Genomic DNA, 72,089 nt, shown 5'->3' with positions numbered 1-72,089 from the left:
CTGCTCTAGCTCACTCACCAACCACTGACTCTGGAGGGCCACTCGGGAAACAGTGTCTCATGTTCTCACTGTTGCCTCTGCCTGCATGAGACTCTCCTGGTCCAGGTCAGGTCTCAGTCTCCCAGTGAGGAGCAAGGTTGCTTTCACTGCATCCTCACCTGTTGGGTCAGCTACACAGCTGTTCTTACCACATCAGGTGATCTCCAGTCTGTGGCACTGAGCTATTTCTTCTGTAGCAATGAATCCTATTTTCTTTTTCTCCTCTGTCATTTCCCTCATGGTTCCTATGTGCCTTCCACTCACTTTGATTCCTCTCTGAACTGCTGTTTTCCAGACTCTTGGCACTTTGTCTTGGAGAAGCTGAGTTGCTTGCACTCTCCTCTGCACCATTTTTCTGTCCCTGTGAAACTTTTAAATTTCTTATGTTCCTGGACTTGGAATTGGAATCCTTGAGCTTATTTTCCTTTGTTAATTTGTTCTCACAGTCAGAAGACTTTAGATTTCCTACGGATGTTTTGAGTTCATTGTTTTCCTTCACTGGTTTGTCCAAAGATGCTAAAACTAACCACCCAGCATCATTGTATTTCACACTCTGCTAAAGATATTTAAAACTTTTATGTATGGAGTTGCTAAATTCCTTACATCTCCTAAGTGGTGGATTAGGATAATCAAATGGACCTACATATCATATTAATTTAAATAGTTCATGCCAAGGGTTATCAGTATCCCCCCCCCACGAGAATTAGAAGGAGAGACCATGTTGTTCTTAGGTCTCATCAAATGAGAGAGCTAACTCCAGGAGCCCCTAAAGGCATTAAAGAATTTCATCTTCACAATTCTGTTTCTCTAGAGCTACTCCTGGTACCAAAATCTGTACCAGTCGGTGTTCACTAGAGAAATAGATATAACACAAGATATACAAATCTATATGAATTTACAAGTTTGGCTTACAGTGGCCACCCACAGAGTCATATGAGGAAGAATACAGTGGGTCAGTCTGTACACTGGAGAGAGAAGGTTTTAGTCAAAAGTCTTGAGCTCACTGCAGTTTCCTCTGCAAGGCCACATCAGGAAGCCAATGGGTCTGTGATGGAAGGCTGAAGAATCTTCACTGGAAGCTGAAGAGTCTGGGCTGGAAGCTGGGAAATGATGTCCAAGGTAAAGGTGAGGACTGGAGTTCCTCTAAAGAAACAGAAGCAGACCCATCATTCTTCCTTTGTCCTTTGTACCTTCCAGGTATCAAGCCACCTTAGGGTAGACCTTCCATCCCCTAGGGTATAGAATTGCTGAGCCAATTTAGCTTCACTTACTTAAGTTGACACAATCAGTCAACCATCACAACTTCTCTGTCAGCATTAAAAGAAAGACCACCAAGAGGTGAATCATTAGGATGTCCAGGGGGTTGGGGATTTAGCTTAGTGGCACAGCACCTGCCTGGCAAGCATGAGACTGTGAGTTTGATTCCTGGTACTGGGGAAAAAAAAAAAAGGATGTTCCAATATGGAAAGAGAAGGACCAAGGCAAGGAAGAGATGATAAATATTTTTAAGTCACTGTTCCTGTCCCTTCATTAATTTATTTCCCAAGCCTTGAGACTGGGTAGCTCTACTGGAAACTTCAGAAACACATGAGGGCAAACTGAAAGAATTACTGACTCATATGGTATCAGAAAACTCACAAAGTATATTGGTTGAAGGCAGTAGTGGTTTTCAGACTATCAGATATCAGAACTACTTGTACCTGTGGAACAAATTCTTGGTCTTTCCCCCAGGGACCCCATTGCCAAGGACCTGGGTGGAGGGGCCTGGGAAGCTGCATTTAAGAATCTCAGATGAAACTGATACCCATGGTCACAGAGCACTATCCTGAAATGGTAAAAGCTACAAACAAAGTTTTTATCAGATTCTTCCTTAAATTTTTATGATGAACACTGCCAGACATACGCAAAAGTAGGAAGATGTGTGCAAAAACCTACAGTATAGATTGGCCAGCTTCAAACTTTTCTGTTTCATCAATCTTGTATCTATCCCTTCATAATTTATTTTGATCTGAAATATTTTAAAGCCTACCCCTGATATATAATCTATAAATACTTCAGTGTTTCTCTCTAACTCCTAAGTACTCTTTTTCAGTTACTTACTGAAAGAAGTAACTTACTGAGGGAAGCTAGAGTGCTTGGAATAAATTTTTAAGGCTAGGGTCGATGAAAAACTGAGTTGACTTGATCCCCACTTCTGACTGGAAGTTATTTTTACTTCTGTTCATTTTTTGCTTCTAAGCCTTTGCCAGGTCCACGCCTTCCCTACCCACAGTTCAGCGGCCCTTGCCACCCCTTCTTCTCACATTCAAGCACTGCTCACCCTTGAAGACATGCTCCTCCTCCACAGAACCTCCCTCCAGCAGCAACTGCTTGTCCCTCTGACATGTATTCCACCCTTACTTCTCGTATGACACTGGTATGACACTTTCTACCTTTGGTTGTCTGTACATGTCTCTTGTCTCCAGGGCACTGCAAATTCCTTGAGGCTAGTATGGAGAAAGAGCCTCAGAGATCAATGTTCCACAGACCCTCCTTACCATCTACAGACTATGTGGACAGAGCAAGGCCTTTGTGTCTTTGAAGCTCCTATTCCTCAAGTTGAATCTCACTGTCCTTTACAGTGTTTCCAAAAATAGTCCTCTAGGATTCCATATTGGAACAGAAAGTGACTGTGTCCACAAAAAGCACAGAACTAAAATAGCTGGGTATGAATTTGCTGGGTCTGAATATGCTCTTCAGTGGTAGAATAACCACAATTCTTTACGTTCATGCAAATCATTTAAAATCTAAGAATGGTAGACGCCTATCAGCAAGTAAAGCTATGTTACGTTTTGTTTACTGAGATTCACAGAAAGTGCTTATAGCAAATATAACAGAAGGTAGGAGAAAGGGCTTCACCCCTCAAAATGGATGAATGAAATACCAAAAAAGAAAGCCAGGCCAAGGACATCACATAGTACATTTCAAGGACTATTGTGGAGGTTGTCATGGCTTAATGGGTGCTGAGTTTTCTTTTTGAGTGATAGTTAATTTAATGGTGGGTCTTGAGAGCCAATGCATCTTAAAATTGATAAAATATGGTTTCCTTTCTTTAAAAAAAAAAAATGAAGTCAGCAAAATGTGAGAATTGTCTTTGTTCTGAGGGCACACTGGTATCCAGTGAGCTCATAAAGGGCAGAACTGCAGACCGTGCAGCCAGGAGTGGTGTGGATTAGGGGACCAGGCCAACTGTCCGATGGCTTGGCTTTCCTCCACTTCTCTTCCTTGCAAGGCACAGCTGCTCTTCCTGCTACAAAACACCCTTTTGCCCATGCAGTAACTCACCTTATCCTTTCCAATTGCTTTGTTAATTAGGTCCACCCCATTCAATTATAGCAGCTTCCCAAGGTGTGATGGCTGCATGTGGGACCTCACCTGCTCACCTCCTTCTTCAGCCCAGACTCAGGCTTTCTCAAGAGGGTAAATTTTACTGAGTTACACTGACTTCTCTTGTTCAGCCTTTTCATAGCCCAAGCTTCACACTTGTGGTTGGTGGATTGAGATCCTTCTAAAAGAGCAACCTCTCCGAACCTCTCCAATCTGAGGCCTGTGGTTTGGGGTAAGATGCTTATATCTAGCACTTAAATAACTATCTATTCCAAGACAAGAACATTAGTTATCCAACATGTCTATTTAGTTAAATAGACACTGATTTTTGGGTAAATATCAGCTCCACCATAAACAGGAAAAAGAAAACACACACACACGCACGCACGCACGCACACAACTGCATAAAACACTTTGTTCTAAGGACAACACTGTAGGATGTTACAATTTTTTGATCTAAACATTGGCTGTCTTCACCTAATAGGCTTAAAACTTCAAGTTTAATAAAAAGAACAGATTAATAGATTACCAGTAAAACTGACATTTCTTACCTGGGTTTTGGAAGAAATATATCACAAATTAATTACATATTCCATATGGATTTGCTGGTCTCAGACTCTCTACCACTTCTAAAAATAGTCTAAGGTCAAAGGGTCATTTCTCTTAGTCTGTTCCATATGAGGCTAAGTCAGCTCAGAATGGCATACAGTCCTCTCTTCTCTGGAGCCCACTACAGACCTCAGGATAGAGCCCGGGGGCAGAATCTTCATAACAAGCAGGGAACCCTAAATGCCAGATAATCATCCACAACTTCCTATTTCTCCCAAACTCAGGGCTGAGTACACAATCCTTGCTTTACTGATGAACACTATGCCATTCCAAGGCAGGGGACAGGAAGGCCAATTTGGGAAGACCATGGGAGCAGCCGAGGGCTCTTTGCCCCATTGCTTCTCCTAGAAAGTTTTCAGAGAAGAGCTCAGGGAAATTGTCTAGCCCTGCAGAGAAGTCTCAGGGGCACTAAATAAACTAAGTATTCTGATTCAGTTGGAGAGTTAGGCTTCTAACCCTGTTAGGAGACACAGGATGTGACCGAGTGTGGTACCAGGCTTTTAATGCCCACATGCGGAGTGGAATGCTTGAGAATTAACCTGTCCATAAAGCCAGGCATTATGAATGGGTTGTGAGTGTGACAAACATTTACTTTTGGTGACAGAGGTCTGGCTTAGCTCAATGTCATGGGTGAATATGACAGGGGCTAGAGGCAAGGAGGTTACCAGGAATCATCAGTGCTGTTGGGGTGGTTTTGTGTCAATGAAAATAACTTTAGTTACATAGACTCTAATGTAATTCTCAGAGTTGGATGACTAGGACAACGGGGTTCCAATTAGAACATTTTTCATGCTACTTTTTGGGTAAATTATGAATTCCACTTTGAAATCAAGTAATCCAGTTGGAACACACCACTTTCTGATGCTTGACGAAGCAGGCTGTCAGCAGGTCTGCTCACAGGCCCAGCTAAGCCACCCAGGTCCTTGTGGAGCAGACAAATCACCCCCTGTCGTCTTGTTGCCCTGCCTTGCCCCTTGAGAACCTCCTTTTTTCTTTTCCTTCTTTCTTTCTTTTATGTACATTTAGTTCCCACAGGCTTCTTTTATCAATATTTCAATTGGTTGCCTCTGACCTCAACTTGAATCCAAATATTTGCCCGATTCAGGGTGAATTGTTCATTCAACCTCATGCTTGATTATGTCTGTGGTCTTTTGAGCAAACTGAATGGGCTACTTGACTATGTAATGCCGATATAACCTGGTCATTAGTAGTGTTTGTTAGAGGTGACCAGATGCAGCAAGCAGAGAAAGCGACAGAAGAAGGGGTTTATGCTTAGTGTCCCTTCCAGTGCAGCCAGGATGAAGAGAATGTAAGTGTGCAGTTTCCAAGACATAAGTACAGAGTGTCTCCATGTTTTACAAAATGGGTTTTTAGTTTGATCTGAATCAACTGGGTCAGAAATCAGTGGAGATGGGTACCTTAGGGCTTATAATTTTATTTATTCACTAGGAAGTTACACCCTGTAAATGCATATGGTATTCATTGTTTAGACCAGGAATGTGAAATACAATTAAGTGATTTATATCAGTTGTTCTTGATCAACATCACTCCCTACACTGATTGTATGACATTTCTTTTCATGATTAAACTTTATGAACATCAAATGTCACATGACTACAATGATTTATTTTCTCTTTGCCTTGCTAATTGTACAACTTTGAGCTATCATATATTGAACTATAATTCATACTACAGGAGAAGCAAAACTTTCTCCTCTACATTTTTATATTCAATGACTGGTGCTCTACAAATTAAAATGACTAAAAACATTAACAAGGGAAAAAATCAGTTTATATATGCAATGTGAATACATGTGGGAGGACTCAGATTTAGAGGTTGTATACTACCTTAACAAAGAGTGATAAAGAGTTGAGAAGTGAGACAAGAGAGGATTAGGGACTAGCGGGGTAGAGAGGGTAAGTTATAGGATAGTGACTAAGAAATGTGTGTAAATAAGGGCCATTTAGTAGGGTCTAATGTGTATATAAGTGGCACACAGGTGAAGCCTTGTCACAGAGTAGTTTTGTTCCCATTCTAAGAGAAGGAGACACCTTTTAATGTATGTTACCTTTACAAAGGTAAACATGCCCTGGTCTTAGACAAAAAGGAGGCAGGTTGAGTGCTAATTGCCTCAAACTCAAAACACTCTGTATGCCAAGGTGACCTATTTGAGGGTAGCATGCACTGATCCCTTTCAATATGCATTTGTTGGCCATCTACAAAAATGTCCAGTAGTGAGTTATGCTACAGAAATCCTTCACATAGAGTAAGAGTGAAAGTTCTTGGCACTGGCCCGATGGAGAAAACCAGCACAAATCCAGGAGGATTTTGCCAAAAATGAGAGGATTTGGATTGGAGTTAATTTGTTCAGTGCCCCAGAGCAGGAAGGTTACCTATGTGTTTATATCTGTCCTTGAGGAGTTTGTGTCTTTTTGGCAAAGACAGAGGTTTAAACAGTGTAGAAAAGTTAGGAATGAGAATATTTGGAACAAGATACCAACTGTGATAATTATGGACCAAAAACAAAATTTTTAAAAACCCAAAACAATAGGAATAGAAGCTCTTGCCATCTGGGATCTTGCAGTCCATTGGAAGAGATCATTTATGAATGTAAGTAGGTAGTGTCCAAAGCAACCTGTATTTAAAGGAATCACAAGGTTATATGATCATTTAGAGTTGGGAAGATTATGTCCAAGCGCACTGGGTATGTCTTGCTTGAGATTTTTAAAGCCTTATTTGGAGCGCATGCTCTGTGCTCCTGTAAGCTGACATCATGTGTACTTTACATCTGTGTAATGAGTTTACAAAATTCTGTAAGCAACTTGTATGCAGTCCTAAGACTACATTTGGATTTACTGCTTTACTTCCTGTTTCTATTATACCGACTGCAATGCTCCATCATATGAAAGAGGAGAAAGGGCAGAGGAAAATGAATATTTATTAAACACCCACTACATCCCAGTCATTGAACAAGGTGCTTTCAAATTTGTTTCTCATTTATTTATGGAGAAGATTTTCTACTCACATCCTGGTTCTGTCATTCAAAAATCCTGGTACCTTAAAAACTCTAAAGCACCCTTTCCAGTCTCCCCATTCACCTCACTGTGGGCAGAAAAGGAACCTGTGCACCACTATCCTGGTGGTGCTTGGACCATCTTGGGCTTCTGGATGAGCAGCCTTAGAGTTTTTTAAATTGTCAGTATTACTTGCTCATTAGGATTATTTCTAAGAACAGAGGAAGAAAATCCTGCTCTGACTTCTTTGAGCTCATTTTTATTTTTGGGTTCTTCTGCCTTTCCAGGTCCTCTTATGCTAAGCTCTCACAGCCCAATCCACACATATCATCTGAAGAGACCTCCTTCATGGTCACTGTCCCCGTATCACTGGAAAGCATCCTCAGTCTTTCTCCCCTCCTACACCACATTGTCCTGCAAAAGGCATATACTTCAGATAAAACCACAATAGAATCTAGCTCTGCTACTCACAGGCTGTGCAGCCTTGGCGAATCTTAACCTCTCTGAATCTCAGGTTCAGTCTATACAAAAAGGAGCATAACAATGCCCACCTCACAAAGCTGCCAAGAAGATTACAAAGGTAACATACGTCAAAGTATGCAACCCGGTGCTCCTTGCAGATGATGTGCTTAATATTGGTGGTACTCATGTCCTCCTTTCTGGTGACCACATATATAAAAGGCATTCAAAGCTGCAGGGAAAACACAGGTGCTGCTTTCAGCTCTGGCTTGGCTAAGACAAGGACTGGAAGGAAGCTCAAGTTTCTGGACAGAGGAGCACTGCTCTTGCGTTGGAGCCACTGTCTCACTGCGCTGAATCCCATTTTGCTGTCACCTGGAATTTTAAGTCTGCTTCTAACGTTATGGAGTTTTCTGGAGAAATAAATTGAGAAAATGTATGTGAAGCCTGTGGTTTAGTGCTTATTTTTGGTAAGTGTTCAGTAAATTTGAGCAAATATTTTCATCCATCCAGTATTCAATGTATGTCAGTGCCATAGATACCTGATTTCTCCTCATTTTTGCAATGTACATGGCATCTTCATTCCACCAATAGAAGATTAAAATGACTCCCTGATCGTAGTGAGAGGTCAGTTGATATCTGCGGTTCCTTCAGCGGTCACCACAGAATAAAGCTGCCTGGAGATATGACATTTGGCTGGGGTTCACTGGCTGGACTGAAGGAAGAAGCAGAGTTGCAAGAGCACCTCAGAAATATCCTTTCCTACACTGCATAACACTGACACACAAATATCCACCTTCATAGCTAAATCTTGGAAGCAGTCTATATACACACCGACAGACGTAAGGATAAAGAAAACGCTGTATGTATCCACGAACGAGTACTTCTCAGCCATGAAGACAGATAAATTTGAATCACTTGTAGGAAAATGGATGTACCTCGAGACCATAATGCTAAGTGAAACAAATCAGACACAGAAGGTTAAGTAAGAAACCCAAAGAATAAATAATTTAAAGAGCAAAATAAAAGATGATAGGAAACAAGAAGGTAGGTTTTGTGGAGACAGGAAGGAGATCTAAGGGTGGGGAAATGGGAGGGAGGGGAGGTGAAGGAGAAATTGAAAAAGGATTAAATATGATATGTACATAGGTACCAATTCCTGACAATGAATCCATTGAATACATATCAAGAACATGTACTAATAAAAAAGTTCCACCAATCTAAGGAAAAAAGAAATATCATTTTTCTAATAAAAAACTAGCAGTGACAAAACTATTATTGCCAGAAGATCTTTGGAAGAAAAACAACTGTACAAATAAAAAATTAATATTATCATAATAAAAGCATATTAAGCCAGCCGTGGTGGCACACACCTGTAATTCCAGCACTTGGGAGGCTGAGGCAGGAGGATCGTTGTGAGTCTGAGACCAGCTGCGCTACAAAGTGAGCTCAAGTCCAGCCTGAACTGCATAGCGAGACCCTGTCTCAAAAAGACAAAAAAAAAAATAAGTAAGTAAAAATAAAAGCATATTACCTGACTCATGCGATAAGTGACTGCATTACCAATAATCACAGTGACATAAGAGGGAGGCCCATTACTTATAATGAGGTTAACTAATCAATTCTTAAAATATTTGTATAGCACTTATATTCATTTTTTAGTTTTGCAAAAATAAAATACAATAATCTGGATAATTTAAAGACAAATTTGAGCCAAGCAGGGCCTGCATGCCAGTAATCCCACAACACTGTTAAGTTGAGGCAGAAAGACTGAAGTTCAAACCCAGCCTGGGCAACATAACAACTTAATGAGACCCTATCTCTAAAATTTAAAAAAATAAAAAATCAAGTTAAAGAGGGCTGGGGATGTAGTACAAAAGTCCTGGGTTCATTCCCCAGAGTACCAGAGAGAGACAGAGAGATGAGGGGTGGGTATAGATATCGGTTATCTCACAGTCCTCATATGGAGAAGACCAAGCTCCCTAGGGAAAGTACTAGGGAAGGATATGCTCCGGGTCTCTCCTAGTGGTTGTTGTTTGGTGGAAATCTGTTGTGTGTTATGCCTGTGTATGCATTCCTCCACTTTGCCCTGTGTGGCTACACACAATTTTCCTCTGTGTGTGTCTACCTGTGTGCAAATTCCCCTCTTCATATTCCACATCCCACCATCATATTAATGTGGGATCTACCCATCACATTGGGATCTCAACTAATTATACCTGTAGCATCCCTTCTTCTAAATAAGGTCAGAGGAGGAGGTAGGAATTAGGACTTCAATATATGAGTATGAACCAAGGCACATCACCTATTTTCTTTTTGAATTGGAATGAGAATTTATTTTTTTATTTTAAAGAAAATAGTAAAAAAAAAAAAAAAGAAGAACAACAACAACAATAGCAAAATATAAACAAAACAAAGCAAGGACAATACCTATTTTCTACTGCCCCTCAAGTAATCGGGAATTTTACATGGAATAGATTTCCAACATGGTATTTCTGATATTAGGACTAAATTGCCAGGGTGTAATAATTTATTGATGTCACTGATGTAGTAACAGAACATTCTAAATTAGGAAGAGGTATATAACTACAGTCTGTACCAGTCCTTCTCCTTTGGCGTCAAAGGCCCAAGGCCTTATGTAGAAGCTGCACCCCTCAAGGCATCATGTCATGGAGACAGAAAGTCTTAAGCCAAGCTACCTGGTGGGATTCTATTTTTTTCCAGACATACACACACACACACACACACACACACACACACACGAGATACACAAAGAAGTAGCAAGTCACTTTGCCGACTGCAGTAGAGAAATTGAACTGCCATAACAAAAGAAACTTTCTCTGGGAAGATTAAAGCTGTGTTTCCCAGCTCTTCCAACACAATGCATTTTCCTGTTTCCAAGTCAATCAAACACACATCTTAATCAAGAACACACAAGGATTATTTCAACAATGAGCCCAGTGAATTTTAATCAAAGACCAGAAAAATGTTGGTTCTCACATTTGGCATGATGGATTACTTGCTAAAACAACTAATGTTATATGAAGGAGAAATTTTGCCTCGCTGATGAAGGAAAAAATGCAAATAATATATTTGGCTTTGACAATGATCAAAAGTTAAAATATGTGCAAATTATCTAATGGCGTTCTAGTGACTTGTTGTAGAAAATTACACTGTTTTCCCCATTGCTAGTATTCTCTGCATGGTCAGATCTACTTTTATTCAATGTCTGTAGCCCAAATATTATAACCTTCACTCAGAAATATACAGTATTTTAATAGCATGCTGTGTGTCTGATGGTTTTGAAATAATTATCACTTAAAATAATACCTTGTAAGCCACAGATAATAAATACGTAAATTAATGCAAAACTTTAGAAATCAATATATCTTGAGGCTTTCCCAAGGTAAGAATGCATTTAGCTTGGTTCAGGTAAATAGTTATTATTCATACCTACTTTCCTTAATCTCTCGAAGTTCAAAACACAGTTTATATGTTTGCTATTCACATGTGTTATCTAATCTCATCCTCACATGTGGGTTTTATAATCTCCATTGAACAAACAAGGAAACCAAGGCTGAGAAAAGTGACAGATCATGATCATGGCAGAAGCGGTACTTTGAAACCAGATCTCTGTGAACCCAAGTTTCATGTTCTAGCCATAGAGCCCGTCTGAGTTACTTTTCTCATTGCTAGGACAAAATACCTGACACCCAAAGTTAAAGGAAGAAAGGTTAACTAGCTCAGTTTATAGAGGTTTCAGTCCATAGACAGCTGGCTCCAAGGCAGAGTGACGTGGCAGAGGGGCATCACAGAGAAGAAAAATCAATTCCAGCATCACACACTCTAGATCCAGCCACCTCTGAAAAAGCCCCACTTTTGACCCCATGAGGCTTTGGGGGGACATCTAGACACAAGCCATAACAAGCCTCCATATGACCTTGGGGGTTGTTTCTGGTTTTGAGCAAACAGCCGTGTTTTGTTTTGTTTTGTTTTGTTTTGTTTTACTAACTTCCCCATCACATAAGCCCTGTGTTTCCTAAACTAGTCTAAGGCTTTATTGGGGTTTTTTTTGCAGTACCGGGGATCAAACTCGACTTTGCGCTTGCCAGGCAGGTGCTTATGCCACTGAGCTATATCCCCAGCTCCTATTCTAAGGTTTATAAATGAATGAATGAATAAATTTCTGTTAGTCATTTATATCAGTAAGGCCTCTCTTCTCTCTTCCTCTGTCTCTTTCTCTCTCCCACCCCCCACTTTTCCTTATGATTAATAAATGAACACCACTTTTGGATCCAGAAAGACATGCACCATATATTCATGATTTACTGACACATCACGACCCATGTGCTGTATCATTTTGTATATAAATACAATATAGACCTTGCCACTAGCATAGTGTTGCCCAGTAATGTTGACTGTATTCTTTATACACAAATTGGGGTTGAACCAATGTACACACATTTGACCTTCTTCCTGGATGTTATCAGAAAGCAGCTCTACCTTCAAAGCACCATAAATGTTTATACTCTGGTGACCTCTGGAACTGCACTGGCCACTGACTGTGATTTTGAGTAACTGCCTCAGACCACCGAGTCTCCGCTTTTTCACCAGGCACTTGACATCTAAGTCTTACTTCACGGGGTTGTTGTGGCAATGAGAAATGCTGAGAGAGGAGTTTTCTAGGTTTCAACCTCCAAGGTACAGTACTGTAACTTTAAAAAACAATAATGCCTCAGAGCTAACCCATGCGGCTGCCCCAAGAAGTGTTAGGTCAGCCACCCACTTGCGCGCTCTGTGTACTTCAGGTTTTATTTTTCCCTAGAAACAGCAACATGCTTTGTGCCCTTCAAAACCCATGTTAGAAAGCGTGGATAATAAATTATTAAGGGAACAAAGACTTAGCTCATCGAAAAGCTATTGCTCTGTGGGTAAATAGAACCCCACTGTGTATTAAACAAAAATTAAACCCCATTTTATTTTTTATAGTTAAGTTGCCATCAATTCAAATACAGAAAACAAGGCGCTGGACATACTTAATAGTCCACAGACTGGCCAGCCCCGGCTTTGAAAGCATTTAAGCTTTCCTGAAGTGCTGCTTGTCCCCAATTATAACTCACTACTTACCATCTTCATAATTTAAATCTGTCCGCCCCTTAGGGGGGAAAATTTTTTGCTAATCAAAGCCATGAATGCACCTTTTTCCTTTTGACAGCATTCAATTAAAGCTAAATGGTCGGTTTTGAATGAGTTACTGTGGAGAATAAAGGCATTAATGAGGTAATTTCATTATGGAGACTCGTCCAGGCCTATGTGAAAACGAGGGAAGTAAGTGGAGGGGAAAGCTGCTGAGGAAATTAGGGTTCCTTCCACCCTAATTAATGTTTGGGGGCATTTAGTACAGGCACCAAATTAACTGCTCCAAAGAACTCTCATTGAAAAAAAATACATTGTTGCCCTCCCTTGTAATTAGAAGACAGTACAAGGAGAATACTGGTGAGTATAAAGCCAGCCTTTAACTTAGTCGCCGGCCCCAGAAATCACACCATTAAGGAGCTGGGCTTGAAGGAAGCGCAGGCACACAATATAGGATTGTTTAGGTCCTTGGACTCTCTGAGCTGTAAACAGGTAGCCGCTGAATGAGGAATTATGAGACTCCTGGGAGGCCTGTCTTCCCAGCAAAACAGTCTTAAATGCATCCAAAAGGAAGAAAGAAAGGTGAATAGGCCCAGTGTGGGTCGCAAAGAGAATGCTCAATGCTTGTCTTAAGTGATTACATGATGTTGTGCCGGCCCCTCTCATTGATTTATCTTTACACTGCTTTTGTCTCCTCTAATTGGAGCTGATGAGGTGCTAATTGGAGGCCTTTTTAAAAAGCCCACTACTTTAATCATTGGAAAAGCGAGGGAGGCTGAGGGAGTGAAGTTAATGAGACGAAAAAAGAGAGAAAACCTATATAGTGTAGCTTGACAAAAACAAAGCTGTGATTTGTGTGCGTCTCCAAGGGGGTGCAAGGGAGGGTTGATGGGAGAGAAAGTAGAACCCAAGATATTATCTTTTAAAATCTTTCTACAGCATCTTCACAGATCAGCTGGAAGAGGATGAATCTGGTTAATCCAGAGGTTTCTGCCCTTTCGTTCCCACACTGGGCCTTAATTCAGGCCAGAACCTTTACGTCCCAGAGCTCTGGCTCCCTTTCAGAAATGTCAGAAGGAATTGTAGGGAGGGGGCAAGCCTCCTGCTGACCCTTGCCTGTCTTCTAAGAGCCAAAGTTTTTCTTGAGTCCTTTGGACATAATGTGCCCTCTCTTCTGGGTGCAGAGAGCACTCTTTGTCTCACATTTTTCCTTCTTATCACAGGCATGGGGTGAAACTGGGTGGTGACAATGTCCACAAAGGATATGAGCTGGGGAAAAGAAGGCAGAATTGACTTACCCACAGTGACTCAGAGTCGGGTGTGCTCTGATTTGGGATTTCTTTGGGGGTGGTAGGACATACTACTTTTCACTTCTTCTTGCTTTTTCCTGCTTTCCACACCTCTAGAAAGAGCCTATATAACTTTTATTATCAGAAAAATAAAATTTTGATGTCTTCATTCAAGGTAGCTTTTCAGTTTTTTTAAGGAGCACGGAAATCAGAATGGCATGTGAAACAGACAGAAGCGGTGTGCTGTGGAAGACTAGGCTTCCAGAAGCGTTCTCTGCGTGCTAAGCCTGGCTTGCTGCTCCTCCTGGGTAACAAGACCTCTGGAAAATTAGGACCATGGAAGTTTGGAGATAAGCATCAAGTGTGTGGGTTATAGAGGACCTGACTAAGCTCCCTTCCCTGACCTCAGCTAGGATTTATAAAATATTTATCAAGTATCCTGGAAGAGTTATAAAATATGCCAAGGGATTTAGCACTTCATATATTTTCTCATAGTGTGGTCAAACACGTCTTGAAGGTTAATTTCCTGACACAGTGTAACCTACCTTAGGGCAGTGACCCTACAGTTTGTCTTCCATTTCAACCTCAGAATTCAAGTGCTTAAATCACCTTTTCCAGCTGCCTTACTCTAAAATCCAGCCATGTGACAGCACATCAGTCAAAGGGATACAAAACTGACATGAACAGGTCAGCCAGTAAATATGAGCATGTGATGTGTGCAAAAGCTAGTGGGATCAAGTTTTATCCTTGGGAAATAAGTCGATACCTGTCCTGTGCTTGGAACAGTGCCTACTGAGCGGTGAGGAGCCAGTAATTTAAAGCTGACACAGAGTGACTGACTGAGAGGGAGAAAGAGAAAAATGGGAAGCAGAGTCCTAAATGGCAAAAATGATTGTGCAAGGCTAGAGAGGCACAACTGTAAACCTAAGGGAGCGCTTTGCTGAGCGGGGGAGATTTAGATTTAGTATGCAAGGTCAATTGCATATACTGGGCTGAGAAGGCGCCTGACAGTATCTGAGCTCATTCTAGGTAGGTGAGTCAACACTCCCTGCAAAGAGAACGCAGGGTATCAGTGCTAACAAGAGCCTAATGGTGCTCTGGCCCCAGATGGCTGTCTTGCAGATTAAGTATTGGATTCAGTCAAAATCCCACAGTCCAAAAGCCAGTGGCTGAATCTGCATCAGATTCTGGATATTTGCTCAATAGATTGGTGCTATTTTCTCTTAACAGTGTGCAGATTCACTGGACAAGGAAAGTTCCAGCCTTCTGCTTTGAAGTTTCTGAGTATGTTAGGAAAGAACAGGAGGGCCCCATCGGGTGCATGCACATACGTAATACGTTTACACACATGTACTGACACCTAGCCCTACATGTCAGCTTTAAATTGGGGGGAAATCCTTCCTTGATTATACATGGATGATTTGTACACCAAAAGGAAGTGACTGTATCCAGGCAGCTCTCCATTAACCTGATTTACTCGGTCACTCCTTCATTCATGCATGTAGCATCCATTAAATTAGAGAACACCCAAATATTGGGTGCCCAGGATAGGGACTGAGCAAAATGTATCACAGGATGCCCTGGTGAGACTTCTTGTTCAGTGTACAAGGTAGATATTACACAAAGATCTATGCACAGAGCTCATTAATTCCTGATGCTGTGATCAGTGTTATGGGGAATGCACGGTGCCTCTGTTTGCAATGCCAGAGCGGATGGTGATATTTACCGAAGACTACAGGTAATACTGAGGCAGGTACTTGGGAAATGCTGAGCTTGAGTCAGACAGCAGAACCTCCCCCAGCTGCTATTGTAGCAACTTCTAATGAGTTAATGAGCAGCCTGAGGAAGGAGGGTAAGTGAGGTGGAGGCAGAGCGGCCCTGGTAATCTGCAGAGCATTAGCAGATGCTCCAGCAGGAGGTTGGGGAAGCTATTTGCCAGTTGGCTGCAGCTTCTGAAAGAACGAGCAGAAGGGTCAATCCATGTGGCCTTCATCAGTTCAGTGACTATATTTTAAATAATGACAATAAAGCCCAGAACATGCAATTTAACATTTTTTGTTTTATAAATTGACTTGATAAAATAAGTTGCACAAACACAAAAATTAGATTGAACTTAGTCACACAATTATTCAATAGGCTTTATTGGGAAAATATCTTTACATGGGGTCTAGGCATGTGCAAGCCAAAATTAAGATCACAGCATTTTAGCTTGAGAGGGGGATTTGAAGACTATAGAGGAAGATCCAGAAAATAAGTAACTGCTTTGTAGGTTGTGCCAATGGCATGATTAGAGCACAGGGCTCCTGCCCTGTAATTCAGTGTACTCTGAGAACAGCATGTTACCCACCTTGGCCCTGGACTGATCAGATACAAACTTGATATAACTGATTAAATACATGAAAAGCTCCTGGACACCACTACTAAGAAAAGCATATTAATAATCATATACCAATCTCCATCTATCTGATTGGAAAGGATCAAGAAAGAAGAGAACTACCAAGATTAGTAAGATTGTATTAATAAGACTCAGGAGGCAACATAAAGAAGTTCCCACTGGACAACTGGAACATTAAGGATAATAACTGACATGGACTATAATGCACCATATATGTCAAAATCCATGAGTTCAAAATGGTACTGAACAATAGAGAAGCAGTGACAGCCAATAACAACAATAAAATAACAGTAAAAATTTTACAAAGGCTACTTTCAGAGAATGCCTGGGAACAAACTCTGTTGTTAGAAAACTAGAGAGGGGTGGGGATGTAGCTTAGTAATAGAGCACTTGCCTAGTATGTGTGAGGCCCTAGTTTTAATCCTCAGCACTGCAAAAACAACAACCAAAAACCCAGAAAACTAGAGAAAAAGAAGTGAAGGAAGAAAAGAGGGAATGAGGGAGGGAGAGGAGAGCATTTTTCTTACATAGTGAAAACTGTAGGACTGGGACTATCACCATTTTATCCAACCCAATGAAATCCCAGGTCTCAGAAATGGTGACAATGGCTGCTCACCACCAGGCTTCCCAGTAGTATTTACACATTCCCCACCGCCAATGATCTCTTCTTTTGCAAAAATTCCACCTCAATTCGCCCAGTGCCTCTGATGGCTCAGCATTCATTCTCACAGACATGGCCTTGTCCAGGCCTCAGAAGTCCCCACTCACTGTTTTGCAGTAAGCTGCTAACTGGTCCTCCACCATCTCACAGATCTTCAGACTTCTTACTCAGCCTACCAGAATGACCCACGGAAAACGTGAATCTGTCTACATCTCTCTCCTGCTCTACATGATCAGGCCTCGTTGGGGGTTGATTTGTATGCTCCCCACAAGGAACAAGTGCTAACCCTGGGTATCTATGCAGTGATCTTGTGTAGAATAGACTTTCCAGATATAGTCAAGATGAGGCCATACTGAATAAAGATGGGCCTTCATCAATAACTATTGTCCTTATAAAAAGGAAATTTAAACACAGAAATATAGAGAGATGGTCATACAAAGACAGAGGCAGAATTTGGAATGACACATCCATTCTCAGAAATGCCAGGCAATCTTAGCCAAGTACCAAAACCTCAGAAAGCCACCCTTCCAGCTCATCTGTGGGGTCTCTAGCTCACTTCCTAGTCAGCTACACGAAACCAATCATGGTTCCTTAAGGGAGCCACGCTCCTGCATACTTCTGACTTTTGCACATGTTCCTTTTGCCCTTACTGACAGTGACTCCTCTCCTAGTCTACTCAGATGCCCCCAACCTTTGAAACCTTAGTTTGCCACCTGGGCAGACTCAAAGTCCTTCCAGAATCCTGAAGCATATTGTGGCCATCCCTTCCTCTGTCTTTGCCAAGAAGCAGCACCATAGTCAGTGTTCCCACCCCTAGAAGTCAGCTGTGCCATAACAAAGACAGCGTCTAACTCTCTACAATCTTAGTGCTCAACAGAGCATCAGTAATATTAATATTAATATAATTAAGCAGCTAATGAAATGGAGAAATATCATTTGGTGTGTGTTCTCTTGTTCTTTACAGCCTTTTGCTTTTACAATTATAGTAAAATACATATAGCACAAAATTTGCCATTCATGAAATTTAGTACATTTACAGTGTGGTACAACCATCACTACTGTGGAGTTCCAGAACATGGCCATCATCCCTAGATGAGGTTCTATATCCATTAAAGCCACTCTATTTTCCCCCTGCCCCACCCCCACAAACTGCCATCTGCTTTCTGTCTATGAATTTGGCTACTTGGGCTACTTCAAACGAATGGAATTACACAGTATGTGGCCTACTGTGTCTGGCTTCTCTCATCTAGCATGTCTGCAAGGTCCATCTACGTTGTGTTGTGTTCAATGCTTCACTTCTTTTACGGAACAAGAATATTCCATTATGTGGATATACCTTTATCTTTTAAAAATCATCAGTTAGTGGACATTTGGGTCGTTTCTACTTTTGGTCAATTGTGAATAGTACTGCTATGAACATTCATGTGCCAGCTTTTCTTTGAAGATGTTTTTTATTCATTTGAGTATAGAGCCTGAAGTGGAATTGTTCTAAACGGGTTAACTCTGTTTGCATTATCAAGGAGTAGCCAGACTCCGACAGTGGCCACACCACTTTACAGTCTTCCCAGGAAAATATGAGGGTTCGGTGTTCAGATTTCTCTACCTCCTCCCCAACATTTGTAATTTTCCTTGTCCAACATTTTATTTTTACTTTTTTAATGCTGGAGATTGAATCCAGGGCCTCATCTGTGTTGGGCAAGTGCTCCACCACTGAGCTACACACCCAGTCCTATTATTTTTCTCTTTAAAAAAAAAATTAGAACTATCTCAGTGGGTGTATCTTAGAGTCTTTTAAAATCGCAAGTTTTTCCAAATTTTATGTACACATGTGTCTGTTAGGTAAATGGTGGTGAGCCAGTGAAAGAACACAGCCAGCCTGAATTTGAGGGTTCTGAGCAAGATCTCCTGGCATAACCCCAGAGGAAAGTCTAAGTCAAGTTTATGGAGTGGGGGTATCATTAACAGGTGTTAGGCGGATCAGTGAAGCAAGACTGGCTGAGTAGCAATGGCTGCATGGCAACATTGGTGACATAGCAACGGCTAATATTTTGTTATGCCGGATGCACTGTGTCCTAGCAGTGCACGCTAGGTGGCAAAGGGTATGTGGGTATTGTTTTGGGGCTCAGGCGGCTGGAAACAGCCACCCTAAGAACTTGGGCAGCTGGAGGCAAACAGAGGTCAGACCTATGAGTGTTCTCTGTTAAAATTCTGATACAGTCAGATCTGCAGTGGGAGCTGAGATTTTAAAATTTTGACAAGCCCCCAAGTGCTGCTAATTCATTTATCAGCAGAGATCACATAGAAAATTGTACTAGTTACTTTCTTAGGATTCTCTAATCTCTGTCCACTGACACTAGAATACAACTCACTTTCCCACTATGCCAGCCCTTCCAGTCCTTTCTCCCCATTCTGACCACATGCCAGTCATTCTGGGCTTCTCTTGTTCAAGGCATGCCATGCCATGCCATGGCTTTTACCTAGAGGTACTTTCTGTCCCTTCTGCTTGAGACACTCTCCCTCTTTATCCTTATTTGGCTGGCTCTGTATCTCTCAAGCCTCAGATCAAATGTCCCTTCATGGGGAAGCTTTCCCAGAGCCATTTACTAAAGTACCAGATTCCCCAACCTGCTCGCCACTCTCTGTCTCATTTCTCTGATCTTGTTTATTGTCACAGGACTTCTCAGTTTTATAATTTGAAACTTCCTCAAAGTTATTGACAGTTTTATTGTCTTGGAGCTCGGAAAATGATACCTCAAAACGAAGTCTTCAGAAAGCAGACAAGTTTCTCCCTGCCCTTTTCCTTCTCTCCTGCCTCCTCCTTTCCTTTCCACCCAAGCATGGAATTTCTCTTCCTCAATGTGGGACATATAAAATAGAAACCTTTTCTCCTTAACCCAGCCATAAAGATTAAAAATATTATCCTAACCTTCACCTACCTTCCTGTCTTAGGGCTGATCATAAACAAATCATCTGGCCTTCCTTGTCTCATAGTAGATCATAAGATGCCCATTTCAAAAACTTCCTACCCTCTGCGCCCAGACCACGGGGAGAAATGCCTAAACTGAGAGGCCAGGGAAGGTCTGTACAGACAGTGTTACTGCCCCGTCTTTCTGTTAGCTCTGACTCTGTTCATCCAGTCACATTCTACAGGTGTCTGTGCTTCACTGACCTGAACATAAAAATGGATAATTCACCTTCAGCTGTGGGCCTTCAATGTCAGGGCTCCTGTGTCACACAAAATCATGACCAGACACATGTCATGCTTTCCTCTTGATCCCTTATCTTTTGTTATAGGAGTGTTGTTCCCTTGCAATTGTCTATCTCTCTTCAGTGGCATGCAAAGGACCAAAACTTCATCTATCTTTTCACCACCATGTGACCAATGCCTAGAACACCACTACAGTAGGTGGTATTCATAAAAGTGTATGAGAATCACTTGTGAGTGAATAAATGAGTTCATTATAATTTCAAGCCCCTTTTCTTACATGTCTTCATGATTTTCATATATGGCCAGGAATATGTGAAATTTAATCCAAAGAAGGTAACCAGTTCTTACCAGAATTGTAGACAGGGGGCACCCCCCGAAGACTCCCAGACCATCGAAGCAGCTATAAACCAACCGTTGCAGTTGATCTCAGCATCTCAATCAGCCCACTCATTTCTGTGCTCCCAAATCTACTTTCCACCCTAGCATTTTAAAATCTGTTCACAAATACTCCAAGAAAGGAAAGTAGGATTCCCTTTCCTCTCTGCCACTTACATTTCTCTTGGCAAACACACAGTTGTGTGACTATCTTAGACGAATGGCATACTTTACCTTGCCACATCTAAGAAGTTTTCCTCACATGTTGTCTCTAGTATACAAAAAAGTGTTTCTGCATTTCCCTCTGTGGAGCTACCAATCTTGTTGATAGGTTATCTTTTGTCTTTTTTTACTTGTTTTTCAACAGTGGGTGTTCACTCCTGTGTTAGGTAACTTTCTATTACTACAGCAAATACTTGAAACAATCAACTTACAAAAAGAGAAGACTTATTTTGGCTTGTGGTTTTAGGAACTGAAAAGTCTATGATCAGTTAGTAGGGCAGCGTATCATGGAAGGAGTTTACGGCAGAGCAAGCCACTCATTTCATTACCAAGATAAAAGGAGGAGGAGGAGGGGAAGAAGAGACACGCCCACCCACCCCCAATGCCTGGGAGAGCTCCTACTCAGGCCCACTTCTTAAAGTTTCCACCACTGCTCAACAGCACCAAATTGGGTGGGGAGTAAAGCTTTCACAACACAGGCCTCTGGGGGACATTTCAGATCAACTAAAGCAATTCCTTGATTATTAGCATACGTAAATAAACACCTAATAAACCAACACCTAATCTCTCAAGCTACAAGATGTAAAGTCTAAACATATCACGCTGATAATGCACATGGAATGAGATCAGTTAGGTGTGCAATGTGGTTCAGAAAGTGTTCAAGGAAAGGAAATGAACAAAGTCTTATGGAGTTATGAAAAGCAGACAATAGAGTGTAAAATTCATCCATTAAAAAAGATTTTGAGAGAAAGAGATGGAAGAGAAAGAGATTGAAAGAGAAGAAAAAATTCTCCAAGGACGTAGAGGGCTCTTGAATTTTGAATTTCCTACTCTGGCTCTCTAGAGTTTCTTTGCACATGCTTTTGTTTTTCTTCTCCCCTATCAGGGCATCTCCCTAGCTAGGTCACCTGCACTCTTCTCTTACACCTTAACCAATCTGACCTATATCCTCTCAGGATCTTTATCTGTGCCTCCTTGTCTTACTTTCAGTCCAGCTTGGGATATCAAAGACTCTAACGGACAATCCCACAGTTGTTTCCTCTTCTAAATGTCCTCTGGGCCATTCTCCCAGCCTGGTGTGGTAACAGAGGCTGTCCCTCAGGAAAAAAAGAAAAACAGGTTTGGGGATAATCAGGCTGTAGAAAATACTGAAGCCTATGTATTCAGCTGGAGACTCAGAAAAATTCATAAATAAAGATTGGCCAGGCTTGAACTCCCCATAGGCCAAGTATAGATGTGCAGGCTTTGTCTAGCAGAACAGTGACAATTATATCCATTCGCTAAATGTTTTTCCTCAACTGGCTTTTTGAAGCATTCATTTTCTATCCCACAGTCCTTCAGTAGCAATATAATTGTTATGTCCGTTTCCCTGGCTCTAACGGGTTCGGGAGCCAGTTACCTTTCCCAGTTCATTAACGGACTGGCCTTCACATTCGCAGCCCCTCCACTGGGGGTTGCCTTGGAGACAAAGCTTCCTGTGGGTAATCCAAGATTATCTAGTTCTTTGTCCTACATGTGACCCATAATTACTTGCTAAATTAGAATGGTTTTCTGAAAATCACAAGCGGAGGTTAATATGTTCTTCCAAAACTGGTCAAGCTAAGATGACACTGAATTCATAGGGAATTCAAGTTACATGATCCCTGAAGGCGTCTCTTTGAGTAAGAAGATGAACTCTCCGCCTGCGAGACATTGCCCCACCACCACCCTAAAGCCCTGTCACTCACTAACCCTCTGCCTGCTTTTCTCTTTGTGGTTTAATCTCAGAACAATTCACTGTGTCAATATTGAGCAGGCTCACTCTGGTGCAAGATTCAGCATCCATTTGCTTTTGGTAACTAACTACTTTAAATTTAAGGACATACTGTATCTGTATCACAATTGCAGGTTTTTCCTAAGTATTTACACAGTAATAATGTACCAATTTGAGACAAGCAAGGGAATTCAAGAAACTAATAAAAAATAGAAAGTAAACACTTTGGGTAAAAAAAGTTGGAGCACTAGACTATCCTCCCTAACATTTTACAGGCCTCAAAGGGAGATTAGTGGAGGAGAGGGATCCTTAGGACACCCCTAATGAGATGCCTCTTCAAATGCTTTTTTGGAAGTAAGTACCACAGAAGTAAATGCAGGCCTTAAATGAGAATTATCATGAGAGCTCGTGCATTCAGTATTATAGATGTTTACTCATTTAGACTGTAATGAAGTTGCTGAGTAGAATTCCAGAAGTAAGCAACAACAATAAACTGCTATTTTAACATTTAAAATATTGTTAATAGCTTTCAACATTAAACTCTCAAGCTAGAAAAAGCACAGAGCCTGAAATCTCACAGGAACCAACCCAAAAGTTGTGTAAGAAATGAGACTGAATTGAATCATGTTAGAAATAAACCTCACTGGTGATTGACATCCTCAACTCATTCATTCAAACTTCTGAAAGAGTTGGTGGAAGATTGCTACAATTCTATTCAATCTGAATGTTTGACAGATTTTATATCAAGTTTTATGTAATAAGGGTTCTTTTCTTCAGTTAAGTCCTTTAAAAATATTTAAGCAGGAGCTTGGGTTATAGCTAAGTAGTAGAGAGCACTTGCCAAGCCTGCAGGAGGCTGAGTTTGATCCTCAGCACCACAAATAAAGAACTACAAACATTTAAGCATCTATTATGTATAAAGTATCCTGATGCTCTCTAACTAAGCAACTCCTAACTGCCCATGTGATGCCTCTGTAGGAGTTAGGAAAGGTACTTTCCCAAGATGGGTGCAGCTCTGCATGTCCACAGCTGGAGGGCTGATGTCCACCTGCTTTTGTCTCCTTGAATAAATAACCTGCTCAAAGATTGTGGTGGTAGTGGATAGATGTATGTTTATAAGCATAGGAAGATATACAGATATTGATGAAAAAAATATGTGTCATATGATCTTATAAAGTTATGTCATATGATCTTATTTTTTAAAACCTGAGTATATATATTTGCAAGTGCATAGGGTAGACATTTTTTAGAAGGATGTGCATCAAACTATTAATTATTGGTTACTTTATGCTGTTTACCATTATCTTAGTTTTTATGATATTTTACATTTATAATTTTTAAATCAATAAATTTATATATAAAAGTTATATGGTGGACCCTAGTAAAAAAAAAATGCCACTTTGTATCCCTGCTTTGTAGTTATGCATTAGACTTGCATAGACTATATAGTAATTCCTTGCTTTATGAACATTCCAGCTGTGAACTTTCACAGATACCAACAGACATTCCTACATGAGAACAAATCACAGAAGTAGCTTACATATCTGCTGGACATTGTCACCGTTGTGCTGCTGTGTGCTCATTATACAGTGTGACAGTGTACAGTATTTGTGTGTGTGTTTGATTTTTTTATGCTTTACATTGTATGTAAAGCACTTTGTCAGACTTTGTCAGACTTACAAATGAATCTGACTTATGAATGTTCTCCCAGAAGGGAACGCCTTAGTAAGCAGGGGGTTTCCTGTAATGACTCTACAAGCCACAGAGAGAGGAGGCCTTAGGAGGGCCTTGTTGTCATGTTTACCTTCCTTGGAAAACTTGCATTTTATATCCCTATTGATTAAAAGCTGATTATTTAAACTGTGGCATAATCTAGAATTGAAAACTTTTTGTTCTTATCATGTTATCATGTCCTTCTAACTCAGATGATGCCTTAAATTTTTTTCATTTTTCTTGTGTTTTTCAATTAGTTAATCCCATAAATTCAATACTAAAAAAATATTAAATAAGAGTGAATTAAATACTTAGGAATTAACCTAAGGCATTAAACTAAGTATTTAATTTGTAACTGAGGAAGTAGAAGGCCTCTACATCAAAAACTACTGTACTATGAAAAGGAAATTGAAGAGGACAGCAGAAAATGAAAAGATATCCCCTATTCCTAAAAATGTAAAACTTATATAGTCAAAGAGGTCATACTTCCAAAATTAATATACAGATTTAATGCAATCCCAATCATTCTTCACAGAGCTGCAGAAAACCATTCTAAAATTCAGATGGAGTCGGAAGAGACCCAGAATAGTGAAACCAATCCTGGGTAAAAAGAGAAAAGTAGATAGCATCATAATCCTTGAAGTTATATTACAAAGCTACTGTGATTAAAAAAAAATAGCATGATACTGGCACAAAAATAGACATGAAGACAAAGGGAACAGAATAAAGGATGCAAAAATGACCCCAAGCACATTCAGTTGTTTGATCTTTGACAAAGGGGGCCAAAAAATACATTGGAGGAAAGATAGCACCTTTCATAAGTGGTGTTCAGAACATTGGCTATCCAAATACAGAAAGGAAAAAGAAAGGGGATGAAAAAGGAATTAAGACTGTTATGTACATGCACCCCTTCCTCACAAAGAAGGTAACCATCATGTACTACAAACTTGTACCACCAGAAAAAATAGGAGTGATAAGAAACATGTTTTTCTTGTTCATCACTTTCATAAAAATGCTTCTAAAATGTTATTAGTAAAAATAGTGATTGTTCAGGGTTTTCGACAGATACATTTCAACATGTTAAGGAATTCTCTTTTATTCCTAGATTACTAAAACATCTTGTCATTAATGGGGATTATTTTATAATAGAATTTTTATATATCTCTTAGTGTGTTATATTACGTTTCCTAACATTGAATTATCCTTGAATTCTCAAATGATATAGATGATTTAACAAATGATTTAAATTCATGCTTTAAAACTCATACAGTAAAACTTCACTGAGCCACCATGGTTTAGTCACATGGTCAGAGAAGCATGTTTGTCACGAGATATTAATCTATACATTTATCAGCATTGTTAAGGAATTTTAGGACTGAAGTTTTACTCATTCCAATTACATATTGTAACTCCGATAACAAGTACAAATACAGTTTTGTTTTAACAACCAAATCAGCTAGTGTATAATAAGTGCTATAAATTGCTCCTGAATAATTAGCTAGTTAAAATTTCTATTAAAACTTTTCTAAAATTGATTTTTGAAGTAGATTTAATCTGCACCAATTATGTGCTTAGCAAACCTTTCTTCGTAAGCCATATAATGATAAAAATCAGTCTAACTCAAAGTTGGGTGAAACAGTCAAAGTTCCAAATTGTTGGAATTTGAAGTAATATGAAATTGGTTGAATGGCTGCCATTCTCTTAAGAGGAAAGGAAGCAACCCCTAATTCTGCCCTGAACTTATGAAGCTTTTATTTGTCTGGTGGGAGAGTTGCATTGCTGAATAGTCATTACTGACAAATTGCTCTTTTTTCAGTGCCATCTTGCCGCAGCTGTCATACCACCAGGTGATTTGAAAGAATGAGGTAGAAAAATATTTCATCTGTGGGTTGACTAACCAATAACTACAAGATTTTTTTTCTCTTTCTTTTGCAGTACTAAGGATTAAACCAATGGTTTCATATATGCTCGGCAAGTGCTCTGTGACTGAGCTTTGTCCTCAGCCTTTTTTATTTTATTTTGAGACAGAGTTCTCTCTAAGGTACCCAGCCTGGACTTGAACTTGTGATCCTCCTGCCTCAGCCTCCCAAGTATCAAGGATTATAGGCATGCCCCAACACACCTCCAAGAAAGATTTCATTATTGCCTCACACACCACTGAGATTTGTTTCTGCTTCCATATTGAATATGCTCCAGCATTTCAAATGTATGCAAAAGATTGTCTCTAGGGAATGAATACAAAGCCTAAGAGCTTTGACTCAATTCTTTCAGCATACAGTGAGGGTCACTCTTTTCCCCAGGCTATGTGCTGGTTCTCCTTCTTTAGATTTAGCTTGATTCCCAGTTTTAATGTTTTGCTTAGTTGCTCTTTTCTTGTTCTCATCATTTTGTCTTGGGAAATTAACATGTGTAAATATTCATCCTATGGCTAAAATGGTGCAATATACCACAGTCCTGACAAGAGCGTTTTCCTCCCCTCTCCAGGCACTTCCTGCTCTTCTTTTACTTTCTATTCTCTGCTTCCTTTTTCTTCTTCTCTTTTGTCTCAATCGTGCTTTGAATTTGTCAAGTAGATGAAAAAGTAATGTTTTGTCCCAGTGGGGTTATAAAGAGTCATATCATTATTGGTTTTATCTAATATGAAGAAAAGTTCATTAGTTCTGTTTTATCGCAAAGAGTGCTCAGCTTAATATATGCATTTTAGCAAACTTCCTAATCAAAAATTAAAGATTGGAAATCAGCTCACTAGTCTATGTAGATACAGCAAGACCAAGAAGACTATCTTTGCATGCAGTAATTTCCTAAGACAAATATTACATGAAAGCCTATGGATATCTGAAATCCTACGTAATATTCAGTATAGGGACAACTGATATCAGTGAATAGTATGTCAAACATGCCATCATTCTCCCTAATCTAATCAAATCAGAGTTTTGTAATTTTCCTATTCTCTAGTTTCAGAAGTACCAATGTTTTGACATTTATTTAGAATAAATCCTGAAAACGTTTCTAATCTCCATATTCTGGAATACTTGCAGGCATAAGTCACCTTTATGAGTATTTGATAAGGCAATCAAAAGGGACTGTCAAGATTTGTGTGCTGGACAGTTTGCTAGACTTGTTAAACTCAATTTCAAACTGCAATAGAGATCATAAATTTGATTATAAAATCTGATAAGAACTTTATAAGAAATAAGATAATAGACTAATCTCTCTCATAAACCTGTATGCAAAAATCATAACCAAAAATTCAGGAATCTATAAAATGCATTTTAAAAAAAGATATTATATATCATCCAGCTGGAGTTTATTCAAAATGTGCCATTAGCTTAACATTTATATAAGTACCGCGCGCTAAGTGATTGCGCCACTGGAGCTTCTAGCTTAACATTTAAAAGTCAGCCAGAGGCTGGCATGGTGGTGCAAACCTGTAATCCCAACACTTGGAAGCCTGAGGGAGGAGGATCACTCCAAATTTGAGGCCAGTATGGGTTACAAAGTGAGCTCAAAACCAGCCTTAACTGCACAGTGAAAGATTTTTTTTCCTCTTGTCTTTTTGTCTCTCAAAAAAAGAAATGAAAAAAAATCAGCCAGAATGGTAGCACATAACTATCATCCCAGTACTTGAAAGACTGATGCAGGAGGATTGTTGCCATTTGAGACAAGCCTGGGCTACACAGTGAGTTCAAGGCCAGCCTGAACTACTCTATCGGTCCCCTTCCCATGTGCAAAAGATTGAAATTATTTTTAAAGGAATAGCCATGCAGAACATGATACTTTATATTTACCATTCAGCAAAATTATAAATTATAACTTATGTTTCTTATTTTGAAATTCAGGTCTCTTGAGAGTTGAAGCCAGGCTTATAAATTGAAAACATTTACTGGATTTATTTCCTAACACAGAATGGTTCTTTTGACAGTTTTAGTGATAGAGTACCTGGAATGAAAGCCAACTCTACCACTTACTGTGTCACACTGGGCAAATTGTTTAACCTTTTTGTAACTCTGTTTCCTTGTTTGTAAAATACAGATACTAACAATGGCACTTATCTTAGAGGGCTGCTGTAGCTCTTATGCAGAAGGCTTAGTGCCGTTTCTGGCACACTGCAAAGCACTCAGTAAGTGTTCACTATTTTTATTAACGTTAATGTTTGTTTAACTAACATGTGCTACTTTGCAAGATACAGAGTTGTTTTCCACAGGATGAAAAAACTGAAGAGGATAAAACTATTACATCCCACAGATTTAAACCCTAGAGAGCTCGCCCTAGGGCGGTGACCCACATATCCTACTTGGCTGGTAAATGTTCGTTACTGCTGCTGCTGTAATGGCTACAAGGATCAAGGATTGTACTTCCATTTAACTTCCATCTAGATAGTATTAGGTGGGAGGACTTAATGTTCAATATGAAGGCTTGATTTGAGTGCTAGCATTATGGCTTGTATCTAGATGTCCCCCCCAAAGCCTCATCTGGTCATAGGTAGGGCTTTTCAGAGGTGGCTGAATCTAGAGTATATAATATTGGGTTTAAGAATGTGATTCTGGGATTGATTCATAGTACAGTGCTAGGATTAAGGGTACCTGACCCTGGGGCATGAGCAGCCTGGACAGAATATAAGGAACAGAAAGAGGGCTACCATTGTCACTTTGGTTGCTGCTGTTGCTACTTTGCTCTTGCTGTCTTCTGCCTTCTGCCTGCCTGCTCTGCAATGCCCCTCTGCAATGTCACCCTGCCTTGGAGTCAGCCGTGAACTGAAACCTCTACTGTGAGCTACAATAAAGCTTTTCTCCTTTAACTTTGGGTGTCCGGTATTTTGTCTTAGCAACAAGAAAAGTAATTAAGACAGCTGGGAAGACTGTTAATAGTAATAGGCCATGAATCTAGCAATGGGAACCTGGATGGTCAACGAAAAGTTAAAATAATGTAGGTATATGCAGTCCCCAGGAATAGCGTGGTGTTCAATGTCTACAAGAACAGAGAGAGTGAAATAAAGAGCTATGCGTAAGAACGAACCTGGGTGTTGTGGCAAATGCCTGGAACCCCAGTACTGGGGAGGCTGAGGCAGGAGAAATGCCATTAGTTCAAGGCCATCCAGGGCTATAAAGTGAGTTCACGGTCAACCTAAACTATATAGACAGACCCTGTCTCAAAAACCCAAAAAATAAAAATAAAAAAGGCATGTGTAACAACAAAACAATTCATATAGCCATCTCAGATTTTAAAAATTCACCACAAACAAAACTGTAGATTACTATTAATACTTTGACAATACAGGTATTTTTCTGTAAAGGAAGGAAGATCTCCTTTAAAATGTATACACAATGTATACGCTGAGTCAAGGTCATTCCAATCTCAAATGTCTAGGTTTTATTAACTCCATCAATAGCATATAATCCCTCATTCCAACACTAACCAAACTGTAGTTTCCTTTGAGTGCACTATTGCTATGGTTCCAAAAATTTGGAAAGTCCTTAGAGTTCATATTTGAGAAGTGAAGATTGGCAGCTTCACAGAAACACTCCTATCCCCTTTCAACCAACTGAAAGACCCTAGGGCTCTTCTGAGATGCTGTTAGTGGGCTGGGACGATTATTATTCACGCTTATACTGTGTTTCTGAAAAGGTCACACAATGAAAATCAGCCACTGAATAATCGGTGTCAGAAGAAAAAGAATGCCTTTCTTCTAATACCGGCTTATTACAGGTTGAATCCGCAAAATTCAGCTCCTTTAAGGTAGCGTAGGCGACAGGAGAAAGCCTCGCGCAGGTAAACATCAGTCTGCGACTCCTATTCGCCCAGCCACAGGGAAAGTTGTAATCCGCTTCCTAGACCCTCACAGCTAGCGGACCGCACCGGCTCCCGCCCCCGCCCCTCCTCGGGGCTCCGCCCCTCCCCTGGCCCCGCCCACAGAGGCTCGGAACTAGCAACCAGGAGGGCAGAAACCGGGGGCGGGACTCACCCCTTGCCCTAGGGGGTCTTCCGGGCTCCACCAATCAGAGAGCGCCCTGTTGGCTGTCCGCAGCCTGCCGCGCCCCTCCCTCTCCCGCCGGCCTCCGCGCCCGCAGTCCAAGATGGCGGGATCCAGGCGAAGTGGTCCCAGGGCCAGAGCTCGGCAGCTTTCGTGCACCTTGCTTCTGCTGCTCAGTCACTTCGTCGGGGGCGATGGCACGGGAGGCGACCCCGCGACTGCCGGCTCCCCGGGCACCCCGGCCGCGGTGCTGCATCGCCGTTTCGAATACAAATACAGCTTCAAGGGGCCGCACCTAGTGCAGAGCGATGGGAACGTGCCCTTCTGGGCCCACGCGGGGAGTAAGCCGGGGTAGGGGGCGGGGGGCGCGGGTCCCCAACTTGTCTCTCCGCCTTTCACCTTCGCGCTGGTGTGCCGAGGCCCGGTTCCAGCCGCTGCACACCATATGTGCTGTGGCGGGGACCCTGGGCAGCTCCTCCTGCGGGTCCCTCTGGCCCGCAAGTTTCCCTGCCCGTCGCTGAGAGTTTCTACCCCTTCTGTCCCTCGTCCCCTGCTGTCCTTACTTCTTTGATCTTGTCGGTGGTCTGCATTTGATCTAGAGGTATTTTCTTACTTCCTATGCTTCCCAACACCCCCTCTCGCTTCTAGGTGTCACGTTTCACCCTGACGCCACGTCTCTAGGGGACACGTTCCCCAGCCATCCCAACCTGAGACATGTTGCAACAGCCTCCTTTCTCCTGCTTTTTTTTTTTTTTTCCTCCAGTGTTAGCGATGATTAATGCTCAAGTTTGTGCCCGGTGCCCTCAGAGGACCCGGAGATGGCACAAATTGGTCTTAGAGTAATTTTTAAGTCTTTATATATCAGAAGACATTCTCTATTAGGCTCTGGGAACTACACCTTTTAAAAAACCTCTCGCAGAAACTTGGCTTGGTCATTGATCTTTACATTATGTAACTTTACGGTCACCCTCAGGCTTTTACTTAGTAGAGGGATATGGTTTTGGATGGTGTTTCTGAATTAGAGGCTAAGAGCATGAGCATTATACAGTATCTTCCTTTTTTAAGAACCAGCTTTTGGCAATCGAAATAATTTCTGCTTCCAGTTTTATTCATTCTGTGTTTGGGACTCTTAAAGATAACAAACTTGCTAGAGCATTTGTGTTTGTGAAAGCAAAGGTATCTGCCCTGTTTGTGCTGATGTGTCACTGCTGACTAAGGAATCAGCCACAGCGTTTGCATGTCATAAACTGTTAAGTGACCAACCATCAGATGCACCCTTTAAAACGAGTGACAAATGCCTTTCTATGACAGGAGCAGCTCTGGCAATATGAATTCCATCTTTGTGTACGATTAAACAATATATAAAGCTTATATACAGTCATTTTAGATTGTCTTATGTTCAACAAAATGGTTTTATTTCTAGAAAGTAATTCCTAGACAGGAAGCACATTTTCTTGAAGGGCTATTTCCCTCAAATTGATGCCTAATTATAGGGGCCAATTTCAATTTGATTTAATGACTTAAGTCATTAAGTATGTGAGGCAGAGTGTAATTATGTTGTTACTCAGTAGTTATTTGTTATGAGCCCAGTAGTCACTTCTTATCAAGATAACGTTCTTAGTACACAAAGATCATACAGATGATACCAAGCACAAATTTTTGGATCTGTTTTTGTTTTTCTCTTTGGAATGATGATAAATTTTTCGGTTGTGATGATGAATTTGTTCACACTTTTTCACTTCTGCACCTCTACATTGCCTGTCTGCTTCTCCTTCTCACACTCATGCATACGTCAGCAAATTAGGAATGCTCATGAACTTACCTTGACTTTGTTTATAGAGCCACAACCTAGTCTTGCTGCAAAAAAAAAAAAAAAAAATCAAGATAATGCACCTTAGTGAATTTGAATATGTGGCTTGACTGAATTTTAAATAAAGAAATTAGTATTTTAGCCATGAGTTATATATCTACTGTCTCCACAGATCACTGTTATGGGTATCCCTTGGTTATTTCACAGTCTCATTGTTCTCTTCATGCTGTTGTTCTTTTTCTTTCTCTTTTCATTTATCTTCTAATACCATTATTTAAAACAAACAAAAAAATAGAGAAGTATAGGCTCCAGTTTAAACACAGTCCTTTGTTTTGAGTCCCAACTTTAGATAAAATATGTGGTATTTCTTTGTTAACTCTAATGTCCTGTTGTATGTACTGTCAGCACATATCTTTAGGTCCACAGGGTAAAAAAAAAAAAAAAAAAAAATGATAATTTGTAACTTTATAGCAGCTGTCAAAGCTCTTTCAGCTTTATTCTCCAATTTGATCCTTCCTAGGTAAGGTGGGTGTTATCTCTTGTATCTTAGTAGGCAAGGTGGGTAAAACTGATGTTCAGAAATGTTAAGGTTCTTCGGAAGAGTTGCATAGTTCCTATCAAAACAGTTAAACTCAAACCCAGCACTTTTGGTTCTCTGTCCAATATTTTTTCGATGCCTTCCCTGCAATGTTTGTCTGAAAGTGATGGCGATGGTGAGTGACCATAGTAAAGTATCTCAACTTTTCTGTCAATTTTTCCTATGTGTAGAATGATTTTATAGTTGTTTTATTTTTATTTCCCAGCATAAATATCAGAATGGTTAATATCTGAGAGAGTATGCTAGAATTACTCCAATTTCAGGCCTATCTGATAGGTGCTTTAATAATTATCTAACATAATAATTATTAAAACATTTATAAACATAACTTTTTAAAATTATATATCCATTTATTGCAGCTCTAGATAGTGATTTTTTTTTGTCTTTTTTTTGAGATGGCGTCTTGCTATGCAGTTCAGGCTTGCTTTGAGCTCACTTTGTAGCCCAGGCTGGCCTCAAACTCACAATGATCCTCCTGCCTCAGCCTCCCGAGTGCTTGGATTACAGGCATGTGCTGCCATGCCTGGCCTGAATTTTTTTTAACAAATCAAAGGTTTGTGACAACCTTGTATTCCATACATGTATTGTCACTGTTTTTCAATAGCTCAGATGATTGTCAGCTTTTTTAGCAATACAGTATTTTTTAAATTAGGGTAAGTACATACTGCTCTTGTATACTCAGTAGGCTACAGTATAGTGTAAGTATAACTTTCTTGTGTACTGAGAAACCAAAAGATTTGTGTGACTTGCTTTATTGCACTGGTTGGGAACTAAACCAGCAATATCTCCAAGATATGCCTACATATACACTCATGTAAGCATTTATATACCTGTGAAGTTGTTAGAGAAATGGGATAACTTGCCTAAACTGGGAGTTGAAAAGAGCCTGGAGATGAAAACCACTGTTTTGGAGATCAGTATTGTTGCTGCCAGTCTGCCAGTGCTGAAAAACTACTTGTTGAAATTCATTTGGCCCTCTCCCTAGAAAAATGTATATATGCAAAATACTTTGCATATAACTTTTGGCATGTTTGTAGAAGTGATCAAGCCCAGCCCCTTCATTTTACAGGTGAACATATGGTGAAACCAACAGAGTAAGAGAATTATTTGTTCAAAGTCACAGCTGAACTGAGACTAGGAACAAGTCTCTTGATTCCTAGTGGTACGTTCTTTTCATAATGTTTGAAAACTTTCTAACATTTGTAAACTGATAAAATAAACTGCAAGGTTTTTTTTTAAGTAATATGCAAATTTTTGAGGTATTTGTAAGAGATACTGTGAGAATCAAATAGTTTGCCTTTTAAATCATCATTTCTTTCTTCTCCCCATTACCTCTGGAATTTTTGGTGTATGGTTATAAATTTATTTTCCAATTTTAAAAAAATTGGCAAAGATATTCCACTGTCAATATGAAATTTTCTAACAAAATTTTTATATAGATTACTCAGTTAAAATTTGATTTTTGTAAGTATATATAGAAGTTTGGAGATGATGTGTTGAATTTTACTTAATTATAACTCAAGCTTTTCTTCTCTGATTTCAATTGTAGATGCTATTCCAAGTTCAGATCAAATTCGAATAGCACCATCTTTGAAAAGCCAAAGAGGGTCAGTGTGGACAAAGGCAAAGGCAGCATTTGAAAACTGGGAAGTAGAGGTGACATTTCGAGTGACTGGAAGAGGTCGAATTGGAGCTGATGGGCTGGTATGACCATTCTTTGTACTTAGAAAATGAATATAAATGCACATACTGGTAGCCTCTAACTGTTCTCTGTTACGTTGTGTATTTTCAGGCAGTTTGGTATACAGAAAATCAAGGCTTGGAAGGTCCTGTCTTTGGATCGGCTGATATGTGGAATGGTGTTGGAATATTTTTTGATTCTTTTGACAATGATGGAAAGGTATATTTATTGTCAGAACTGTTACCTACTTTAGTATACCTGCTGGCAAAGTTAGGCTATGAGAAGTAGAGCTTATCTGACGCTTTCGTGAGCTTAATAATGGAGAACTCGCCATGTGATACTTTAAGCATGAGTAGTCTAGGTGCAGCAGACCATTTAGCAGCTAAGAGCTATGCAGGAATGATTTTTCAACTGGAAATTGTAATGAAACCCTAACTCTGAGGACTTTACAGTGATTCCTTCCCCATAGTCCTGTATGTGTACAGTACTTATGTGTAACCATGGGTCTTTAGATGTGGGCAATGAAACCAATGGTGTTTAGAAGACTAGCAGTTTGTTTTCAAGATGGTATTCAAGTGCATGACTACTGCTAGCTCATACATTTACTCTTTGTATATTAACCACTCTTCTTGATCAGGCCAATGATCAAAGATAATTAAGGAAAATGTGCTTACATACTGGACACATCAACTTGTAGGTTAGCAGCCTTAAGATGTTCTTCCCTGTGGCTGGTTGTTTCTATACTGATTTTCAGAGATCACTATTAGCAATTTAATTACCTTCTAATAACTCTTTGAATCCAAGGCCATGCTATTTTAAAATTAAAACACTCCTAAACACTTAAGAGTACAACAGACCTCACTGGACGTTGAGAATAATCTAGAATTTTTGACTGTAGACTTTAAAACAAATATATTCTCTTAATTTTCAGAAAAATAATCCTGCTATAGTAATCATAGGCAACAATGGACAAATCCACTATGACCACCAAAAGTAAGTATATAATTTTTACTTTATTCTCATTTCAGCTTCTCTTTGAAAATCTCATGAAATATATTATTTCACATCCGAACACTTTCCAAATGAGTAAGATTATTCTTTTTCTTGAAATGTGATTTGGTAGGTAGTAAAAAACTCTTCTTTTATTTGGTTATATCAGGGCCTAGGGATATAGCTCAGTGGCGTAAGCGCCTACCTGGCAAGCGCGAGGTCGTGAGTTTAATCCCTGGTACCGCAAAAAAAAAAAAAACCTATTTGGGGCTGGGGATTTAGCTCAGCAGCACAGCGCCTGCCTGGCAAGTGTAAGGTCATGAGTTCGATTCCCAGTACTGGAAAACAAAAAAGTCTTATTTGGTTATATCTTAAAGCTGTTTCTGTCAGTCACCTCAGAGTTCAACCATAAAATGTTTAATCTAAAATTATAATACATTTGAAGGTTTATAGCTTGTCCCTGGCTTTGGGCAATGCCAGTTAGTCATGCTTTTTCATTATTAAGTGAGAAATCTTTCAAAACTGAAGTTTAGCTTTCACTGAACTAACAAACACTTCTACCACCTTAGTCAACTTTACTTTGCTTAACGTGAAGATTCTCAGTGGCTTACAAAACTTTCAAGTGTTGAGTGTATTTATAAGAAACATGAATAAGATAGGTACATTTTTTATTTTTCATATTGATTGTGGAGGAATTTTAACCAATGAACATTTTTATTCAGCCTAAAAATGAAAAATTAATGCCCATGCTTCATTTTATTATTTCCTACCTTAATGATCTTCAACCCTGGTAATTGATCACAACTTCCTGTGGAACTTTGAATTGGAGGTGCCTGGGCCCTCTCCTTTTGATTCTGCCTCAGTTGATTTCAGGGTAATAGCTGTGGGCTTTTTTTTTTCAATACTGGAGATTAAGCCTAGGACCTTCATACTGAGCTACATTCCTAGCCATTTTTTTTTATTATGAGACAGGGTCTCACTAAGCTGCTTCATTACCAAGACTGGGCTTGAACGTGTGATCCTGCTGCCTCAGCCTATCAGAGTATTGGAGTTACAGATGTCTGCCATCATGTCTAGTTCAAACCTGCATTTTTAGAAGCTGCAGGAGGGATTAAGCTTCTGCTGTGGACTAGAGGACTGCTGTGCTAGAACTCTCACGTACAGTAGTTTATCCTTCCCTCCTCTCCAACACATAGTAGCATTGGACTTCTAAGAGAATTTTACTTCCTATTTAAGGTTTTGTAAGGAAAACCTTTTGTCTTCTGAATAAATAACTTGAAGTACCTCAGGACTTTATCATAACTTGATATTATTTTAATTCTCTTGAATTTTTTAAATATTGGAAAGTTTTCTAAGTTTCTTATTTGATTTTCATTCTCGTTTACTGTAGTGATGGTGCCAGTCAAGCTTTAGCAAGTTGCCAGAGAGATTTTCGTAATAAACCCTATCCTGTCCGGGCAAAGATTATATATTACCAGAAAACACTGACAGTAAGTAACAGTAATTAAATGAACAATATTCTAGCATGACTTTTCTTTTTGAATTCTTGATATGTGGATATTTTTTACATAGTCACCAAAGCCTGGCTTACATAGGCATCTATTGCAAAACCTTGCTGGTAGGTCAGCAAATGTTTAAGCATCCCACTGTGGCACTTGTTATATACACAGCCACAGCTGCATACAGACATGACTAAGACAAAGGTCATTTTCCTTAGAAAGCTTCTATTCTAGTGAGGGAGATGTGTAGAATTATTATGCTGTATGACAAAAACTACAAAACAGTCACCATTAAAGGAATCATGGGGTTGAAATCCTGTAACCCTGTAGGTCAGAGTGGACAAAGGTCAGGAATACATTCTCAGAGTTGAGCTGCACTTTAAAGCATGGATCATGAAGTCTACGAGTAGGGAAGAGGGTGTGTGTGTGTGTGTGTGTGTGTGTGTATGTGTGTGTTTTCTAAGCACAAAAAGCAGGCAAAGAGCCTTGAAGAAATTGAGATACTTGACAAAAGCAAGTAGTTTGGTATGGCTTGAGGATATAGAGGGCCGGGGGAAGTGCGATTGAAAGGATGGCAGTAACAGGCATTGTGCGGCATATGCTGTAGTTTATCCTATAAGGAACTTATAAGAAAGTTCAGAGTCTTAAATAAGAAGTGAAATTGTCTGATTTGTAATTTTGAAAAATGACTTAGGTCCAGCATTCTCATAAAGGTATTCACGAAGCCAGGTGTGGTAGCGCATTCCTGTAATCCCAGCACTCGGGAGGCTGAGGCAGGAGGATTGTTGCAAGTTCGAGGCCAGCGTGGGCTACAAAGTGAGTTCAAGGCCAGCCTGAACTGCATAGCGAGACCCTGTCTCAGAAAAGACAAAAAAATAAATAAAGAAAAATAAAGGTATTCAGAAAGGAACAAAGGGTAAGATGATTTAGACTCCTTGCCTCTTAAAGTACCACACCTTGTGCTTTGTACGTTATGTGCAGTTTTCAGATAACGCTATTGGGTAGGTCGCTCCATTTTGAGCACAGGAAAATTGAATGTAGGAGATTGTAAGTAGCTTGGACAGTGTTATAGTAAATAACCAACAAGACTGTGATCGATCCCATTTCCATCATAGCTGCAGACCCCACTTGTGGTCTGAAGTCAGAAGTGATAACAGAGGAATGATAAAGAAGTAATGAACATTGGTGGGGTTTGGGAGTGAGAGTTCCTGAATTTCTGCCCAGTTGGACAGCCAGCTGGTACAGTTCACTAGCAGAATAGGAGCGCTGGTTTGTATTTATTTGTTTGGGGGATCTGGGAAGTGAGAGCAGGTCATGAGTTCAGTTGTAGATAAATTGAATTTAGGGTAATGTACAGGTGGCTGTTGAAATAACCTAACATCACTAATGCATTGTAAACTTTGCTTCTGAAGATACCAGTGTTTGGAACAGAGCATAAAAATAAAAAATGTCCTTGTGAATTTTTTTCTCCTAAGTCATGAGTTAGCCTTCCACTACTATCTATGGCAGTCTGGAAAAGATATTTCTTCAGCAAACTTCATATTGAGTCAGTGTTGAATTCTAAGCTAATTTAGAAGTTTCGTAACAAAGGAGGTATCTAGTCTGATTGACTTGGGTTTGAGTTCATATAATTATTATTCATCCTGTATAGTTTCATTAGGATGGTCAGTAAGTCATGCTTACCTCCGTATGGCAAAGCCCAGACTACAACCACAGTGAGCAGAGATACACACAAGTTCACAGGTCATAGGGCAGCTGCATACAATGAGGCATCCCCCAGCATTTCCCCAAATAATAGCCTGCAAAATGCACTCTCAAAAAAGGGCTCCATAATCAGATAAGATGGGCACTATTGTGGGTATTAGCATATTAAAGATTTCCCTATGAAGGATAAGTGAGCCTTTAGTAAGCCCACATTCTTCAGATTTACTTGGCCTTGGTATTCTTTGTTGCCTAATATCTATGAATGACTGTGGAGCAGGTGGTGTGAGTGCACACATTAAATGCCGCATAACGGTTCTGTCCAGTTTGTGTTTGCTCAGACTGTTGTCCCTTGTGATACTCTCCCTTTGCCTCTCTCCTTGACAGAGTCTTTTGAACATTCTGCTCCAGGTTCATTTTCCATCTAATTTCCCAAAAGTCAGCTCATAATGATCTTTCTCCTGAACTATTCTATTTTTTTCTCTCTAATACTTTCTTTGGCCTTTATAATATGTTGTCTCAAATGGCTAGGAAGTATGTGTTTATAGGTCTTTTCTGTCAGTGTGGTTGTAACCTCAGGGTACACATTGTATCATAATGCTCCTGGTTCCTAATGTTGTGCTCACATTAGGTACTGCAGAAATGTTTATAACTGATGTTTGTACTCTTAGCTTGTCTGAGTTGTTTTCATGTTGAAAGGAAAAACAGAGGTTGAAAGCAAGACCCTGCTATTGGAAGAAATATGGTCAAAGCAAGAGAGTTTATACTATGTATTTTTAAAATGCACTTAACAGTGGGTTGAAACTACAGGTGAATAAGGAAAGTCGTCAGTGGTCTCATAAACAAGTGTTACTGACCTAAATCAGTGGACATGCTTTACATGTGCTTTGTAAGACTAACATTTCTCCCAATTAAAAATATTGTAATTAGATAGTAAAAATTCCTGAGAGATTTTCAGTTAGCTAAGTGCAAAAGAGAAAAGTATTGAACAGTTAAAGTTCTTAGTGTCGAAATTAGAATGTGATTTACTAAGCATCTTTTTAACCCTTAAAGGCAGTTATCCCACTAGTTATTGGTTCTGATTTGACTCTGTAGAGGAGGATCAGTTGTAAGTGATGTAAACTGAAATAGGAACATTTCTAATCTGAAGAAACAAATATTAATAGTTAAGTGAATTGCAGGTGATCTTTAGAAATTAGTTTCCATCCTACATCATATAGAGATTAACCTTTGTATTGATAGGCATTTTATTTTTTGCTGAAAATTTGGACAGAGTTCTACCAACATTTCAGCCATAAGGCCTAATCTTAACTATCCACTTTGACTGTGGAAGTAATGATAAAATGCTCTTGCTCCAGGGCTATGGGCTTGTTCTTTGTGCATCCGCTCTGTATCTCAAGGAGTCACAGAGTCAGCTAGCGACTGGGTTGTTAGAAATGGAAGGTGTTGTAGAGGCTGACCACAACTTGTCTAGGATAATGAGAAGAGTATTCGTGCATCATGTAGATTCTTGTGCTTTCTCAGAATTGCAAGATTCTCTTAAGAAATCAGGGTCATAAATTCCAATGTATATCCTGCAAAATAAAAACTCAAGTGTCTTTTTAGTGTTTTCATTTTTTTGTCCGTTGTGTCAGTATGATTTCCATCACTTCTGGTATCTCTGCTAACCTACGACAATCCATGTGCTCCATGAATTTAATGAAGGGGATTTGTTAAGGCAGTCTGTTGAATTCTCAAGCAGCTGTAGCTAAAATTACAAATTTAACCTAATGGTTCTAGCTCTTTCACTAGAATTTGAGAGCAGATGTAATCTCTCTTCCCTATGAACTATTCAGAGAGAGTAATCATGGTTCCTTAAAACTCTTCAAGAGCAGATGTACCATATTTGATTTTGGAAAGATTTTTATGGAAAATTATCAAATTTTTCTCTTCCTTAGTCTCTGACACATAATAGGCAAAAAAATTTGAAGTGAAATATTTTATTGAGGAATGATACTAAGTGGGGTTTATTTAAAATCACCCTGTCTGTAGTGAAAGAAGCAAGTCTGAATATTATTGGTCCTAAAACTGAGTAACTGAAATTCATTTTACAATGTCCATTGTAAAAGCTATAACTGTAGTATGTCTTTCCAGGTAATGATCAATAATGGCTTTACACCTGATAAAAATGATTATGAATTTTGTGCCAAGGTAGAAAATATGATTATTCCCACACAAGGGCATTTTGGAATATCTGCTGCAACGGGAGGCCTTGCAGGTAAATTGTGCAATGCTTTCATATCGGAAGTTTCTGAATTGAGTTTTATTGGTAATATATTCTGGGTATATATAGACATGTTTACATTTAACCTTTTAAGGCTATTTGGAACAAAGATTCCATAATCTACTACTGTGCCAGTGTCTTGCTCTGTTGGGACTGCTAGTTCTCCTCTTACACTGTTCTGTAGGTACACAGTTGGCTACATACAAGTACATAAATTACAACCTCAGTTTGGATGCTATTTTATAGAAGAGACGTACTGAAAGTTGAGGCTATCAAACATCTGTTGTCAACTCTATGAGTTGTCACATCACATGTAAATGAATCTTGCAACCTGAGGAAATGTTATGAGTATCTTAATTTTAAACTGATAGAGTTACTTTTTTTTCCACATACAGTGATAAATGAAGTTATCCCACATTAATACAATTTTGCATTTATATGGTGCATTATAGTTTTAAATACTTTCAAATATATGTTCTGTACAACCCAGGAAGTGAGGGAAGAGAGATCATATTTCCCTATTTTTAGATGAGTTTGCCAAATCTTAGATGAAAGGTATTTTGGAAGGTCACATGACAAGTAATACTCAGCCCCAGGAAAGTTTTGGTCTAGATTTCTGATTCCTGCCCTTTTACACCACATGATTCCTCCTCAAGTAACTCAGTCTACCCTACAGTCTTAGAGTTTTCTGTTTCATCTATCTCTCTGGACCTCTGTAAGAGTGGCAGAAAGCATAAAGATTGCTGCACACCTAAACTTAATTACCCTTGCTCTTTGGATAAGACTAGCCAGGACTGGTATTTTAGCTCAGTGTTATGAGGATTGATCTGCTTAAACAGTTTGAAATTAACTTGATATTTTTATGATTTTTAGGTAAAATAAAACTAGTAATGTTTTCCAGGTGAGAAAAACAAATAGGAAAGGCACAAAGTACTAATGTGCCATGAGAAATTTTCAGAGTAAGATAGGTACAGGAAATACTGAACAGGCTTTTGTCTCACTTGATGGGACATTATCCATGAGTAAGGCTTGGGGGAACTGTGGGAGGATCTTGATGCCATGATTGGGCATTTGGACTTGTTTTGACCCTTTGATTTTTTTCTTTCTCAGACATTTATTAAACACCTATTACATGTTTAACACTGCCAAATGGTGTGAGTTAGGATTTAAGATAGTAAGTACAAATTGAAATGTAAATCTTTCAGATCAGTTTTTATCTCTAAGTTCATAGAGTTTCACTGCTCATTTAACAAATTAGAGCTAATTTTTATTATAGTTTTAGAGCAGTAAATATCTATAAACTCATAACTATCAAAATAATCTATTATGGGACCTTTTCAGACTTCTTTTTTAATTTGTAGATGACCATGATGTTCTTTCTTTTCTGACTTTCCAATTGACGGAGCCTGGAAAAGAACCAGTAAGTACACACATATTTTTTTTTCCAGAAGTTCATTTTCAGTGGTGTTGCCTTGTGAATGAAGACTTAGGAAGACTGATCTAAGTTTGGATCTTATTTTGGCCCATTACTATTGTGTGATCCTGTACAAATTACTGAACCTCTAACGTGCCATTTCTTCACTGATGAAGCAGGTGTTAGTCCTGGATACCTCTCAGTGCTGTGAGCACTAAATGAGGCAGTGCACTTACAGCAAATACTTCATAAATGACGATAGTTGTTATTGTTGTTGTTGTTGCCATAAGGAGCAAGAGTAAGCTGGCTATGGTTTACTCACCATCACCCACATCAGTAAGAAACGTTACCCTTTCAGCTAGTAGTAAAGAACATGAGAAAAAAAAATATATTGCGCTCTCTCGCTGATTCTCTTTTTTATGATCTATTCTTCAACTTCAAAAAAGCCTACACCAGATAAAGAAATTTCAGAAAAAGAAAAAGAAAAGTATCAGGAGGAATTCGAGCACTATCAACAAGAATTGGACAAAAAAAAAGAGGAATTCCAGAAGGACCATCCTGACCTCCAAGGGCAGCCTAGTAAGTTGTAGTGAAGCTGGCCTGGTACCACAGCCGCACTTGTGTATTGAATTCTGGTGTGTGTGTGTATGTGTTATCTGTCTCAACCCTTTTTTTCTGAACTGGCACATTCTATATCATTTCTGGAAACAACCAACAAGTCGTTAGTCCCTAAGGATCTGAAGCCCTTAAAAGTGAGAGTGTGCCTCCTGAGTGACGTGTGTGTAAAGAGCATTGTGATTATGTAGATAAGTAGTGAAGGTCATGGGTTTTGTTTTCTGTGTTCTCTAAACCTGAAAAAAGCCAAAACAGTGTTTCCATAGTAGTTGAGTTAGTATTTACTGAGTGAAATCTTGCAAGGTTTATGTCTCCGTGACACATTTATTTTATTAACACAGATAATACGAGAAAATGATCAAAACTATTGTGAGTAATGTGAAGTTGTCTCTCCTTGCTGCTAACAGAATGCTGGACTTAAACAGTTGAAAATTTAAAAATATTGGACTAAGCCAGTATAACTTAAGAGTTCAAGCTGCATAGCAATACAGCATGTTAAGATTGAATAGAGTGATGTCAGGGTATCTGCTAGTTTTTATTATTTGGGTTCTCCATCAGGATATATGATAAGGCTGTACTTAATATAGCCTGTCACTAGCATTTGAACACTAGTATGCAGTTTTTGCAGTGATCAACAGTATGACTCAGAGTTAATAAAGGTAAAAATGAGACATAAATTTCTTTTCTTGACTTTGTCATGCACATCAGGACGTATGATTTATAAATATAGCCTGAAGCTCGTTGCAGCAAGCGTGTGAAGAGTACAGTTGGTGAACTTTCACAAATGTGGACAGCCACTTCACATTCACCCAGGGCAGAAGGTTATTACCCAGAAAGTTCCTTGTGCCTCCTCCAAGTCAAAGCCCCTCACCAGAGAGCTCATCACCATTTTAATTGTTGTTACCCTAGATTAGTTTTGCCTAGTCATATAGATAGAATCACACAGTATACATGAAAGAGAAAATTATTTTTAAGTGAAAAAATGCAAATAAATTGTTCATTTACTTTTAGGTACATTAATTTATAAGTGTTCATCCATTAACGATGGCAAAACCAGTGCTGATTTAGTCATGATTAGATTAATTACCTGCACATTTACTATTTGGCAGTCTGTACCACCATTGGTAATGTTCTAATTTTGATATATGTTGGCATTATGGTCAGTTATGGTAGTTGAAAACCACATAGGTGTAGATGATTCCAATAATTTCAATTTGTAATTACTTTTCAGCTGATGAAGTATTTGAGAGTGTAGGAGATCGTGAGCTGAGACAAATCTTTGAAGGACAGAATCGGATTCATCTTGAAATCAAGCAGCTGAACCGACAGTTAGATATGATTCTCGATGAACAGAGAAGATACGTCTCTTCCTTGACAGAGGAGATCTCTAAAAGAGGAGCAGGGATCCCAGGGCACCACGGGCAGGTGAGCTTTCAAAATATGCAGATATGCCCTATTTAGCCCTTGGTAGAGGAGAAGACAAATGCCACTGTGCTCTGTGACACCATAGAATGCAGGTTATTTTTTTTAGGATTTTTTTTTTTTTTTTGGTTTGGTTTTTTTCCAGTACCAGGAATCGAACTCACGACCTCACGCTTGCCAGGCAAGCGCTGTGCCGCTGAGCTAAATCCCTAGCCCCAGAATGCAGGTTATTAAGTGGCTGACTATCTTTCTTTCCTCCAGATCCCTCAGCAGGAACTAGATACTGTTGTGAAAACTCAGCATGAGATTCTGAGACAAGTAAATGAAATGAAGTAAGTATGTAAAAGGGGTGTGTCAGTGTTATACGATATCTTTATCCTAAAGAAAGGTGTGCATGTACTTTATTATGGTAAGATTCCTTCGTGGTGAAAACCATGTTGTAGTATAAAGATCGTGTTCTACATCCATTTTATAAATAGGGGAATAAGTACAGGAGCTTATATTTAGAAACTGCAAATATCTAAAATTCTTAATTGTTTTAAGCCAGAAAAGAAAATGCTTTAGCATCTTGTAAAAAATGTAGATTTGCCATAATTACTTGACTGAGCCAGAAATATTTAGAAAATGTAGAAAGAATGTGAAATAATACAGAAATAAGCACGGTTAGCCTTGTAGGATGATAATATAAGTAGATGTGATGCAGATTCTTTTTGATGACATGAAACCATTTTGAAGACCTCTTTTTCATTCCCATGTTGTGTCCTGAGACTAGATAAAAAAGTTGGAGCAGGCATTGTTTCCTTGGGATGTTGGATGATAAATTTCTAATAAGAATGATTTATTTCTGCAGCTGATTAACATCTCTCAATACCTGGAAAACAGAAAACAAGCCAAAAATGTCCTGTTTCCATAAGCTAATACTATAGAGCACTGTCTCCACTGATAATAATCCAACCTCTTTCCCGTCAAGGTTTGCAGCATACCGTTTGCTCTCAGTGTTCTTTGGCCTCTGCTCCTGTTCGTGCTCTTCACTTACTGCTCCTTCTTCTGTTATCCTTTAAAAAGTGGTTTTCTTTAAGGTTCTGTCCAGCCCTGTTTTCATTTGATCTATTCCCTACACTATGTCCCCTTCTACCACAGTTCTACCCCCATAGGCCCAGTAAGAGACTCCATCTGTATATTACAAAAGACTTTTCTATCATGCCAGGCATGATGGCGCACAGCTGTAATTCCAAGGGAGGCTGAGGCAGGAAGATCATTGTGGGTTCGAGGCCAGCCTGAACTGCATAGCAAGACCCTGTCTCAAAAGACCAAAAAAAAAAAACACTAAACAAGTTCTTACTTTTGAAAGGCAAATTCTTGCATTCAGATATGTAAGACAGTTATTTTATCTGGGAAGTTTTAGTCTTGCTAAGTATGTTAGGTATTGTATATTAAAATGTAATCCTTTGTTGGTGTTTTAGTAAAAAAGCCTAGATTCCCCTGCGTTTTTATTAGCGACCCTTCCCGTGGTACCAAATATTAGAGACCCCTGCAGTGGGTTCCAGTCTCCTGCCTGGGTTGCAGCAGATGGCGGGAAAGGAAGGAAAGAGCAAGAGACAAAGTAGAGGGGTACAGAACAGGGATCTGGGACCATCAGTTTCTGTCCAGGAACAAAAGGTCACAAGGCACCCAGACCCTTGGTATTTATTCCTTACATCTGAGTCAAGAACAGTGGGTGAAGGGCAGTGGGTGTTCCCAGGAACAGTAAAGGTAACTAAACTGCAGTGCGCTAGGAAGATCAAAGCATTCTTGCAAGGACAAGGAACAGGACAAGGACAGGATGAACATTTCCCCAGGTGGCTTATCCTCTTTACAGGTCATATCTTGCCCTGTGAGCCTACGGTAGTTACTAGCCCTAGGCCTTCCAGCCGTGACCAGAAGAGTAGGGAGTTTCTGCCTTCCAATCTGGCCCAAAGAGATAGGACAAGGAGAGCCTAGAATAGACGTTATGTCAATTTACAGTTTGGGATTTTGCATTCCAGAACCAGCCCACGAGGCAGGCAGGACAAGGAAAGCCTAAGACAGACACTACGTCAATTCATAATTCATGGTACCCAACATGAGCACATGTGCCGTTGAAAGAAATTTTAATGAATACATGAGTTGATTCAAAAACCACTCAAGATATTTGTAGATAGTTTTAAAGACTTCTTTGATCATATAAGTCAAATACAATTTTTAAAATTTAAAAATTTAAAAATTTAAAATTTAACTTACCAGGCATTGGGCGTGGTGGCGCATGCCTGTAATGTCTGTAATCCCAGCACTTGAGGCTAAGGCAGGAGGATGCCCTAGTTCGAAGCCAGCCTGCACTACGTGGCAAGACCCTGTCTCAACAAAAAAGACCCACTGAAAATACTTAGTCTGACATAATTGTATTACTTCTAATTAACTCTGAGTTCAGTCTCCCTTTTCCTTCCAATGAAACCCTTTTAAGCTAAATTTCACACCAAGGTGATAAATGAGACAGCTTTGTATTTATTCATTCAAATTGAACTGTAATTATTGAAGGCATTGGTAGGAGGTCAGAGAGATGAGTCAGTCCCTGTGTGCAGATACCAGATAGTAAGGTGAAGGGTAGTGATTTCCTTTGGCAGAAAAGGACCCAGAAAGGAAATTGTAAAGGACTGGTAGCGTTTGAGCTGAGCTTCACTCTAGACCGCAGAGAAGGGGAAGGCAATGTGACTGAAGAGCTTCACAGCGCCAGGGCGGAGGGGTGGAGAATACCATTAGGAATTGGTGAAAGCTACGATGTGAAAGAGAGTAGTGTATCCTAAAGGTGAGCAGCTAGCAGATTGTGAGAGCCTTATGGATTTTATTTGTTTTGTTTCCTTTTTTTGAGACAGGGTCTTGCTGTAGTTCAGGCTGTCCCTGAGATCATTATGTAGCCCAGTCTGGCCTCCAGCTCATGGTGATCCTCCTGCCTCAGCCTTCTGAGTGCTGGGATTACAGGCAGGTGCCACCATGCCCACCAACCTTATGGATTTTAAAAGACCTTTTGTGGCTGTTTTCAGACGTACCCGGAAGTAAAAGGAACAGTACAGTGAACCTGTACGCACCCATCAGTCAGCTTCAGCGGTGATGCAGTGGTGCACGTTTTGCCAGTCCATTCTTATTTTATCGCCTCACAAAAATCCCCAGACTTGAAGACAATTCTTAGTATAAATGAATAATTTGCCATTAATTGAGCTACTTCAGTACTCCTAGGTAAAAATTGAAATTCATATTCCTTTATTAATAAGCCTGTCATATAGCTGCCATTATTAAAATGTCTATAATTTTTTTACATTTGTAACCATGCTTACAGACTCATATTTAAAGGTCCCATGCAGTAATAGAGTTCTTTATTTTATATCTGAAGAGTAGCATTACATCTTGCATGGAGACTATATTCTAAGTCGGTGCGTAAGATAAAATGCTGTATAAAATCAGAGTTACCCTTCGAAAAGGTATCACACTGGAGACTGTACCATACCTCAGTATGCCAAACCACCAGTTTTTCCTTCATAATGCAGTTGGAACAAATAGATAATTGTTTGATTGGCTTCCAGTTGAAATACTAGGTCTGTACATAGGGGCCATCTGAGAGAACTACAGAGAAAAGCACATACAGTTACCCTTGTGTTTGCAGCCCTCAGGATGTCTTAGATTCTGTGATTTTCCAGGCGTATCTACAGAACTCAGAAAAGCTGCTGTACTTATGGTTACGATTTATTACAACAAAACAATATAAAGTAAAATCAGCAAAGAAAATGGTACGTAAGTGGAGTCAAGGAAAAACCAGGAGCAAGCTGCCAGTTGTCTTCTCCCACTGGTCTTGTGGATAGTGCAGATGATCGCCACCTTAGCATGGTTCCGCTTAACAATTTTTCAGCTTTACTGTGGTGTAAAAGCAGTGTACATTCAATAGAAACCATACTTCAAATTTAAATTTTGCCATTTTCCAAGGCTAACAGCATGTGCTATGACAATGTCTTGCGACACTGGGCATTGTCGTCCAACCACAGATTGCAGTCACCCAGGCAGTCAAGAAAGTAACACCTAATACTTTATAGCATACTGTGCTGCTAAGCTATAAGTCAAGGATCATCTGTACTTCATCTTCCCAACAGTGTGTTACAGCATGTGCAGGGAACGATGAACCAGGAAAAGTCACGCAAGCCTTGGTGTCTAGAGTTTCTGTCAGTCGTCAGTCACATGGCACCCATGCGAATGACCTTAGATATTCAGTCTACAGTCCCAAAAAGTCAGTCTCCCAGAAAGGCCCCAGGCAAATAGAAACAGAAATAGTAATAAATCACAGTGTTTGCCTACACTGTAATCAAAGGCCAGTCCTGAAAACCTTTGGAATCTGCAGGGTTTAGACAACGCAGCTTTGCTGAGTTAATCCTTTACTGTACAATATTGAACACCTGGAAAAACTTGTAATAGCTTCGTTAAAAGTTCCATCCATTATGTTATTCAATATCCATTTACATTGTTGGTTTTAATACATATTGTAGCAGTATATACATACTTCAGTGGTATTCTCTTTGTCGTTTTTAGGTGACCTTTAATAAAAAATAAAAGTATAATGTTAAATTGTAGTTTTACAAATTATTTTTTAGTTTTGAAGAAAATTCAATAAATAGCTCTGTACTTTTTTAATGATCTGATGTGTTGGGCATAAAATGGTATAACTACTTGAAATACGTGGCAGAAAACAGTCATTTTTAGAGTGATACTGTGTAAAGGGATTTTCTGTTTCAGGAATTCCATGAGTGAAACTGTCAGACTGGTGAGTGGGATACAGCACCCGGGCTCCGCCGGAGGCGCGTATGAGACAACGCAGCACTTCATGGACATCAAGGAGCACCTGCACGTAGTAAAGAGGGACATAGATAACTTAGTGCAGCGAAATATGGTAACTTCGTTTCCTTTTCCTTTTGTAATTATAGCACTTAGAAAAGGAAGAACCCATATTTGACTGTTGTGCAGTACTGTAAATAATTTTGATGTTTTAGTTAGTGCTGATGCTCGTTTTTAATGTTCAAGGCAATAGAATTGTTCCATATATTCCACATGTCCATATGTTTTCATTTCCTAGTCGTTTAAGGTGGAATAGAAGTTCCCATGGCAGTTAACCCTTAAAGAGCAAAGAGGCATGGTGTAGAAGTTTTATATGGAGGATTTATATTATCATTCAGTGAAAATATTTTCTGATTCCCATTTTAATATCTTCTCTGATCCAGGTTTTCTGAAGTGTATTTCATTTGTATATTCTTCCCCCAAGGTTCTGATCTGATAACTTTCTTGCTATCTTGTTGGCTTTGCTCAGTCAGGGTTTATGCTTGGTTTAGTTTCGTTTAGATTGGATTGGGTTGAAATCTTTTTGTTATGTAATTGTCTTGTGCAAGATTTATTTGGCAGTCCTTTATACTTTATATGAGGCTTTATGTTTTGTTTTTTTGTTTTTTTTGTTTTTTTTTTTTGGTTTTTCTCCGGTACCAGGAACCGAACTCATGACCTTGCGCTTGCCAGGCAGGCGCTTTGTCGCTGAGCTAAATCCCCAGCCCGAGGCTTTATGTTTTTACAAGCCTTTTTTAACCTTTGATATTCTTTAGGAAATATGTTGTTACTATTAATAATAAATTGACTTTCCTAAGATCATTAGCCAGTAAGTGGTAGGGGGGAAATGTTACTCATCAACTTCTAATTTTGTTTCCTTAATATTTTTGGACACTGCTATATATTTATTTATTGGCTGGAATATTGGGGCTTGAACACATGGGTGCTCTACCTCCAGTCCTTTTTACTGTTTGTTTATTTTTTTATTGTTGCATATTAATAGTATGAAATAATGATATTCATGACGTCATATTGGTACATAGGTATAGTGTTTTGACTGTTTTCATCCTCGTTACACCCCTCGTCCTTCTCTCCTCCCTCCCCCATTCCTTTAGAAAACTGCCTTCAACTTTGCCATCCTCTCTCCTTTCTTGCTATATTTACTTTTATTTATTTTTAGATTTCTCACTTAAAAAGCAGGTGATTTTTAACTCTCTGAGACTGGCTTATTTTGTTTAACATAATGGTCTCCAGTTCTGTTTTCCTGCAAATGACATGATTTCATAATCTCACATTTTCTTTTACCATTCATCTGTGGGGATCTGAACTGTTCCTGGTGCTAAGCTGTCGTGAGTTGCACCTCCGTAACCATGGGAATGCGTGTTACATTGTTGTATGCTGTCTTTCAGTCTTTTGAGAATATAAAAGAATAGAATCACTAGATCAAATGGTATATCTATTTTAGTTTTTAGAGGAATCTTCGTACTGTTTTTTATAGTGGTTGTACTAGCTTACATTCCTACCAACAGTTGAACATTTCCATTTCCCTGTATCATCACAGGCATTCATTGTTTCTGACTGGAGGGGGATGGAATCTCAACATAGTTTTGATTTGTGTTTCCATAATGGCTAAGGATGTTGAACATTGCTTCATATACTTACTGGCTATTTCTATTTCTTCTTTTAAGACCTCTTTATTCAGTTCATGTGTCCTTTTTTTTTTTTTCTTTCTTTTTTTTTTTAATGAGGCAGGGTCTCACTTTGTAGTCCAGGCTGGCCTCAAACTTGTGGGGATCATCCTGCCTCAGCCTCCTAAGTGCTGGGATTGTGGGTGTGCACTTCCACGCCTGGCCCTACTTGGCTGTTTATTGATTGAGCTGTTTGTTTTACTGTTGTTACTGTTTTTGGTGTTTTAAAAAATTCTGTATATATTCTAGATATTAATCTCCTATCAGAAGAGTAGCTAGCAAAGATTTTCTTTCCTTCTCTAGGTTATCTGTTCCTCTGTTGATTGCTTCCTTTGCTGTACAGAAGCAAATATAGTCCCATTTGAATTTAATAATGGACCCATCTGTTGGCTCTTTATATTATTTCCTGTACTATTGGGGTCCTATTCAGGAAGTCTTTGCCTCTGCCTATGGCTTCAAGTGTTTGCCTCTTCTGTGTTTTTCCCCACTATTTGAAAAGTTTCCAGTCTGATAATGAGGTCTTTGATTCATTTTGATCAGATGTTAGTACAGGGTGAGAGGTAAGGGTCTAGTTTCAGTCTTTTCATGTGGGTATCTAGTTTTCCCAGCACCATTTGTTGAAGCCACTACCTTTTCTCTAGCATATGTTTCTGTCCCCTTTGTCAAAAATCAGATGACTACAGCTGCATGGATTTGTTTTTTCGTCTTTTTTCTATTCCGTTGGTTTATATGTCTTTTTATTCCTGTACTGTTATTTTTGTTACTGTGACTTTGTAGTATGATTTTTTTTTTTCCCCCATACCAGGAATCAAACTCACTACCTCACACTTGCCAGGCAGGTGCTATGCCGCTGAGCTAAATCCCCAGCCCCTGTAGTATGATTTTAAATAAGATAATATGATGCCTTTAGCTTTGCTGCTTTTATTTAGGAGTGCTTTGGCTATTCCAGGTCTTCTGTGCTTTTATAAAAATTTCAGGATTATTTTTCCTAGTTCTGTGAGAATGTTCTTAGTGTTACACTAGGGACTGCATTGAATCCATAGATCACTTTTGGTAATATGGCCATTTTGACAGTATTGGTCCTGGCAGTTCATGAACAAGGCATGTCTTTCCATTTTCTAATGTCTTCCTCAGTTTCTTTATTCAGTATTCTGCAATTTTCATTATAGATACCTTACACCTTCTTGGTTAGGTTGTTGCCTCGTGTTACGGTTTTTATCTAGATGTCTGCCAAAAGCTGCATGTGCTCACAGGAGCGACTTCTAGAAGGTGACTGGATTGTCAGAATGTGTAGCTGATGTGCCAGGAGGAGATGGGCTCTGTGGGAAAAGGCAGGTCCCTGAGGGTGTGGCCTGGAAGGGTTTAGCTCCCTCCCTGGCTCCTCCCTGGATCTCTCTCTGCTTCCCCACTGCCCCGCCTGAGCAGCTCACCTCAGCTGTCCTGGGCCGTGTGCCTCTGCCGTGCCGTGTTTGCTTGCAGCCAGGTGGTTGTGGACTGAAACAGGAGCCAAAATAAACTTGGCTTCTTTGAATTGTGGGCGTAGCTATTGTGAATGGAATTTTTTCCTGATTCCTCCCTCACTAGGTTTATCATTGGTGAGCAGGAAAGCTATTAATTTTGTGGGTTTTTGTATTCTTCCACTTTGCTGAATTTGCTAAAAATCTGGGTGAAGTTTTTAAAGTCTGTGTAAAGGATTATATTGCTAGCAAATAAGGATAATTTGACTTCTTCTTTTCCTGTTTGTATCCCTTTTATTTCTTTTTCTTGCCTAATTGTCCTGAAGTTTCAAGTACTGTACTGAACAGGAGTGGTAAGCGGGGACACCCTTGTCTCATTCCTGATTTTAAAGGAATGCTTTCAGTGATTCCCTGTCAATACTATGATGTTGGTTGTAGGTTTGTTAGTACATTCAGCTTTTATCAATTGGAGGAAGATCTTTCTATACCTATTTTCTTCAGGGTTTTTAACATGAAAGAATGTTGAATTTTGTTGAAGCATTTTTTTTCTGCATCTATTGTGATGATCATGGGGTTTTTATTCTTGGTTTTATTTATGTGGCATTTTCTTTTTTACATGATCAGTACATTGGGATGAAACCATCTTCATCATTGTATATGATTTTTAATGTGTTGTTGAATTCTGTTTGCAAGAATCATACTAAACTCATCATGTTCATCAAGGATATTTTTCTGTAGTTTTCTCTTTTTACTGGTTTTGCTGTCAGGGTAATCCAGACTTCACAGGAGAATTTGGAAGCATTCTTTCCCTTTCCGTTTCCTGGAAAAGTTTGAGGAACATTGGTGTTAGTTCTTTTTAAAAGTCTGATAAGATTCTGTAGTGAATCTGTCAAGTGCTAGGCTTTTCTTCGTTTGTTTGGATCTTTTTTTTGTGTACCGGGAATCGAACTCAGGACCTTGTGCTTGCCAGGCAGGCACTGTGCTGCTGAGCAATATCCCTGGCCCCTTTTCTTCATTTGGGAGGGTCTTATTATTTCAGTCTTGTTGCTTATTATTGATTTGTTTATTATGTCTTCAATTTTGGAAGGTCATGTGTGTTTAAGAATTTATTAAATTATTTTAGATTCTCCAGTTTATTAGGATGTAAGTTTTGTTGTGATCTCACCTTTTTATTTATAGTTTTTACTGATTTGGGTTTTTTATCATTTTTTGGTAAGTTTGGCTAAGGATTTATCAGTCTTATTTATTTAAAAAAAAAAAGCTCTTTGATTCACTGATCCTTCTTATTGATCTTTAGTCTCTGTTTCATTTGTTTCTGCTCTGATCTTTATTATTTCTTCCTTCTACTCTGCTTGGGTTTGGATTGTTCTTGTTTTTCTCAGCCCTTAAGATGCATCATTAGGTTATTTGGAATTGCTCTTTTTTCTGATATAGGCACCCACGGCTATACATTTCCCTCTTAGGGCTGCTTTCTTTGTGTCATACAGATTCTTTTCTTTGTATTTCTTTTTAAATTTTTTTAAAAAAATTTTTATTAATACATGAAAGTCCATTGTTACTTGATTCTAGGAATTTTAAAGTTCCTTAATATCTGGTCTATTCATCCAACAAATTATTTTTCAATCTCCATATGTTTGTGTAGTTTTTATAGTTTCTTCTGCTATTTATTTCTAGTTTTAGTTCATTGTGATCTGATAGGATGTATAAGATTATTTCAGACTTTTTTTTAAATCTTTATGACCTAATATATGGCCTGTTTTGGAAGAAGTTTCATGAGTGATTGCTGAAAAAATTGTGTCTATTCTTGTTGTATCAAATACTCTGTAGACCTAAATCGTCCATTTGGTGTATAATGTAACTTCGTTGTTTCTTTATTGAGTACTTGTGGGGGCAGGTGTCTGAGTGACCTGATTCTGGGAGTGGTGTGTTGAACTCATTCACTATGATTGTTTTGGGATCTTTCTGACCCATAATGTCAAGTAGTGTTTATGAAATTGGGTGCAGTAATGTTTGATGCATATATATTTATAATTATTACTCTTCTTGGCAAATTGTTCACTTTACCAATATGTAGTGGCTATCTTTGTTTCTTTTTACTGATTTCAGTTTGAAGTCTACTTTGTTGGTTGTAAGTAAGCTACTATTGCATACTTTTGGGCTCCAGTTGCTTGGACTATCATTTTCCATCCTTTCACTTTGAGAGTGTAGGTCTTTTGCAGGTGAAGTGTTTCTTGTAGACAGCACAGAGTTGAGTCATGTTATTTGATCCAGTCATGTCTTTTTATTGGAGAATCAAGACCATTTACATTGTGTTGTTATCGAAAGGTAGGTATTCATTCTAGTCATATTGTTGCTGTTCTAGTGTTTGATTCGTTCCTGATTTTCATTTGTTTATATATTCTCCAATTGAGATTTTTTCTTTCCCTTGATCTCATGGTTGTGGTTGTCCTCTTACTCTGTGTTTAGAATTCTCAAAAGTACTTTCTGCAGTGCTGTTTTAGTAGTGGTGAACTGCTTTACTTTAGCCTTATCTTAGAAGGTCTTTGTTATGGTGGATACATTGTATCCACTTGAAGTCTGGAAGCTTAACTAAGTAACTCAGCAGTTCTACATCCTGGAGTATACAGGACATGCCCTTACCCTTCTGCGATGTTGTTCATTGTGTCAATTTGAGACATTTAGAAGGTTAACTGAGTGACTCAGCAGGGGGCCAGGGTCCTCACCTTGTAAACAAGCCTGTGCCTGTACAAGAGGAGGGCATAGAGATTGTCCAAGTGCTACACCCACCCTCTCTGGGGTTAGGGGGCAGGGAGGGGGAGCCTGCTTACAATATAAGGGAGGAAAAGAGGCTTATTCTCTCCCCACTCTTGCTCTTGTTGCTTTTGCTGTCTTCTACTGCCTTGAATTGTTGCCCTTGTGCCATACCACCCTGCCTTGGAGCCAGCTGATTATGGACTGAAACCTCCACAAACTATGAGCTAAATCAACCTTTCCTCCTTAATTTTGGGTGTTGGGTATTTTGTCTTAGCAATGAGAGAAAAGTAACTAACACAGTCTTCATTTATCCTTTGATTTTGAAGGATAGTCTTGCAAGATATAGTACATTGGCAGTTATTTTCTTTAAAGGTTTAAAATATATCATTCCAAGCCCTCCTGACCGTTAGGGTTTCTGTTTAAAAGTCTGTTGTTTTTCTGATGGGTTTGCCACTATAAGTGATTTTGCAGTTCTCACAGATTATATTTTTTGTTCTGAATTTTTGGCAATTTGTCTATGATGTGTGTGGAGATGTTCTTTTCTGGTCATAACTGTTTGGGAGTTGCAAATGTCTCCAGTATTGACTATCCATCTCATTGCCCAGATGTGGGAGATTATTTTGCTATAGTTTCAATGAATAGGTTTTCTGTGCCATGTGCCAGTACTTCCAGTCCCTTGTCAAGGCCAGTGATTTTTAAATTTGGACATTCAGAATTGTGTAGGAGCTCACTGATCTTTTTGTTCTCATTCTTGTTTTCATTACCACTGACTGAATGTTCTAGTATGTCCACCTTGTCTCCAACTCTGATACTCTTTCTTCTGATTCATTGTAGGTACTTCTTTAGTTGGGTTTTTTATTTGACTAGTTAAGAATTTATTTTTAGTATTTCCTTTTGGCTGTTTTTCAGAACCCATTATTTCTATACCAAAGTAGTCTTTCATATTATGTGTTATCTTCCTTAATGTATTCAACTGTTTATTCGTATCTTCTTTAAGCCCACTGACCATTTCACTAACTTATTCATTCAGCTGTTTATTTGTGTCTTCTTTGATCTCATTGATTGTCTTGACTATCATTCTTTTTTTTAATTCTTTGAAAGTTTGTCCACGTAAATATCTATAGGATCAATTTTGGGGAAGTATGAATTTTTGGTGGCATTTTATTGCCTTGTTTTCTTACTATTCTTGTGTTTTTGTGTTGAAGTTTGAAGATCATGAGGGTAAATACCTCATAGTTGTGTCATTTTAGAGAGTGGTTTTTCTCCTTGTGATGTTCTCTGGGCTGTGGGTATGTTGCACACTGCCTTTTTAAACTATATTTCTATGTATATGATTTTTTTTTGTTGTAAACATGGATGACTTAGTTTTCTTACCATGACATTTCTAAAGCCTGTTTTTTTATTTTTGTTTGTTTTTGTCTTTTTGAGGCAAGGTCTCACTATGTAGTTCAAGCTGGCTTTGAACTCACTTATGTAGCTATCTTGGTTACTTTACCCTCGTTGCTGAGACAAAATACCTGACACCCAGAATTAAGGGAAGGAAAGGTTTATTTAGCTCACCGTGGAGGTTTCAGTCCATACTTGGCTGGCTCCAAGACAGAGTGGCAACAGTTCCTGGCAGCAGAAAATAGCAAAAGCAACAAGAGCAAAAGGGAGGAGCAGCAGCTGAAAGAGCAAGCCTCTTCCCCTCCCTTATACTGTGTGCAAACTACCTGCCCCAGGGCAAGTGTAGCACTCACATCCATAATTCCAGCCTTGGACCATGAATCAATCATAACTCTAGAAGCCTGCCCCATGACTGCATGAGGCTTTGAGGGGACATTCAGATACAAACCGTAGCAGTAGCCCAGGCTGGCTCAAACTAAGGGCAATCCTTCTGCTTCAGCCTCCTGAGTGCTAGGATTACAAGCATGTACCACCATGCCCTCCTTCTAAAGCATTATTATCTCAATTTTGTTTGAATTTATTTTTCTCCAACTTTGCCATTGTTTCAGTGGCCAACTTGGTGCTGTGACAAATATATACACTAAAAAACTTTGCCCAAATAGATGTAGCCATATTGAGTACAACTAATCTTAGAAGCCATATGTCTGGATACCTTGATGGAAATCTTTGTCCCTGGTATTTAATTAGCTCCGTAAAATAGAAGGGATACTTACAGAAATAGGAAGAGAAGCCTTTTTGAGAACACTACTCCGTAATGTTGAATGCTGTGAGATTTGAGAAGATCAAGGCTGACAAAAACCCATGATATTTTATCAAACAATTCATTGCATTGTAACTCTCTAATTTATTGTCTTACCTGGATTACTTTTGGCACTAAGGAATGTAAGTAATATACCAGTACAGCAAGTGTGAACTGCAAATGTGGGAGGAATTATGGTCTATGATGGCTCTAAACTCTAGAATCTTCAGGGCCATTAAAATTACCACCCATAAGGAAGATAGGCACCAGAGGCAGTAACTTAGCGACCAGAGAGGGACCGCATGAAAGCCTTCCCATGTCAACTACTCTTTAAAAAAAAATGTATTTTTAAGTTTAAAAAGTAAAATGTGATAGATAAAGGAATAAAAAATATTTGGGAGAATGTACATGAAAATACTTGCTTGTATAGTAAACCATGAGTTTTATAAAGTTTCACATATATGTCTTTTTTCCACACTACTGATTTGAATGATTGTAATAGAATGTTCTTTTGCCTTATAGCCATCCAATGAAAAACCGAAATGCCCAGAACTACCACCATTTCCATCATGTTTGTCTACAGTACACTTTGTTATATTTGTAGTGGTACAAACAGTGTTATTCATTGGTTATGTCATGTATAGGTAAGTCTTTTGATAAAGTTCGTCACAATATTTTTCTTCATCTATTCAGTTTGAAATATTCTATCAAGTAATGTATCACCACAACAGAACTTTTAATACCTATGAACTTTTGTTCATAATCTATTTCTGTTCATATTGGGAGTTCATGTATAGAATATATGTTTACCTGAATGTATTTTATTTCAAAAGGCTTTGGTATTTTAATGTTAAGCAACCCTATTTTTTTACAAAGCTAAGTACATAGAACTTCTTTTCTTTCTTTTTTAGGACTCAACAAGAAGCAGCCGCCAAAAAATTCTTTTGACCACCATTTTCATATGTGTTAATCATGTATGTATGTACAAAATGTCTTTTTGAGGGAATTTAAGTATTTAAATTGCTTCATAGTCTAAATTATTAAGTTTTGTATAAAAACTATTGAAACATTGATTTTCAGTAAGAATAAACATTAAAACAAAGAAAACCACATGTAAATTTGTTGATAGCACTTAAACGTGTTCAAATTTCAGTCCATAGATTGCAACCACTGAACAGAATATTGACAAGTAAGAGCTTAAATAATAGAAAACAAGGGACATCCCCTAGTTATGAGTGTTACCCTAAGTCTCCAGTATTTGAGATTTCTTTATTTAGCATAAACACATTTGCCTTCACGCTTCCCAGTATATGAGGTCAAATTAAGAGTTCCCTGTCATATGTATTTTGTAAACAAAGTCTTTTTTTAGGGGTCAGAATTTTCTAACATAAGACCAGTCCTGCAGTCCTTTAATATTAACACAGCACCCTCTGAAATCAAAGAATATTTTGTCTGAGAGCTTTAGGATGTAAATAATGGGCTTCAGAATATTTAGTGAAATGCTTTTTTCTCTTATTACCAATGCTATATTTTACTTTTAAAGAAAATTTTTGGGAAAAAAAATAAGAGCTGCTTTTTGCCTTAAAAAATTGGGTATTTTGTCTGGGAATACATTTATTTCATGATGGCCCGTATTTCTCATTGTCTTCATTCCAATTTTATATCAGCTAATATTGTAAAAACAATTTTTATATTAGTATTTTTAATTTAAGGATTTTATTTCTCCCATTTTGTCCAACCTGTAATTCAGCTCAGATTGCATGTTCTGAAGATATTTTAAATTCACAAAACATACCTGCAACCCAGGGTTTTTAACTAGTTGTGTATTCTTTTAAATCAAGGAGCTTGTTTAAATAGCAGTTTTAAGATTTTTGAAGGGAAAATTTAAAAATAGAATATATACTTCTGATTTATTCCTTCTAATGTTGGAACTAAGGATGCTGTGAAGCACTTGTTAGTATACTCACCATGGGATGGTGAGGGTGGGGAGGAAGTTTTACAGTCTTTGTACATAGTTCTAGGTGTTAGAGAAAGCAGGTGTAAATGACATTTTAAATACAAATTTAATTGTTATTCTCACAGCTCCTATAGACTTACTTTTCCTGGCTGTCTTTCATGTATCGTATGATCCACAGTAATACTGTTTTAAAAACCAGAACTGTTGAATTCTTTCAAGCGTTCCTCATTTTGTTCTCAAATGTCATTTACAAATTGGACTGGCAACCTGAAAGCTATATAAAAATTTAGTGAAGAACTCTGTATTACGGCAGCACTAGCTAGAATTGTGTGTACAATCTCATGTTGCTTTTTGTTAGCTTTTCCCCTAGAACTCTGAGAGAAAATATACCAGTGAGTCACTTTACTTCAGTCACTTGAGCATATAAAATGCTCCTCTCACACTTCTCCTCTGTAGTATTAACATTCTGAAATTCATGTTTCAGAGACGGCATCATCACAGAATTTACTCGTATTCCATGAAAAATATTAATACCTTCAGAAGAATGTTTAAGTTGTAGACTATGAACCTTGGGAAATCCTCTTGAGATAAAAGGCTGCCAAATCCAGTATTATAAAGTCCATGGTCACATGTGGCTGAACATTAAAGGAATACCAGATCTGTGCAGTATACATATTTCAGGCTAAAATGCAAGGGGAATCGTTCTGCTCACTCCTAAGGCAAATGGCGATGGCTGTTATGAAAGATCATGAGCATGGATCTTTTTCTTTTTTTTACTAATGAATTTACTTTGCTTAAAATCACTCAGTAAAATAGTTTATTCAGAATGTTTATCTTATTTGAAGTTAGGTTGTTTTCAAAATCATTGACTGAATAGCTTGTTTCAGTGGAAAGATCAGTCACTGCCAGAATTCTTTCATTTCTTTACTCTTGTATAATTGAATTTACTCACTTCTCTCACACCAGCAAGTATCTTACAGGTGCCTTGGACTAAAACAAAATTTATTGTAAATTTTTAATGTAAGTCATTGTGTTTATGATGCCACTTTTAAAAAGAAAATGCAATTACATAATGACTAATACTATGTACCTATTTGTATTCTAATTATTTGAATATTTTATCCAGCTTGAAACTTTAAAGTCACAGATAATAACCAGTGAGTTTGTTAAGTATTAAAGACATCTCATTGTTTCTCAAAGTATGATCTGTAGACTGTCTGGGTCATGGAATGCTTGTTCAGAATACAGAGTCCAGGGCCGCTTTGCAAGCCACCTGCATCAAAACTATGCTGGGGCTGCAGGGTATCAGTGTTCAACAGGCAACGCCAAGGATTCAGAGCACACTAGTGGCCAAGAACCACCAAGGTGGGGGATGAAAAGGAAAAACAAAACAAAAAACAGAAGCTTTGTTGGGTTACAGCTGACTGAGAACATAATTAACTTTATTATCAGTGAAATTAGCAAATGTGCACTGATTCTTTTATACTCACAATTTACTTAGTGTTCCTCTTCCTAGAACTCTGGATTCCTTAGCAACTACTAACCAAATCCAGGTTGTTACTTGTAGCTGTTGGCACATCTTCAGATCACGGTCAGGCCATGAGAACGCCCATCGTGAAGCCTGCCTGCTAATGCGCTTTGCTTTCCTGATTGTGATTGTGGTGACATTTTATCTCAGACAACTGTACTTTTTGATAATTTGGGGACAACAGAAATTACTTGAATAAAGGATTGCTGCTTTGCAAAGATATAATCTTTGTAAAGAACATAAATAACAATTGTGAATACTAAGATGTGATTATTTTTTCCTTTCCATGTCCTTATTGAAAGGAGGTAATGAACAAATTATTATATTGGGCATTTTTTATTTATAAGAGTAAGTGAAAAATCAACTCTTGCAACTATTTGGATCCATATGTTGCCTGTTTAATATATTTCTTTTCTGATATTACTTAAAATTTTAAAATGTTTTCTATCCATTGTCAATTTCAATTGGATAATATTTTGTCAGGTTTTTTTCTGATTGTTATTTGATGCTAGAAAAAAATGACATTAACCTTACTTAAATAAAGAAATATTTTAGTAAATTTGCTTCTTGCTTTATTGATTCCAGATAATAAACAGCTACTTATTTTCCAAATGGGCCCTAATTTGTGGTAGGTTTCATCTGTGATCTGTGCCCTACCTTAGGTGCATAGGCGGCCTGCCTCCTGTGGAGTCTTCTCGTGGAAGGTAATAGGAGAAAGTAGAAATGACAGTGAATAAATGTTTAGCCTTGCTGGTAAAAAGAAGTACCTATTAATTAAAATAATGTATGCCTTTAAAAACTAACTAGTGGGCTGGCCAAGTGCCTGCCTGGCAAGTGCAAGGTTCTGAGTTCAATTCCCTGCACCAAAAAATAAAATAAAATATTACTGGCAAAAAAGTAGTTAAGACAGAACTTTTAGTTACTACTAGTTAGTGCCAACTTAAAAATCCCTTTTTTTTTTTTTTTTTGGTAAGTACTATTCAACCAAATGGTAAGACTTTGGGATCAGACAAATCTGATTTTGAATACTGGTTCTACCACTTACTGGAAGGGACCTTTGTCATATGGTTGTTAGCATTGTAAAAAAGTCTTCATAGAATGTTTTCAAACAATAGCATACTAAGTTACTGGACCCTCTATTATAAACAAAAATGCCAAATAAGAGATTTAAATACATAGGTGAGTTAGAAGCCAAAGGGAACTAAAACTTGATCAGGTAGCCTGCAGACTGAGAAATGATATGAACTTGGTCCTAGAAAGACCAGGCGGCTGGAGCTGAGACTAGATAAAGTTAAGTCTCTGGTAAGCTGTTCGTTCAGTGGTAGTGGAGTAATATTACCTCTTATCCATGCCCTGAAAACATGGAGAGGACGTAAAGATGCTTCTCTACCTGGGCTATGGGCAGAAAACAGAATTCCCTGCAAGACATTGAAGGCTTATGCTTTATGCTATTATGGCTTCCAGATGATGTGCATGGTGTGGAATTTTCCATGCCCAAAAGTATGAATTAGTTCTGGTCTGGTAAAATACAGGAGGTGGCCAAATAAAAGCACTCTTAGCAATAATTCCACAGCAAAAGTGTATCAGACAGCCAGAGAACAGCCAGTCCTAACTTAAAGGAGCTCTAAAAATTATATGTCAAATAAAAATATGAAAGAATGACAGACATAATAAATAGAAAACTTAGCACCTCCAAGAATCTGGGGTGATAGTACAGTGACAAAGACAACTGCCATAATATGTACACTTAAAGTGACTGAAAAGTCTGAAGATAGACTAGAAATCATAAACACTGGAACCCTGGAAAATAGAACAATTAGAGTTCTAAGGAACCAAACAACTTAAAAGGGGGACAAGGTTTAAATTTGAATGCCAGGTTGGACATAGCTGAAAAAGATTGAATGCTTAGAGCCGAAAAATTAGCAAGTGCAACACAAAGTAAGATAGTGGAAACTGCAGTAAATTGGCAGTCAGTGAAGAGGTACAGCATCCAGCAGGAGTTCTAAAAGGAATGGAGAGAATCCTGGAAAAACTGTTCAAAAGTACAGTAATAGCTGACGGTGTTCCCAAACTGATGCACAGATGCTCATTTGAAGAATCGTGAGTCTTGGGGCGGGGAGTTTCCCTGCAGATCTGAACTGAGTCATAAAGCATGTGTAGATGCTGATGAGCCATGCAAATAAAGGGTTTCAAGAAAACCTACACTAGGCAGGCGTGGTGGCACACGCCTGTAATCCCAGCACTTGGGAGGCTGAGGCAGAAGGATCGTTGCAAGTTTGAGGCCAGCCTGGGCTACAAAGTGAGCTCAAGACCAGCCTGAACTGCATAGTGAGACCCTGTCTCAAAAAGGAAAAAAAAAGAAAAAAGAAAACCTACTCCAGTCAGACAAGGTGACATGAACAAAAGTCAGGAGCTAAGGAACCTATGAGCATTTCTTTTATGCTAGAGAATAAAGGAGACAGTAATGGTTAATCCCAGGGCTCTAGGGGCTGTTTTAAAGAGCTTGAATTTCATCTGCAAAGCAATGAGAGGCCATGATTTTTATTTTAAAGAGGAAAAAAAGGACAAAACAACACAATAACAGTAAAAATATACAGGATTTCAAAACAATATGATACGAATTAACGATGATTGTTATATTACATTTATCGTCAGTGAAGTCACTCAGATTACCAGATGTAAGAAGAATGCAAGATTGATCAAACCACTAAAGAGAATAAAAAGTAAGAGAAAAGAACATTAGAAACAATACAGAGCTTCATTAAACAAGATGGTAGGAATTCAACGATTGTTATATTACACACTGCATATTGTTGTCTTCAAATCAGTTGTTCAGATTACCGTATATAAGCATGCAAAATTGGTGAAGAAAATAAAATTTAAGCAGGTAAATGAATGCAACTAGAGACCATACTCATAAGTGAAATAAATCAGACCTGTGTGTATAAACATCATATTGTCTCCCTAGTGTAAGAACCTGAAAGAGTAAATAAAACCCAAAAGGTACAGTAGATATTGTGAAAGGGAAAGAAATTGCTCAAAGGGAAGGAACAACCGATGAGGGAAAGAAAACAAAGGAAAAAATATATATATATACAAGGATAGCTGGGATAACTGTCCTGAAGCCATTCATGAAAGCTCTGCCCTTACGACCTGATCAACCTCAAAAGCCCCCACTTCCTAATACCATCACCTCAGAGGTTAGGATTTTAACATCAATTTTAGGGCAGCACAAACATTCAGACCCTAGCAAACATCTGAGGGTTTGATGGAGCAAGGAATGAAGAGAAAGAATGTAGGATAATATTTTGTTTCTGGCTTAGGGAGTTGGTGGTAGTGCACCCTAAAATAAGGAATACAGGGGAAAAGGTAGGAATTAGAGGGAAGAAGAAACTGAGTTCCACTTGGGCCATGGATTTTGCCATCACTATCTGAGTGAAAATGGTCAGGAGGCTTGGTGTCAGGATAGATCCATGCCTCAAATCTATAAGATGGGTGATCATATGAGATAACAGACAGAATATCTTGAACAGAGCCCAGAAACAGTACCTGTGGTCAGTAAATGTCAGCTGATCTTCTACAGGCCTTGAAATTGGGAAGCTAAACCAGAACACTAGCTTTTTGGCTCTATCTGCTCCTGCGTTGTTGATGGAAGAATAGTCCTAGGCAGTATTGGGAATGCTTTTCGTTTCTTAGGTTCTCACTAGTCCAGATGGCTGCCTGGTCCGCTACCATATGGCATTTGCTCTTTTTTTATCCTGCTGAACCTCTTTTATTTCCTTTGGCAGCTGCTACTCCTGATGGCCACATACCCCTTGGCCATGACTGCTCCTTTTCTAGGTGCTGCCACGCCAGCCCCGCCACAGCACCACTTCGGCCATGTTCCATCATGCACAACAGGTCCCACAGTTGCTCTTGGACATAATTACCCTCTTCCTGACACTGCAGCCACTGCTGTCTGGATCAGGCCCCCTTACAGCCGCCACTGCCTACAGAACCAAGGGAGGCTTTCAGGAGCCAGCTTGGTGCACGCACATAAAATAAGGTGTCTGGTCACATGATTATGGAGGCTGAGAAGTCCCTTCATCTCCTGTCTAAACAGGACCCAGAAAAGTCATCAGTGTAGTCCAAAGTCCGGGAAGCAAGAGTCAATAGTATTGATTCCATCTTACTCTGAAGGCCTGAGAACCAGGAGTACCATGAGCACAGTATTAGTGTCCCAGCTCAAGCAATCAGACAGAAAATTCACCCTTCCTGTGGCTTTTTTTTTTTTAAGACAAGGTCTTGTTAGGTAGCTCAGGCTGGCCTCAAACGCATGGCAGTCATCCTGCCTCAGCCTCCTAAGTGCTGGGATTCCAGGCGTGCACCACCATGCCCAGCTTCCTGTGGCTTTTTATTCAGGCTTTCACTGATTAGATGATGCCCACCCATGTTAAGAAGGGTCATCTGCTTTACTCAGTACAACAATGTAAATGCTAGTCTCTTCCATAAATATTCTTGTAGACACACCAGAAATAACATTTAGGCTGACATGACCCAGGCAAGTTAGCACAAAGTAAACATCACAGGTGATTAAATGGAGAACATCACAGGCCACAGGGAGAATGACTCTTGCATCCGCATGTTACTTTCCACTAAAATCGTAAAGCGGTGCTGCGTGGGCCTTAGTGCCCAAGTCCGCAGAGAGAACGGTTGTTAACATTTAATTATAGGTCCATCTTTGTAGGAAGCAGGCATAATGAATTAATTGGTCTGGGCCAGAATGAATCTGAGTGAAGATACCACGTTCAAATTATCTCATGCCTCTGAGAACTAAGGTTTTCTCTTCTTTTTTTGTCTTTTTGAGGCGGGGTTTCTCTATGCAGTTCAGGCTGTCTTGAACTCACTTTGTAGCCCAGGTGGGCCTCGAACTCTCAATGATCCTCTTGCTTCAGCCTCCCAAGTGCTAGGGTTACAGGCATGCACCACCACACTGGGCAGAACTAAGGTTTTCTAAAGAAAAGCTTATATGTCTGCTTTCCTTGCGCTTTCTCCCAAGAGCCTCCTTAGTACTTCATGCAAGGTAAGCCAGTTTCTTAGCCACCCCACTTGTTACACTTTTCCAAATGTACCTGGACCTCAAGCACGGGCACAGCTTAGGTCAAACTGGCCAGCCCACCATTTAAAAAGCTAGGAAATTAGTCTGTTTTCCAGTCCATCTTCCCCTTTCATATAGAACCAACATGGAGATTTGCAACCAAATCGTAAAGGCCAGTATGTCCTGTTGAGAATAACAACTGAGTTTAAAGTCAGCTCACCAGCAGCATGGCAGATCTGTGATAGCATTCAGAATAGAATATAGTTATGACCATACAAAAAGTGACGTCTATAATCTGATGTAGACCAGCCACAAAAGTATTAGCCACAGAAATACTTTAGGGACTTTGAAGCAGTCAGGCATTACATTGCTGAATATAATAGAAGACTGGGCTGATGAACCAGGGGTACCTTTTCTAAACACAGTCACTTTGGGAGAAAACATGTAAAGATGTGCTGGGGACCCATAGCATCCCAAATGATTTCACAACCTGTCAGATAATACCTGTGCGGGATGGTGTGGAAGAGGATCTCAAATCCTGTATGTCAGTGGAAATTCTTCTATGATTGGGAAGTCTGTTTGCATAGCTGGTGCACAACCTTGGGTTTGTGTCCACAGATATTAGCCAGTTCTCTAGAAATAAAAATAGCCGTGCTATTAGGCCATTTCAATACAGTTCATTAATATGTATTTCCATGATGTAAAACAAGAACTAACATTTCTCCAGTAGGTATTCTGATTAGGACTGTGTAATTAATTTTTAGTTTCTATAATGGTCCTTCTAGTTCCCAGGACTTTTTCTCATTTTACATCACAGCTTTCCAACGTTAGAACAGAGGTTGAAAATCTATCCGGTTATCTTAGCTTTATGTCATCTTCACACTTAACACCTGGTAACCCTTTTTTCCTGCCAGTTCTGCTGACTTTCATGAAGTTTAGCTGCTAGCTACCTCCAAATTGCTGCTGTGCCATCTAAGAGGATAACAACTGAGCCAGCACAAACTAACACCACGCTTTCCTTGAGGAAGGTCAAAAAGAAATGATACCACAAACCAATATTTACAGGCACAAAATTAAGCTTTAACGGGAAAAGAAAAATCCTAAGTGAAGGATCTAAATGGATTTATGCTGTTGGAATTGATCTTTCCAAACTTCAGTTCCACTAATGAGATTATTGCTTCTCTAGCAAGTTCTTTAGGTCAGATACCATCAAATCATTCAGGCTGAGTAGATCACAACTAATTTACAAAGGCAATCCATTGATATCAGGATGAGACAATTTTTTTTCAAACTGTAACCAGTGGTCTTATTCCTGGGAACTAGCAAAGAAGGCACCAACCACTAGCTTTGATTTGTAAAGCACTAATCATACACATGCCCAGAGGTAATTCTCCAAGAGCTCCTACTCTACTGGTAATTCTCCAAATGTCCCTACATGCCCAGGTAGATTTTTTGTTTGTTTGTTTGTTTTTAATGTGATACTGGGGATAGAAGATTCAACCTCCATGCAGAGTTACACCCTTAGCCCATTTTGTATTTTGAGACAGGGTCTTGCTGTGTTGCCCAGGCTGGGCTCAAACTTGGGATCGTCTTGCTTCAGCCTCCTAGAGTACTGGACTTACAGGTGTGTGCCACCACACCCAGCCCAAGTAGAACTTTGATTACCTCCATCAAAGTCAAATTGTTTAAAATTAAGCTATTTGACCTTGTGAATCAAAGGTTGCAATCATTCATTCTTTTTCCCCAAGATTGCTATCAATTACTTATTATGTGCCAAGCATAATTCTCAGAGGTAAGGATGTAAAAGAGAACAAAACTGCATTGGCTTCTCATGAAGCTCACCTTCTAAGAGTAGATGGAAGATAAACAGCTGAATCAATAATATCGTCTCAGGTAGAGTTAAATGCTATGAAGAATAACATATTAGGACAGATGAATAGAGTGGGGTTGGTGGAGTCAACATATTTTAGGGTAGTCAGGGCATTCTCTAAGGGGGTGAGTGGGACCTCCTGAATGAGGTTAAGCCAAATGAAGATGCGGGAGATAAGCAAGGCCCTGTGAGGACAAAGGTGGGAACAAGCTTGGTTCAAGGGCCAATAAGGACGTCAATGATCAGAGTAGACTGGGCTAGCTAGGGGAACGCGGAAGATGAGACTGGCACGTCAGCAAGGGCCACATAATGTAAGGCCTCACTGCCACAGAAAGGAGCAGGGATCTTATTCAAGCAAGGTGAGGAGCCACAGGTTGGGGGTCTGTACTAACCGTACCATTCCATAAGTCCTATTTTCTCTGTCTGGAAGAATGGAAGATTCTACAAACATTCAACAAAGATTCTACACACAGCAAATACTTACTAGATATCCAACTGAAAAGACTATTATAATAGGTTGAGAAGCAAAAGTGTTTTAAGACATGTTTCTATTCTCAATACAGTTATCTATTGGGATACAAATGAGACTTGATTTCATAAAGAAATAGTGAGGGATATTCAGTTTTCACACTTATGGTTTCCATCTAAGAGTCTCTATACTGCTTCTCACCTCTCCCCTAGACACATACGGAAAAGGCCTGGACAGGGAAACACTGCTTTGCAGACTTGTTTTGGAATTTAGAATTGACACTCTTGCTAATAGGATTTTCTAATGCTCAATAAAATGGAATTTTAATAATTACTTTTATAATAAATCCAAATAATAATTATAATAAAATGGATTTTCTTTTTTATTATTTTGTTTTGTTCTTTAAGGAATAGTATTAATCCTCTGATTCAGACCCTTCAAATCCAGCTGGCTAACAGTATAACTTGGGATTTCACTTTCAGACCAAAACTAGTACAGAGGATGACTTCAGCAGGTTCCCCTGTTCTTTGGAAAGTAAAAGTCTTTTTTAGGGGCTGGGGATTTAGCTCAGTGGCAAAAGCGCCTGCCTGGCAAGCGCAAGGTCGTGAGTTCGGTTCCCGGTACCGGAGAAAAAACAAAAAAAAAAAAAAAGTCTTTTTTAATGGCATGAATCATCCGTTGAGTATATTCTAAAGGAGAATTTCTGTATGCTATACTGGAAAAACAAGAAACAATAGAAATCTAGAACTTCATAGTCTATAAAATGCTACCAGACCATAATTAGCAAAATCCCTTAGAGGAGATGACATATAGTTTACTACAAATGGGATTTAGAGGTAATGTTTTGAATGTGGTAAGTTTTAAATAACTCACCCTACAGTGAAAGTGAAGCTAAGTGTCAAAGTACATTCTCAATCAGAGGCACCGAGAAAAGTTTATGTTTCACCTTATTTTTTTTTAGTTTTTTCGTTGAGGTCATTTTAGCATCATTTTAAAATAAATTAGTAAAAACAGAAAGCAGACATTAAAATATATAAAGCAAGCATTTTAAGCAAAAATACATATTTTCCAATTCCTTACAACTGGAGGTACGTCTGTCTTTTTTCTAAGAGGCTTCTGAGAAAATAATGAGTGTAGGTTACGAATAAGTTGGAGCTCTTCTCTCCCACTCCTTCCTCTCCTGGAATGCTTTAATTAGAAACACATTAGTGTAGATTAAAGTCTTAGCCATACTCAATTCTTACCTTGACCTGAAGGAAACCACACCTGAGAGAACACGCTGCATTATAAAATATTGTCAGGTGGTATCCAGCCGCACCCGTGAGCTTAAAGAGAGCACCCAGGAAGTGGACTGTAAAGCAAAAAGTGACCCAGAGCATACTGCTGACTTGACTCTCAGGAGTACTTACTCTGGGTCGGAGTCCTGGAAGTCTCAGGCATGCCTTTCCCAGGTAGATGAGTGATGCTTCTGTTCAGGACAGGCGAAGCTAATTTTCCAGCGTGGAATAAGGCCCCCAGCTTACCCTTCAGACATACTTGCTTGGGTTGTGAATGTTTGGGTGGGACACAGTTATCAGTAAATTGGGACAAAATTCAAGCAAGCCAAAAAGCAAATCCTTGCATAGTACTGTGAATCCAATGAGATAAAATATGGATCAAAAGGATTATTTTTGCTTAATGCTTAATGAAGCATTCCATATTTTGAGTCTCACTGGACTCAGTTTTCAACAGGATCATGTGCCCAACAGCTGGAATTTGGAAATTCAGCCGCATCTATATAATCAACCAACTCTGATTAAACTGAAAGAAGACTCTTGGTGAAGGCCTGCTACATTTATGATTTAAAATTTGGGGACTAGGGTATAGCTCAATAGCAGAACTCTTGCCTAGCACGCACTAGGCACTGAATTCAATCCTCAGCACTGCCAAGAAAAATGTCCTTATAAAGGGGTAGATAGAGAGGAACAGAGAATCTGAGTGGGTTCCTCCCTGTGAAATTAGCTCAGTGCATGAATCAAGGCGGTCAGTTGCATCTGATAGTGCACTTTAGTAATCGGAACCATCTGCCTCTGTACTAAGGCATTCCTGGTCTAATCCAGCTTACGGCCGACAACCCACTCTTCCTATCATCATGCCCTTGAATAGAGGAGGCTGTGCAAAATCCCTTGCTGCTACATGTGCTGCTGTCACTGAGGATATTTGGAGGTTTTGTCTTGGCTTTGTTTGACCTGAGGTGTATTTTGTTTTCAGGTTTTATCTGAGTTGTAGTTGTAGTCTTTCAGGGCAGAGACAATGGCTTTCTTTGTAAAAAATATGATAAGCAACCAGGTAAAGAATTTAGGATTTGGAGGTGGGGCAGAAGAAAAGAAAGAAGAAGGAGGCACATCCGACCCAGCAGCAGCTCAAGGGATGACTAGAGAGGAGTATGAGGAATACCAAAAGCAAATGATTGAGGAGAAGTGAGTACCGCAACGCCGTTTCCCTTGGAAAGCAAGGGAAATCTGTTCTGGACATACCTCCCTCAGCGCCCCAGCTTGTCTCCCTGTGCTTTTTGGGTTACTTTCCCTCTGACTGTGTATCTCTAACCTGATGAAATTTTATTTGGGTAAAGTGAATGATTCTGTAGCATCTGTGATGCCTATGGGCTATTTGTATGAATGGAAGTAAAGCATACAAATTAATCTATACGTCTTTCCTAAAGCAGTTTAACATTTCCTGGCCAAGGCGTGTTTTAATTGGCCTCAATGTAATTGTTCAACAAACTATGGTGAGTCTAGCTATCTTTGTAATCTTTCTTAAATTCACCTTCCTACCGAGTAGGAAGGCTTCAAATTGTGAGAATTCAAACTTTCTACCTAAAAGAGAGCCTAAAAGCATACAGTGCAAACTCCTTGATCTTGCATTTAAAAAAGTAAAAAACACAACAGGACAGTTTTGTCACAGATGTAGTTATTAGACTATGAAAACTTTGTGGATTGTTTATTACAAAATGTTAGCACACAGAAAAATAGAATAGCATGATGTATGACCAAAATACTGATGACATAAAGTCAACAGTAAACACCATGCCATAAGTGCATTTTAGAAGTCAATTATAGTTATCATGATACTCCCCCCTAAATACTTTAGCCCTCATACCTCTAAAACTAAGGGCATTCTCCTGGCTATATAAAATGTAATAAAAGTAAGATACAACTATTGTAACATTTTGGTTGAGTATGATGGACTATGAATATCACCAATAATAATATGTCACTATTCAAAGACTGTTAATAAGGTAACTTTAAAAGCTTTAAATAGAACTCTTTATTTAATAATCAACTGAGAATTGAAGTGTCAGTGTACCCTTTAAATGTTCATCATATGTTACAAAAGAAAAGTATGGCTATTTTGCGAAGGAACTATTATATAATAGTTGCCTAAGTCTTATCGCTAAGATGATTATAGGTGGAAAGGTTAATGACCTGGAGGAACTAAGAAAGTAGAAAACCTACATTTAGTGGAAACCGTGTCTATTTTATTTTTCTGGAAGAAATCATGGCTTCCAAACTACCTAGAATGCATTTTGCTTGGTCCCACAGTAATTAGTTTAAAAAAAGAAAGAAACAAAGAAAATGTAAGTGGACTGATGTTAGTGTTAAGATAAAATTTGGACAAAAGAAGCAACATTCTTTGCGTATTGGTCTGCTTTGCCTATAGCATCTAAAAGAAAAAGCTATAAAAGAAAAACAAGTATAATGAAGAAAAGTAAAACAATAGCATCATAAACTTTTAGTTCAAATAAGCTAATGAAAATGGTCAGAAATTCAGATTGTATGCATGATCATGCTAAATATAATTTAATATGCCCACACAGTAAGCCACAGATATGGCATTTGTTTAATGTCTTAGCTTTCCCTAATTTTGTATATGGACAGATCAAAGGTCAAAATGGCCAAATCGAATGGTTGATCAGTAGACTGGGTTGTTTGCAAACTGTCAGGCATTTTCTATGTGTGCATGAGAATATTATAAATTTATTTAGTCTCTTAA

At 39.0% G+C, this 72,089-nt stretch overlaps 2 protein-coding genes across 3 annotated transcripts in view; both read left to right on the top strand.

The window, feature by feature from the left end:
• Window positions 1-30,264: 30,264 nt before the first annotated feature.
• Lman1 (lectin, mannose-binding, 1) lies at window positions 30,265-60,498 on the top strand. Of its 2 annotated transcripts, XM_005373001.2 has the most exons (14): window positions 30,265-30,551; window positions 34,168-34,322; window positions 34,411-34,518; window positions 35,231-35,292; window positions 36,680-36,779; window positions 40,623-40,746; window positions 42,114-42,172; window positions 42,613-42,745; window positions 44,013-44,206; window positions 44,465-44,535; window positions 48,995-49,148; window positions 57,679-57,800; window positions 58,068-58,130; window positions 59,598-60,498. In XM_005373001.2, exons 1-13 carry the CDS (start codon window positions 30,314-30,316, stop codon window positions 58,102-58,104), a joined length of 1,557 nt encoding a protein of 518 aa, XP_005373058.1. In that variant the 5' UTR covers window positions 30,265-30,313; the 3' UTR covers window positions 58,105-58,130; window positions 59,598-60,498. The 2 variants fall into 2 exon arrangements, with proteins under 2 accessions (XP_005373058.1, XP_013366534.1); XM_013511080.1 differs by having other exon boundaries at window positions 58,068-59,760.
• Window positions 60,499-70,349: 9,851 nt separating this feature from the next.
• The window catches only part of Cplx4 (complexin 4), a 19,766-nt gene continuing 18,026 nt past the window's right edge, over window positions 70,350-72,089 (top strand). The window contains exon 1 of the mRNA XM_005373002.2: window positions 70,350-70,516. Within this exon, the coding sequence (XP_005373059.1) occupies window positions 70,350-70,516 (167 nt within the window). The remainder of the gene's footprint in view (window positions 70,517-72,089) is intronic.

The sequence above is a fragment of the Chinchilla lanigera genome, unplaced genomic scaffold (genome assembly GCF_000276665.1).
Source record: "Chinchilla lanigera isolate Chin_1 unplaced genomic scaffold, ChiLan1.0 scaffold00001, whole genome shotgun sequence".
In the NCBI taxonomy this organism is placed as follows: Eukaryota; Metazoa; Chordata; class Mammalia; order Rodentia; family Chinchillidae; genus Chinchilla; species Chinchilla lanigera.
This window is presented reverse-complemented; position numbering and strand designations above follow the sequence as displayed.

What these genes read in the sequence shown, in the direction of transcription:
- Lman1 (XM_005373001.2), top strand. Translation starts at nt 30,314, where the DNA reads ATGGCGGGATCCAGGCGAAGTGGTCCCAGGGCCAGAGCTCGGCAGCTT. An exon ending in ATCCACTATGACCACCAAAA is followed by an intron (nt 35,293 to 36,679) that starts GTAAGTATATAA and finishes CGTTTACTGTAG; the next exon opens with TGATGGTGCCAGTCAAGCTT. An exon ending in CGGAGCCTGGAAAAGAACCA is followed by an intron (nt 42,173 to 42,612) that starts GTAAGTACACAC and finishes ACTTCAAAAAAG; the next exon opens with CCTACACCAGATAAAGAAAT.